Source organism: Schistocerca piceifrons, chromosome X, assembly GCF_021461385.2.
Source record: "Schistocerca piceifrons isolate TAMUIC-IGC-003096 chromosome X, iqSchPice1.1, whole genome shotgun sequence".
Lineage (NCBI taxonomy): Eukaryota > Metazoa > Arthropoda > Insecta > Orthoptera > Acrididae > Schistocerca > Schistocerca piceifrons.
This window is the reverse complement of record NC_060149.1, coordinates 35,058,438-35,130,526: the sequence shown is the minus strand read 5'-3', so window position 1 is coordinate 35,130,526 and position 72,089 is coordinate 35,058,438.

The window sequence follows — 72,089 nt, the reverse complement described above, 5'->3', positions numbered from 1 at the left end:
TGGGGAGAAGAAGGAGTGTACTTTATTTATTTTGGAGCAATTTATTTAGGGATGGAGTTTGAAAAGTAGTATGTTTATCACACTGATATATAAAACACACTCTGACATGCTTTGGGTCATGCCACACAGCCTGCAGACCTCTAAACTACTCCTAAATAACGCTCTGCAGACACACAAACAACTTGTAAATTACCAAAATAATTTCAGTACAGACCTGCAAACTATTCCTACAGAATGCATTACAGTGTTTAGCAAACACAAAAAAACTCATAAACCATCCAAATAACACATAGCACAGCCTACAGACCTGCTTGCAAACACTGGGCGCAGGAACCGCACGCGGCACACACTGTTCACCGGGTCACACTGGAGCCTACGACACATGCTCCCAGAAGTAGCAACACGCTGGTATCCCCCGCAAAGTGCCGCACAGGTGCCCGGAAGCATGAGGCGGCGGCACCCCTTTCATACGGTGCCGATGGCCTATGCATAATCTCCGACTGTTATACTGACGTCACATGTTTGTCTAAATAAGCGCTAAGTCATTCTCTGGGCCACAAGCGCATGTGTTTGCCACTGTTGGTGTGTGAACCCTCTCTCTACCTGCGGTCCACCAAAGACCTATTTGCCTAGCAACTCACCATCGCAGAAAGTGCAGAAATCGTTTCCAGAATATCACAGGGTCTATTGTTCCATGCATTCCTAATGGAAGATGCGAGTTGTACCTAGCCATGATAGTGTACCCACTATTCACGATGGAAAGTTTGGCCTCCTGTCAATATTCCTCTCAGAAACGTTAAATGTTCACACATCTAAAAGCCTGTGTATGCTTGCAAAAACACCCTTAACCACGCAAGCATTCCCCTTGATTGGAAATAGATCATTGTCTAAGCACAGACTGGGGTGATTCAGAACAATTACGCAAACAGAATTCGAAACACTGTCTCACACAAGAGAAAAAATGTCATCTATTTTCGGTATCCTACAGCTACAGGTGCGGAGATGTCCTAATGGTACAGTGGTGGATGAGAGACGCCATCCCTGCCAGAGATGGAAGGTCTGCTTCATCCTGTGTTTGAACACACGCCTTCTCAGGAATTTCCATACATACATTGCATCCATCTGGTTTGAATCAGATTGTAGACACTCCTACGTCCAGGGACAAAGGATGTCTTGTGAATTTATAGAGCATTATGATTGTATTCTTTGCATATCACCATATTGCACAATTAAGCTCTGCAAAGTGCCGCTACTTATCGTCAGATATCGATAGACTATTACTCAATTATACTGCTCTTCCACTGAGGGCAGGAACTGGAATATTAGAGCACGGAACCGATCTCCAACCATGTCGATGTAGTAAACATACAGTTCACATCCAGTGCCATACAAAATCATCCCTTTTACATAATTTGTATATACACTGCTAAGACAGACAGCACCGTGTATACTCCTCGCAGCACTAAATATTTCCCTACGAGGTTCGGCGGTCATCAAGTCCCGACAGGTGACTAGAGCGCCCTCAGCGTAACGAAGTCACTCTCAGACTTGTGCTACAAATTCAGACTCTTTACCCCTCGGCACAAATGCGTTACGGTTTGTGGTCCAGACCTGCTTGCTTGCTTGCTTTTCCACATCCATCTCCACACTCTGGGATTTCAAGAACACATGTATTTTCCCATGGTTTGCCATGATATTATACTACATCCGCGGTACTTCTCGATATCAAGCACACAGCGGTACCCTAGTGATCGCAAGCGCAACATAATTCTCAAGATACAGATTGGAAATTATTTCAGTACACACCCGAAACTTTAGGAGGTCTGCAAAGGTCTTTACATGAGAACTCAAAACAAATAGAGGAAACTGATATTCCCACACGCGAATTCTGATGTCGGTGCTGTAACAGATTCAGTATCATCCCTATAATTTACAAAGTCAACTATGGTGTTTACCATGTCTAGAGAACCAGCAAACATGTCTTTCACCTGCCAGATGCACACACCACAAGCGATGTACCCTCAACTAAATAAAGGCACGAAATTTTCAGAAGAAGTCAAGAACAATTTACGTCGGAGGGAATAACGCTCCAGCGCCAATACACGTCCATATTGAAACTTTTTAAATTTCCACGCGATTACGAAAGCTATCCAACACATACTAAGTATTAGTTCGCTATTCGGCCGTCTAGAGGACATCAGTTATGTCAGCTACATTCCAACACTCCAACAGGCCTCTGCATTTGGACGGCTCCTACAGTTAACAGGAATCTTGAATCATTCCTGCCACAAGTCACCGGCGCTGCATGCCAAGCAAGCATAGACCGAATCGTCCTAGGAAAAAAACCGGCCTCATATATATTTTATCCCTGTACTTGCAACTAAATGTTACGATGGCGATCTCTGATGAACGCCATTCGACAATGAGCGAAGTATTGAAAATACACCCTGCTGACGGCTATGGCTCTGGAAATAGAAATATCTGCACAATTTTATGATCTGACATACTCTTCCCTTTGCTGGCACACTATTTTACGTCAAATCCAGACATTCCTTACGACTGGACATAGTCATTTTCTTTGAACATGTCGGAACACAAAGACATTCTTTATAAGCCTGATGCTCAAGGCGAATCTATCATGCACCGCCTAGTACTAAATATAATACTTCGCCAGTAAATGACTGCAGACGATACAAAATAATACTGACCGATAATGAGCGCTTAGGAGTGCAGGTGTTACCATACCTTCCAGCTACTGATCGTGGCGTCTAAAACCATACTTTAGAATCGATAGCATAGTTAATCTACATAAAATGCTTCGAACTCCTTCTGTCTGGAATTCCATTACACATAAAAATCACCCATTTCTTGCTCTAATTATCCCCATGCTATTTCATGACAACACTTTGAAATCAGTTACTACACACCGTTAAGGGGTGCTAACCTCTTCGACATGGGGAAATCTTGTTCAATGGATGGGCGAGGACTCGGCAAGCTCCATTCACTCACGAGAATGTCGGTGCAATATGGTGATCTGTAAAAAATACAATCATTGTTGTTGTTGTGGTCTTCAGTCCTGAAACTGGTTTGATGCAGCTCTCCATGGTACTCTTTCCTGTGCAAGAATCTTCATCTCCCAGTACCTACTGCAAGCTACATCCTTCTCAATCTGCTTGGTGTATTCATCTCTTCGTCTCCCTCTACGATTTTTACCCTCCACGCTGCACTCCAGTACTAAATTGGTGATCCCGTGATGCCTCAGAACATGTCCTACGAACCGATCCCTTCTTCTAGTCAAGTTGTGCCACAAACTTCTCTTCTCCCCAATCCTATTCAATACCTCCTCATTAGTTATGTGATCTACCCATCTAATCTTCAGCATTCTTCTGTAGCACCACATTTCGAAAGCTTCTATTCCCTTCTCTTCTAAATTATTTATCGTCCATGTTTCACTTCCATTCGTGGCTACACTACATACAAATACTTTCAGAAACGACTTCCTGACGCTTAAATCTATACTCGATGTTAACAAATTTCTCTTCTTCAGAAATGCTTTCCTTGCCATTGCCAGTATCCTCTCCACTTCGACCATCATCAGTTATTTTGCTCCCCAAATAGCAAAACTCCTTTACTACTTTAAGTGTCTCATTTCCTAACCTAATTCCCCCAGCACCACCCGACTTAATTCGACTACATTCCATTATCCTCGTTTTGCTTATGTTGATGTTCATCTTATATCCTCCTTTCAAGGCACTATCCATTCCGCTTAACTGCTCTTCCAAGTCCTTTGCTGTCTCTGGCAGAATTACAATGTCATCGGCGAACCTCAAAGTTTTTATTTCTTCTCCATGGATTTTAATACCTACTCCGAATACGTAGGAGTATCTAAAAACCCATTTGAAGAAGATGAATGGAATGTAGGTACAGAAACTTCTGAGAAAGCATGTGCTCAAAGACAGGATGAAGCAGACCTTCCATCTCTGGCAGGGATGCCGTCTCTCATCCACCACTGTACCATTAGGACATTTCCGCACCTGTAGCTGTAGAATACCGAAAATTGATGACATTTTTTTCTCTTCTGTATGAAAGTGTTTCGAATTCTGTTTACGTAATTGTTCTGAATCGCCCCCTGCCTGTGCTTGGACAGTGATCTATTTCCAATCAAGGAGAATGCTTTTATGATGAAGGGTGTTTTCGCAAGCGTGCACAGGCTTTTAGCTGTGTGAACAATTAACATTTTTGAGAGGTATATTGACAGCGGGCTAAACATCCTGCCGTGAAGCGTGAGCCAGGCTAGGTATGCAAACATCGCTAGACACAGCTCACATGTTCCATCAGGAATGCACAGAAGAATCGACCCAGTGATATTCTGGAAACAGTTCTTGCACTGTCTGCGAGGGTCAGTGTCTAGGCAAATTGGTCTTCGGTGGACCGCAGGTAGAGAGAAGGTTCACACACCAACAGCAGTAAACACACCTGTATGCGGCCCGGAGGATAACTTGATGCTTATTTAGACAGACATGTGACAGGAGTATAATAGTCGGAGAATTTTCATATGCCGTCAGCACCTCCTTTACGCTAGCTTGCGCTGGATTGCGTCCAGCGTTGGCTCACGGCGTCGACACGCTCTGCAAGTAGGTCATCACTCCTGTCCGGTCGTGGCAGCAGCGGTGCCTAGGTGAACACGTTTTCCGAAAGGAATTTCTCAGGTGTCAAGTATGTAAGGGGTGTGTTGCATCATGACTCCGGGCATCTGTGTGTCAATTTGCAGGAGTGGCATTGCATCTCGACTTCTGGACTTCTGTTAGTGTGTGCGGTAGGATCCTGAGCAACCCGGTGGACAGGGGGGGGGGGGGGGGGGGGGACAGTGCTGCGCACGTTGTTTGTGAGCACGTATGTAGGCTGCGCTATGCGTTATTTGGACGGTTTATGAGTTGATTTCGTGTTTGCACATCACTGTACTGCATTCTTTAGGAGTAGTTTGCATGTCTGTACTGAAATTATTTCGTTAACTTACGAGTTGTTTGCGTGTCTGCAGAGCGTTATTTAGGAGTAGTTTAGAGGTCTATGGGCTGTGTGGCGTGTGCCCAAGCATGTCAGAGCCTGTTTTATATATCAGTGTGATAAATATACTATTTTTCAAACTCCATCCCTAAATAAATTGTTGCAAAATAAATAAAGTACCCTCCTTCCTCTCCCCAGCAGCCCAGCACAGGCTGAGTCATATTCCCCTTCCAGACAGTCACCTTGGGTTATGTAACAGAGGAGACAACAGCGTCCTCTGGGGACAGTACTGTGTACTAGGTCCAGACCTCATGGCAACCACACTCTTTCCTGCCATTTTCCCCCCACCGTCTTGGGCTACATCATGGAACTAATGACAGCTTCCCACATACATCCGCCATATTGGATAATGTTAATTGTGTCATCACCTGAGGTCACGGGCGCCGTCTTGGATTACATCATAGAATGGACGACAGTGGCCTTTGATACTGTGTGTAGTGACGTAACAAGACTGTTACGCCACTTGAGGTAGCCGAAAGGAAGGCACGCGTACACACACGCCGACGGGCGTCAAGTCTGGAACAGGATAACTATTGAATGGTAGCAAGAAAAGTACGTAGCTGCTTTATACTTAACTTTAATGATCCTTGTGATACATCTCTCTGGACTATACAAATGCGACTCGTAAGATACATGCACTGTTACAATTGGCGCCTTGCTAGGTCGTAGCCATGGACTTAGCAGAAGGCTATTCTAACTGTCTCTCGGCAAATGAGAGGAAGGCTTCGTCCGTATTGTCGCTAGCAATGTCGTCGTACAACTGGGGCGAGTGCTTGTTCGTATATCGAGACCTGCCTTGTGGTGGCGCTAGGTCTGCGATCACACAGTGGCGACGCGCGGGTCCGACATGTACTAAATGGACCACGGCCGATTTAAACTACCACCTAGCAAGTGTGGTGTCTGGCGGTGACACCACACTGTGTACCAGGTCAGCTGGACTCTGGTCCTTGTGGCAAACACACTGGTTGGTGGTAGGGCCTCAAATTGTTTAAATAAAGACTGGTGCATGATTTCGACAGTTGATGATTAGCAAGCATCTTTGCAGATTCTTTTAGATGGATTATTATTTTGACAATTTACGAGTTGTTTGGTTCTATGGACATAAATGTATTGCATTATTTATGAGTGGTTTGCTGGTCTGTAGGCTGTGTGGCGTTACCCCAAGCATGTCAGAGTGTGTGTTTTGTATTACTGTGATAATTATAATATCCTATAAAATCCATCACTATATAAATTGTTCCAAAATAAATAAAGTACACTCCTTCCTCTTTCCAGCTGCGCAGTGCAGGCTGGGTCCTTTTCCCATCAAGCAGTAGGAATAGGTTGTGGTCGGATGACTTAGGTTAGTGGAGGTTGTCCAAATGCCCTTTCTTTCCCTCCCTTTTCTTAAGATGGTAGAGGTAGCCCGAGTGACCTTTCTTTACCGCCAAAATTAAAATATCCCACTGATCCCTAGGATGAGATGGCGGTCAGGTGACTTAGGTTAGCGGAGGTAGCCGAAGTGCCCTTTCTTTCCAGCCATTTTATTAGGTTAGTAGAGACAGGCCAATTGACCTATCTTCCAGTGAAAATTCAAACTTCCCACCAAAATCCGCCATCTTTAATGATGTCATGGCATCCATGTCGGAGGAAATCATGCACTGTGGCCAAGTCTAAATGCCGCCATCTTGGATGATGTTATAGTCGCCATCTTGGATACATCTGGCAACAGTGCTGAGTGCACTCCTACATTCCTTGCACCAATATTAATGCTATTTGTGGATGGCGCTGGAAGTGTCGTCCGATGATGTTCCATAAGTCCTCGACTGGAGATACATCTGTTGATCGAGCAGGCCTAGGCAACGTGTCAACACTATGTAGAGCATGTTGGGTTACAACAGCAGTGTGTAGGCTAAAGTTATCCTCTTGGAAGAAACCTTGTGGAATGCTGTTCATAAATGGCAACTCAACAGGTCCAATTATCAGACTGATGTATCAAATTGCAGTCAGGATGTGTGGGGTTGCAGCGAGAATGCTCCTACTGTTATACCAAATCTTACTCCAGATCATAACTGCAGGTGTAGGTCCAGTGTGTCTAGCATGCTGATAGATTGGTTGCAGGCTCTCAACTGAAATTACCACCTTCTAACCACAACTCTGCCACCACTGCCACCGAGGCAGAACTAGCTTTCATCATAAAACACAACAGACCTCCACCCTGCCTCCAATGAGGCCTCGCTTGACAGTGTCCTCAGCTCGAGGTCTAGATCACGGGGAACCAGTTCGATTCCTGCCAGGCTTGAGGATTCCCTGTGCCTGGTGACTGGGTGTTTGTGTTGTCCTGATCATTTCATAACCATCATCATTTGTGACAGTGACTAGATTGGATTGTGAAAAAATAGACTGTGTCAAAATTATGAATCTGTATGGGCGCTGATGACCGCGCAGTTGAGCGCCCCACAAATCAAACATCATCATCATCATCGCTTGACAGTACTGAAGTCGCAAATGGCGGTGGTTTGGGGTCAGTGGAATGTACGCTACACGGCGTCTGGCTCAAGCTGTCCTCGAAGTAATCGATTTGTAACAGTTCGTTGTGTAGCTGTTGTACCAATTGCTGCTCAAAGTGCTGTGTCAGAGCTATACACCGACGGCGATGGTCTTCCCTCTCGATAGTGCATGTCGTTATCCAGGGCCTGGTCTTCTTGCTACCGTACATTCTCGCGACCACAACTGCCAATAATCATGTACAATGGCTACATTCCTGCCAAGTCTTTCTGCAGTTTCGCAGATGCAACATCAGATTTCTCGTAGCCCTTTTACATGACCTCGATCAAACGCAGTGAGGTGTTGATAATGGAGTCATAGTTACCTTAAAGACATTCTTGGCTAACGCTGACGACTGTTACAGCCCGTGCAGGCCGAAGTGGCCGTGCGGTTCTAGGCGCTGCAGTCTGGAACCGCGAGACCGCTACGGTCGCAGGTTCGAATCCTGCCTCGGGCATGGATGTGTGTGATGCCCTTAGGTTAGTTAGGTTTAACTAGTTCTAAGTTCTAGGGGACTACTGACCTCAGAAGTTGAGTCCCATAGTGCTCAGAGCCATTTTTGTTACAGCCCGTATTTAAAGCAAACCTGATTTGCATCCTCATAGTGGCGCTACCAGCGCTACTCTTATGCAGGTGGCGCAAAATCTGAGTAAACATCATCTTTCAGATATAGAAACGCGTCTACCAACTTTCGTTTATGTCACACAACTCCGTCTTAGTGCTGCAATTTTTCCTGTCACTGTAATTTCTCATCATTACATTCTACTTTCACAGTAAGGTTTTATAAACACATGCGCTTTATATGTTATTTTTAAGAATAAGAGCTGCATAGAAAATTATTACAGATAAGAATCTTAGAAAGTTACGATTCCTGCTACTCCTGCCTGTGACCACTGAGAGTTGAAGAAATTTATTGATATTACCCACAGCTGTCTATTGGTTCTTATTATAGTCGTCGACGTACAGAGTAAGATAATAAATACGGCTGTGAAGGAAAGAGATATATGACAAATAGTTTCACGATGGCGTGTTTTTAGAGCAATTACGCATTACTACTATCACTTTCTAGTACTCTAACCACCAACTATCAGCCACTCCTGATTAAAGAATTGAAGTTGTCTAACGGAGTGTTGAGCTCATTCTATACTGTCCCGCCACACTTTTGCGACCACCTGTCAAAAGCCTGAGTGTGGGTCGCTGCAACATGTGGAGGAAGAGAGTCAATAAGGTTCCGGATGGCGCTGACAGGGATGTGGAGGCCTGGTTGGAGTGTTTGGCATCAGGGCAGATGATCTGCAATGAAACAGGTTAAATTGAATCAAGCTGGTGGTCTCTCGGCTCCAGCAGTCTCAGACCGAGTAAGGAATAATTTTGATGCTGCGACCTATGATTCCCGATCGTTCACCTCCCTGGCCACACTTTCGGAGAACTGTAGGGCGACCTCATCTCGCGAGCCATATTTGCCTCAGTACCAAGTTTACAGCAGGACTGATGAAGCGATCTTTCAGGCAACGGCCCCAGTTTTTTGTCGACCATCTTGAAGACAGGTTTGGTGAAGTGGCGGCGTTGTCCAAAATGCGCAGCAGGTCGATTTTGATCCAAACGGCCTCCCCAGCCCAGTCGCGGGCGTTGCTCACCTGTGACAAGCTGGGTGACATCCCTGTCTCTATTACGTCCCATAAAAGCCTTAACATGGTCCAGGGTATTATTTTCCATCGATACCTCCTTTTGCAATCGGATGAGGAGCTATGCGCCAACTTAGACCGACAGGGTGTCCACTTCGTCCGGTGCATGCATAGGGGACCCAAAAACAACAACGTTGCTAACGGTGCCTTCATCTTGGCTTTTGAAGGTGACTCGTTACCTGAAAAGGTCAAGCTGCTGCCTGACGCCGCTTAAGAAGGGATGGGTCCGGCATTGTACCCATCGTCAGAGCGCCGCAGTGACGGCGTCTGCATGTAGTTTGGATGGTAGGTTGAATATTAGTATTGTTCGCACGCCGAGGCAGGCCTGATCGACGGTATTAGGCCCTACGTAGCCGTCGGAATGGCAGAAGCGTAGTGCACGTGTGGTCTACTGTAGAAGCTTGTCAACACTGCATCGTTAATCAGCTTTGGGTACCGTACACGGTACTACTAACTATGGACATGTTAATTCCAGTTATATCTTGAGGTGCTACGAGGGCTATCCACAAAGTACATTCGTTCTGGAATTAAAAATAAATACAGGATTGGAAATATTTTTTATTATATACAAATGAAAGCCACACTTAAATACTACTTTTATACATAGTTGCCATTTAAATTAAGGCACTTATCGTAGCGATGGACGAGCTTGGAAATTCCTTCGTCGTAAAAACCGGCCGCCTGCGCCTTCAACCACGTGGTTAATCAGTAACCCGGTAGAAATACGATTTTTGTGGATTTCCTGGAATGAGGCACTACAATAAACTCTCAAAGGTATTGCCAAGCTCTGCACAACCTCATAAGAGCAATACAAAACAAGCGCAGGGGAAAATTGGGCTCAAAGATCTCGAGAGAAAGAACCGCACATAGCGTTTTCATTCCTGATCGCACGCCCACGAGAATGAAATATTCGGACCATCCCTCAAATCTCCTATACCGCTCGAGGCATCGAAACGAGATTTTGGCGAATGATAGCACACAACAAGGAGAGCATGTTGCCAAATTGTTAACAAATGGAACTTTCTTGTATCAGAAGTTATAGTTTTTTATTTTTTTCCTCCTTGTCACGATCCGCACGGCTCCCCCGTCGGAGGATCAAGTCCTTCGACGGGCTTGGGTGTGTGTGTCGTTCTTAGCGTAAGTTAGTTTAAGTTGGATTAAGTAGTGTGTAAGCTTAGGGACCGATGACCTCAGCAGTTTGGTCCCATAGGTCTTAACACAAATTTCCAAATTTTTCACTCCACTGACTGTAATTTTTTAAGAGTCATCGATGGCTAGTGAAATCAGAATTTCGTAGTATGAAAATGAACATGAAATTTCTTTTCAAATGTTACTGATATTGAGCGTCCGTCGACCCCTTCATGGCATTTTCTTATAATCATCACTTTAGCCTCAAGTATAATACCAGGAAGGAACGAGGGAAAGTGGAAGCTCCGCGAGAGTGAGAACTGTTCAAAATAAATAGCTGTACGTTTAACAGCTGTAGTTTGCATCAAATCGAAATCATACACTATGAAGTGATAGACCTTTTTGTGATTTAGTATATCTGTGCCAATTATTTAAAGGTAGGCAGCGTTATAAATAAATTACGATCTACGTTTAGGACTTAACCGAACATCTCGTTAGTGTGGAAGGCAGGAATAATATATTATGTGTTTGAAATGGTTATATAGGACGTCGGGAGAAGATGCTAAGCGTTTTGCTGCTGCATGATATTACGACGGAAATTTTGAGATTTTCAGATCAAAGTGTATCGTGTATCTTTGGCGGGCTTTCTTCAAACAGACAACCGATGTATATAATAAAATCATAGCTTTCGTGTCCGTAGTGTTTTTTTTTTCTGTACGCTGGACTACTATGCGTCTCACCCCGAAGACCAGGTTAAGCAGACAAAATAAATTTGAATTACAATTAACGACCGCTCTACGGTTGTATTGAATGGAGCCCACTTACGATCTATTTTTTTGTAGTAGTTTCTTTTACACACAAGATAGTCGTTGTCTTCATCAGCCGATCTCATTTTTCGCCCTTCTTTAGTGGTATGAGTCCTTTTTTTGTATCAATTCTTTTCTATTAAGCTGTCTTCAAACTCTGTAATGTTTCCTGCTCTTTTAACACCGACGAAGCCTTCTCCGTGCTTTTGTCTGGTGTTTCTAAAATTGGTTTCGGTGCTGTCTTTTCAAACGAAGTTGAAGTCCCTGCTTTAGCTGCGACTCTATGGACAGATTAAATTTCTGTGCTCGGAGATTCGTTAACAGTGTTGGGCTCTGATGTTCCAGATCTACCAAGAATGCTGGTTCCATTAGACAGTCACTCCGCAATTTCTAGGCACCCCCTGCACATAAGTATATGTACAAAAAAAGATATCGTAAATCTCACGGAAAAGAAAATGTGGCGTGTTTTCCAGGTATATGAGGGTGAGATGCAAGATGAAATACATGTCCCTGTATGGCAGCAAACAGGACGTCAATGACGCACACATTGTTCAAGACACAAAGTACGTGATAAACACGCCGTTGGAATTGGTAGAAATGTATTGAAAACATTATTATTGTTTTTAACTACAACTGCCATTATTTTACACCGTAAATTTTAGCACACAGCACAGTTTTTCGGCTCACAAAGACGAAAAATATCCGTTACAACTGCACCTACCGCTTGCCCCTCGAGACTTGGTTTCAAGGAAGCAGTTGGCCGGTGGGAGCTGCGCTCTCTTGACCCAGCGAAGTAACTCAAACAAATAGGCGTCATACCCGGATTACCATCTTTACCGATTGACTCTAATACAATGCAAAAGAATCATAGCCACGACGATGAAAATACAGATGCATTATCATTCTACTTATACTCATCTTCACCGTATCTTGTAATAGTTTCAGTGCAAGATGCACAGGAAAAAGATGATACCAACAAGGTGGTAGAAATACATTACAGTACAGTACTGTTATTATAAGACGGAGATTAAAGATAGAACGAGGCGTGAAGTTCTCAAAAGAATAACATCACAGAGACAGTAATAATTAAATCAATGTAGCTCGAATTACCATGATGCTAGAAGAAAATAGTAGCCTTATGACATGACAAAAACGCAAACTGTTGAGAGCTCTTTAAACTTCAGATTTATTATGGACAGTGCTGGAGAACATGGAGAGTCAATTTGTGAGTGGAGATATAAGGAGGACAGTTACCTTGACTGTAGAGAATTCTTAACTTCGGAAAAGCGTTAGAGAATTTAAGTGACACGGTCTTCACATCCAGGATTATGTGCAGGATAAAAAAGTAACATGGACACATAACGAGTGGCTTGTATACCGATCATACCTACACAAAAGAGAGAAAGCATCGACGTCAGGCCCATATTTTAGTTTTCAAAAAATTATGTTGTATTTACACTGTAGATTTCATATACCATTCATATTTCACCATCGTGACTTATAATAAAGGCATAATACACGTTTAATAGTTAAAAAATAATCGTATTTATTACAATTTTATGAAACCAAATGTATTTCTAAAAAATTCTTGGGGGTATGTATTAATTGCAATATATTAGTCCTTCACGTTCTAGTTGGAACATATACACTAAGGTGACACAAGTCGTGGGATACCTATTAATATAGGGGAACTCCTTTGGGTCGATGAAGTGCAGCTCGACGTGGCATGACTCAACACACTTGCGAAAGTGTTCGCGGTGCATGTGTTCGTGCACGTACTTGCCTCTCGATTGTGTCCCATAAATGTTCAATGGGAGTCATCTCGGACGATCTCAGTGGCCAAATCAATCACTCGAATTGTCCAGAATGTTCCTCAAAACCAATCGCAAAGACCTGTGGCCCGGTGACATGGTGCATTGTCATCCATAAAAATTCCATCTTAGTTTGGGAACATGAAGTCTATGAATGACTGAAAATGATCTCCAAGTAGCCGAACATAACCAATTACAGTCAGTGATCGATTCTTTTGGACCAGAGGACCCAGTTCATTCCATACACACATAACCGACACCATTATGGAGTCACCACCAGCTTGAACAGTGCCTTGTTGACAATTTGAGTTAATAGCTTCGTGAGGTCTATGCCACATTCGAACCCTACTATCAGCTCTTACCAACTGAAATCGGGACTTACCCGACCGGCCCACGGTTTTCCAGTCGTCTAAGGTCCAACCGATATGGTCAAGAGCCCAGGAGAGGCTCTGCAGGCGATGTCATGCTGTTAGTAAAGGCACACGCTCCGGTCGTCTGATGCCATAGCCTTATAATGCCAAATTTCCCCAAACTGTTGTAACGGATACGTTCGTCGTACGTCCCACATTGATTTATGCGGATGTTTCACGGAGTGTTGCTTGTCTGTTAGCAGTCACAACTGTACGCAAAACCGAGCGAGGTGGCGCAGTGTCTAGCACATTGGACACGCATTCAGGAAGACGACGGTTCAAACCCTTATCTGGTCATCCTGATATAGGTAGCTCCAACTACCATTCCGCATTCAAAGATTGTCAATATCCGTAGTGCGGCCATAATCACGTCGGAAACTATTTCACATGAATCACGTGAGTACAAATATACTTCCCTTCTATATCTTATATATGTGATACTACCGCCATCTGTATAGGCCTATATGCATACCGCACTTTTCTAACCTCAGTGTACAAAACAGTTATAGTACACGGTAAATGATACAAGTTATCTTCAGCTTTGTTTTCATCTGGATCTGCGTGCTCCACGACGGTATAAATGAGATCCATGGTAGGAGAAAGAGCAGCATCGATAGTAAATTTTTAATCTGATTGTTGCATATCGACTTCAGCTACTGTGCCACAATGTTTAGTGCATTTATAACCAAATCATAATGACTCGTCGTAAATACAGTTGCTCATGGCACCAGATTAATGATAACAAACAGTTAAATTTATTTTAACTGTTCGTTATCTGTATTGGCAATGTGGCACCATGTGCGAGTGTATTCACAATGAGTCATCATGAGTTGCATATAACTGCACTGAAGATAGTTACACAGTAGCTAGAGTCGATCTGCAATAAACAAATTAAAAATATACTACCTATGTTGCCTTTCCTCTTATCTTGATATTAATTAGTTGCCTGTTTCGATGTATCAGTTTGAGAGTAGGGAAGAAAATGTTATAGGTAGTTACCACTATATGATGGCACTTGAAGTATTTAACTTATACGCTTTCAGATAAACAGAACAGTTGGTAGAAGCTCACAAGCCACAAAATTACCTACAGTCATCATTTCCTCGATGTAAAATTGTTTCGAGTGGTGTAACAATTACGGTATTCCCTTTCGATACGCGGCCGAGGCAGTAATAAATTCGGGAATGCATCTGCAGTATCTTTTGTCAACAGCACCTTCTTTCAGCTTATATAATGCCAAAACAAAAAAGCATAACACGGTACAGAAACCTGTGAAAGAAGGAGATAGGTTGTGGAGATGAAAGGCGACAACCAACCATAACCGAAAAGAAAACAGATTCTGAAACAAAGTCACTGTTTGATGAATATCTAGTTATCTACACAAAATAAGAACTGGAAATGGGTGATTAGAAATTAGCCATATTATATAAACATAGTATTGAGGTAACCTGAAGTGGGTAATGTACTACTATAGTTCATAATATTTAGCAATTGATAAATCTGGCAGTCATCAACAGGCAGACATACAAGAGTTTTGTTTTTGCTGTGTTTATGCCAGCCTGCGCTGCGGCGTCAGGAGTCTGTTACGTTGGCGGAACGAAGATTTCCTAATAGATGGCGAGATGCGGTGCTATAGATAGAAGATCGTTCCCGCGAGCCACGAAGCGCGAAAATGAAGCGTGGAGCTAGGTGCAACGCAGGGAAAATTGTATCCGGCGGAAGACTTGGCTTCGTATTGACGGGACTGGGAGTTACCCAGCCCCTATAATCGCGTTTCCTTGATCTCTGGCGCTCCCTCCTACAGCCAGCCGTCAGCCGCCGCCTCGCGACTAAACATAAATCGCTTCCGCAAGCGGGGGAGCGCCAGGCCGACGGCGCAGCCACAAAAAATCCGCTCGTTTCTTTTGCCTGCTTGCCTGCCAGATCACACCTGCGTCTCTTGTCACTGGCGTAAACGAAATACGCGCTTTCACTTGGAGCCATTTTAACGACACCTAGGTAAGCAAAAGCTGAACTTCTACCATGCGTACTGTTTTACGTTGTTTTATTGCTTAGAATTTATTTTTTTTATTATCGTAGCTGTCTTTGTTGAAATGTGGGTTTGTGTTGTTCGAGATAAGTAATTAGGGTTAAATAAAAGGCATATGTAGATTGTTTTGTATCCAAAATTTGTAGCCTTTCTCCTCTAGCCTCTTAGCAGGAGAGGAAATATGCTAAAAACATAAATTGAAATTTCATTCAGTAATTAGCATTTTCTCCTTGTAACATTTGCATCTACATGGTGACTTGCAATTCCCACTTTAGTGTTTCACGGACGATTCATAGAACCATCTTTCACTGAGGAGTTTTATTACTCTTATTTTATTTAGATGATCATTTCTACCCCTTTAGTTGGGAATCCACAAAATATTTTTCAGTCAGAGGAGAAACTGGTGATTGAAACTTCTTGGAAAGATTTCGCGACAACGAAAAATGCCTTTGTCTTAATGATTATCGCCCTAACTTGCTCATTATATCCTTAACACTCTCACCATTAATTTACGTTTGTACAAAACGAAATGCCCTGATGCCCTTGTTTGAAATGTTTCGATGTCTTCCGTTTATTCCACTGGGTAAGGATCCCACACCACATGGCAGTAATCATGAAGAGAATGAAAACGCATAGTGGAGGCAGTCCCTTCACAAAATTTGTTGCAACTTCGAAGTTTCCTGCTATTAAAATGTAGTCTTTGGGACGCTTTCCCACATAATTTTCTATGTAATTGTTGTAATTTAACACGTCGAGTGCCTTGCCAATAATATTACATTGTCTTCGATGTAAAAAGATAGACATGCCCAACACTCAAGTCAACGTAATGTTACGGGTATGCTAGTTAAAGTGTTAAGTTTTTTCAAATGGGTTACGAGCTAGCAGATTCCAGCTCTACCTCCTCGAAGTCCACCATAAAAAAGTTGGCCACCAAGGGCGACAAAGGACTACCCATGGCGACACCGTCAGTCTGTTCAAAAAATTCGTTATTGAATAAAAAATATGTCGAGGTCAAAACTTGAAACCCACTGTGTTTTGGAGGTATTTTGATGACACGTTTGCAATGTGGCCCCATTGTGAAGACAAGCTAAAAAAATTTTAAATCATCTGAATTCTATCCACAGACAAATTCACTTCATGATGGGAATCGAAAAAGATGGATGCCTTCCATTTTTGGATGTGTTGGTACGGCGCAAAGATTATGGCACTTTCGGACATGCAGTGTATCGAAAACCGACCCATACGGATTTATATTTACGTGCAAATAGCTGCCAGCATCATTCGCAGACGATGAGTGTACACAGGACTCTAGTACACAGAGCACATGTCATTGGTGACGAGAGCAGTCTGGAGGACGAGCTTCTAACTTGAGAAGAGTATTTGAACCCAACGGGTACTCTCCACAGCAGATACGTAAGGTACTACAAATAAAATTAACAGTGAGCACAAGAAAAGCGGAAGAAGACAAGGAAAGTTTTAAATCCATGACTTTCCTGCCACACATGGGAAGTCTTTCGTCAAAAATAGGACGGATCCTCAGGAGACACAGAGTGAAAGTGATTTTTCGCCCTCCACCAAAGACTGCAGCACTCCTGGGTTCCGTTAAAGATGATTTGGTGCTCCGGAAGCCTAGGGTTTATAAGATCCCCTGTGAGTGCGGCCGTTCATACGTCGGACAGACGACACGTACAGTCCAGGAGAGATGCACAGAGCACCGCAGGTACACCCGTCTCTTACAATCTAATAAAGCTGCGTTGGCGGAGCACCGTACTGACACTGGGCACTCTTTGGTGCACGATAATGTCGTAATTTTATCCTCGACTATTTCTTTCTGGGACTCAGTAGTGAAAGAAGGAATTGAAATTCGGTTGGCGACGAATTTAATTAATAGAGATAGCGGCTCCAGCTTAGACAAATCATGGAATCCGGCAATTTCTGTAATTAAATCACAAAGAAGTCGCGACGGTACAGATTTCCTTCACACGTCGATAGCACCGTGTGTATCGAATGCACAGCCATAGATTTAATTTACATGCATATGTTACACCTCTTGGGCGCCTATCAACGTCTCTGGCGCCTTGTGTATCTTTGGCTATATACGCAGTGGTTCGGTCCTCGAGCTAAAAGGACGGAGCAAGTGCTGGAGCGTTAGTCACCTCGGCTCACTCTGAAGATGGTGGACGGAATTCAGCCGAAATATTAGAATAAGAAGCTGAATTTATGTGGCTGCATGCCAGAAATTTTAAGGCTCAATATAGCAATTTCTTTTGATTTTATGTTGACTATAATGAACGGTAAACGGCAGCATCATCTGCAAACAATCTAATAGGGCTCTTCGGATTGTCTCCTGAATAATTTAAGTAGATTAACGTCAGCAGAGGACCTATAACACTTCCTTGGGGTTCTCCAGATATCACCGCCGTTTGATTAGCTGGTTTCCCAGCAGTTACTACTAACTGCGACCTTTGTGACAGGAAATAACATATCCAGTTGAACAACTCACTCCATTAGGCACGCAGTTTTATGAGAAGCCATTTGCGATATACTAAGTCTAAAGCCTTTGGGATTATAGATACAAATGTAGAATGAACTTGAGATCGCCTGTCGATAATTTGCATACTTATTTCTTTCTGCGAATAAAGTGCCAATATATATCAATATATCGTTTCCCTTAAGATACTGGGAACGCAGTTAATGTTCCAAAATCCTACAGATCGATGTCAATTGTATGGGTGTAAACTCAGCTGATTATTTATATTTACCTTCTTTTGTACTGATATTGCTTGTACAGCTTTTCAGCTCTTTGGTAAGGCTCCTTTGTCGATCGAGCTGTTGTATATAATTGCTAAATTTAGAGCCATTTCATTAACATATTCCGACAAACAGAAGTATAAATCAAATATTATTAAATTTCAATACCAAGGTAATTAATACATGTAGATGTTACACCAAGTAACGAATATATATATATATATATATATATATATATATATATATATATATGTGTGTGTGTGTGCGTGTGTGTGTGTGTGTGTGTGTGTGTGTGTGTGTGTGTGTGTGTGTGTGTGTGGGTGGGTGGGTGGGTGGGTGGGTGGGTGTCTGTAGAGAGAGAGAGAGAGAGAGAGACAGAGAGAGAGAAAGGATGTGAAAGACCTGTACCATCTACGGCTTTCAAGAAATGACAAGTAATAAGATGCAAAGGAGGAATATATGGAAAGCCAGAGAGACTCAAACATAAGAGATAGCTTATGAGGTATGTAAATTATGAGTACTTTAGAGTAGAGGATAGGGCCTATACCTGATTGAATTAGGGAACAGGTTCAGCTTCTTCAAAAATGAATATTAAGTAAATTTAAATTGAAAGAGGCAATTATTTCACGAAAGTATTTACACAAACAGTAATGTGAGACATTCCCCACCGTCACAAAGAACAGGTAAGTGTGGTATACAATTGTTGTGCTTTGCGCTGAGACGGGTGTCCTGTTTAAAGACTGACTGACATCTCCAATTTCCCAAATATCTGAGATACCTGAGCGGGGACTTGAAAGGCCTTCCCGTTACGAGGCAACGTGCCTTCTGGAAAGCTACAGCCTTCTCGCTGATTCAGCGATACGTAAGGTACTACAAATAAAATTAACAGTGAGCACAAGAAAAGCGGAAGAAGACAAGGAAAGTTTTAAATCCATGACTTTCCTGCCACACATGGGAAGTCTTTCGTCAAAAATAGGACGGATCCTCAGGAGACACAGAGTGAAAGTGATTTTTCGCCCTCCACCAAAGACTGCAGCACTCCTGGGTTCCGTTAAAGATGATTTGGTGCTCCGGAAGCCTAGGGTTTATAAGATCCCCTGTGAGTGCGGCCGTTCATACGTCGGACAGACGACACGTACAGTCCAGGAGAGATGCACAGAGCACCGCAGGTACACCCGTCTCTTACAATCTAATAAAGCTGCGTTGGCGGAGCACCGTATTGACACTGGGCACTCTTTGGTGCACGATAATGTCGTAATTTTATCCTCGACTATTTCTTTCTGGGACTCAGTAGTGAAAGAAGGAATTGAAATTCGGTTGGCGACGAATTTAATTAATAGAGATAGCGGCTCCAGCTTAGACAAATCATGGAATCCGGCAATTTCTGTAATTAAATCACAAAGAAGTCGCGACGGTACAGATTTCCTTCACACGTCGATAGCACCGTGTGTATCGAATGCACAGCCATAGATTTAATTTACATGCATATGTTACACCTCTTGGGCGCCTATCAACGTCTCTGGCGCCTTGTGTATCTTTGGCTATATACGCAGTGGTTCGGTCCTCGAGCTAAAAGGACGGAGCAAGTGCTGGAGCGTTAGTCACCTCGGCTCACTCTGAAGATGGTGGACGGAATTCAGCCGAAATATTAGAATAAGAAGCTGAATTTATGTGGCTGCATGCCAGAAATTTTAAGGCTCAATATAGCAATTTCTTTTGATTTTATGTTGACTATAATGAACGGTAAACGGCAGCATCATCTGCAAACAATCTAATAGGGCTCTTCGGATTGTCTCCTGAATAATTTAAGTAGATTAACGTCAGCAGAGGACCTATAACACTTCCTTGGGGTTCTCCAGATATCACCGCCGTTTGATTAGCTGGTTTCCCAGCAGTTACTACTAACTGCGACCTTTGTGACAGGAAATAACATATCCAGTTGAACAACTCACTCCATTAGGCACGCAGTTTTATGAGAAGCCATTTGCGATATACTAAGTCTAAAGCCTTTGGGATTATAGATACAAATGTAGAATGAACTTGAGATCGCCTGTCGATAATTTGCATACTTATTTCTTTCTGCGAATAAAGTGCCAATATATATCAATATATCGTTTCCCTTAAGATACTGGGAACGCAGTTAATGTTCCAAAATCCTACAGATCGATGTCAATTGTATGGGTGTAAACTCAGCTGATTATTTATATTTACCTTCTTTTGTACTGATATTGCTTGTACAGCTTTTCAGCTCTTTGGTAAGGCTCCTTTGTCGATCGAGCTGTTGTATATAATTGCTAAATTTAGAGCCATATCATTAACATATTCCGACAAACAGAAGTATAAATCAAATATTATTAAATTTCAATACCAAGGTAATTAATACATGTAGATGTTACACCAAGTAACGAATATATATATATATATATATATATATATATATATATATATATATATATATATATATATATATATATATATATATGTGTGTGCGTGTGTGTGTGTGTGTGTGTGTGTGTGTGTGTGTGTGTGTGTGTGTGTGTGTGGGTGGGTGCGTGTGTGTGTGGGTGGGTGGGTGGGTGGGTGGGTGGGTGTCTGTAGAGAGAGAGAGAGAGAGAGAGAGACAGAGAGAGAGAAAGGATGTGAAAGACCTGTACCATCTACGGCTTTCAAGAAATGACAAGTAATAAGATGCAAAGGAGGAATATATGGAAAGCCAGAGAGACTCAAACATAAGAGATAGCTTATGAGGTATGTAAATTATGAGTACTTTAGAGTAGAGGATAGGGCCTATACCTGATTGAATTAGGGAACAGGTTCAGCTTCTTCAAAAATGAATATTAAGTAAATTTAAATTGAAAGAGGCAATTATTTCACGAAAGTATTTACACAAACAGTAATGTGAGACATTCCCCACCGTCACAAAGAACAGGTAAGTGTGGTATACAATTGTTGTGCTTTGCGCTGAGACGGGTGTCCTGTTTAAAGACTGACTGACATCTCCAATTTCCCAAATATCTGAGATACCTGAGCGGGGACTTGAAAGGCCTTCCCGTTACGAGGCAACGTGCCTTCTGGAAAGCTACAGCCTTCTCGCTGATTCAGGAATGCGGTGACAGGATACCTAGACGCATACACAGAGTTTTATCAAGAAAATGAAGTGTGCAAGAATCTACGGAACTTGTCACAAGCTGTTGCTGGTGCCACAACTGGAGATAAAGTGAGTCCAGTGCTGGAACGCGGCCTGAGTTCACATGCTTCTCGCTGGTCACCACCCAGTGATTTACCGAAGTGTAACAGGAACTAGCTGGGTGGAGTTGCGCACCATCGATTTATCATTGGGGAACATTACAAACTGAGTCCGCCAATTGAGGGGTTTTGCTTAAGTGGGAGGCAGCTCCACTTTTTTGCTCTATTGAGTTGAACATTCTATCACATACGAAAAAAAGCCCCTTTGTTTGGTGCAAGAAAGATGCAGCTCCACCCACTAGCTTCAGAAAAATCCAACAGTTGGAGCTGCCTGCACTCCGAGTTTGCATGAAAACAGAGGCAGCTCCGGGAGCTGCCTCGTTCTTCCCCCGAACAAGAGCAGAAAGGAGGTTGTATTACGTATTGTTCAGCAGACTGGTGTAAACATCACGCGTTTGTTGACACGCTGAAAATTTTTTTTTATAAAATACCCTTACGTATCATTATCGAACAAGAAAAGAGGGCCAGCCGGTGTGGCCGTGCGGTTATACACGCTCCGGTGTAGAACCGCGTGACCGCTACGGTCGCAGGTTCGAATCCTGCCTCGGGCATGGATGTGTGTGATGTCCTTAGGTTAGTTAGGTTTAAGCAGTTCTAAGTTCTAGGGGACTGATGATCTCAGATGTGAAGTCCCATAGTGCTCAGAGCCATTTGAACCATTTGAACTAAGAAAAGAGGAAAATATTTAATCACTAAGTACAAAATATTCCTCTATGAACAGCCATATATCGGTAAAGCGATTATTCAATGCATTGCGACCGTAGGGATGACTGTCTTCGATAATGCACAAATTTGCAACCAAAGACCTGCGAGTATCATAACAATGGACCTTTTTCATCAAACTTACGATTGTCTACTTCCGCTTAAAGGTCAGAAGTTTAAAGATGTCAAAGAGCTGGCCAGAAAGTATGTTGGGCAAAACGAAATGTGATTTTCCGACCAGTTGACGTCAGATGCTTCAAACGATCATGAGGTGACTGAAGGAGAGCTATAAGACTGAAGAAGAACTGTAGAATTAATGTATTATGCCAATAATGTTGTACTTTCTTTATTAATAAATGATTTTGAAAGTGAAATATGGTTAATTATGAAGAAAATGGTCCTACAAAGAGTTTTTCATTCACTCTGGAGAAACACGGAGGCAGCTCCAAAATTCAAAACTCTATTGCACGTACCTGAGTGCGTGTATTTGTGTGTATTCTCGTTAGTAGTATCAGATACTCCATAGCCTAAAACAAGGCTGAAAACTTTTTCGTTTTGGTAAAAACTGAATTTCTAAAACATTTTTTCAATTTGCCACGAACTGGAAAAAGTGGAGCTGCCTCTTTCTTGCACCAAACCCTTCAATTACAGGATGATATGATGGAAAATTCAGCAGCTGCAGGAAAGTATGGGGGAAGAAGCACAAAACTCCATAGCAGAAGCATTCGGGGTGTGATTCTCAGACTAATTCATTAAGGTAGTCTTTCAGAGGACGGGTTTGGTTGATTCGAGGTCATACTAAATAATTTACATGCTGTTTCGCATAAACCATTCAGACTTAACATTCCGGAAGAATTTCAGTCTGTTGCCTACATAGTTTCTAGATTTTGAGTTTGGTTCTTGTATTCATCCGATTAACTTCTGTCACTTGGCTGCACTCTCAGTTTCCATTCTCTGTCTAACATTCTTCCTTTTTGTTCGATATCCGAATATATGAACAAACGACTATGTCATTGCCAACTGACATATTCTTCCAAAGACAACTAGGACAAGGTCTCTTCGCCTAATTTATGTAGACGAAAAGCTCCACATGAGCATCATGAGACTGAGAGAAGCTGCTGTGAAGAGGACAAAAGCGCTGCACCGAAATGTCGGGTGGTGTGTTTGCCTGCTCGACGTGTGAGGAGGAAGCGGTGGATGGAAACAGATTAAGGTACTCTGGGAGTCGGCCCACGAATATGTGAAATAAGCTCCTGGCTATCAAACAACGGCCACACGACATCACGCCGATTCTCCTGGAGCTCTACACGTCGCTCGGACACCGCGCCAGAGACTTCTGTCTTCATGATTTGCAGTTCCATCGCGTGGTGACATAAAATGGTTAATTCTCCTCTACATGTCGACTTAATGAATCGTGTCTACACCCAGGCGCATTGGACCTGAATCATTTATATTTATAATTTGTAGATTTTAATATATGTAATTATTGTTACGTACTTCCCCTTCTTTAATAAGTCTATTTACTATGATATTTTGGCACTCGTCATGTAGCCGTTCCGTTCCATTTTCAGACTACTGAGTTTATTTAATATAATAAACAAGGGAAAACTGCTTATGATGACGATGTTTCAATTGAAATGATTTCATCTTGGCGAAAGGTAATATAACAGAAAAATGTGGAAGTGTTTACGTGATGTCTATGGGAGACGATGATGTCTCAAAAGAGAAACAGTACTGTAACTGTTCTCCTTTACAAGAACGGAAACAGAAAAGATGTGAAAACTAAAGACTCGCGAGCGTCCTCTTCCTAATCCATAAACTGTTGACTGAGAATATCAGTAGCTGCGTAGAGAAATATTCAAAGTTAGTCTAGCAAAACTTAGTCAGGTTTTACAAGTGACCATAAAGATAGGTACTTTTTCATGTTGTAAACTCCCTAACAAACGGAGCAAACAGTATAAATTGTCATTTAGATTAATTTTCATACATTTAGAGGAAAGCTATCTATTCAATTTCTCAGTTTCGGTATTAAGAACGTCTGAGAGATGAGGCAATGATTCAGCCTATGTTAGTATAATAAAGTATTCATGCACCAAAGCGACATGATGGCGACGATTTTTTAATTGAATTAGGACTCCGACAAGCAGATTATACATCTGCAAAAAAATTCTCAGCAACCCTAAAGCATGTTTTAAAATACTTATGTTGGGAAAAACAAGGAAGACTAATGTTTATGCAACAAATCTGCACTACCTTGTTTCACTGATGGCATTATTCCGTTGTGGAAATAAGGTTCAGAAATAATGGAATAACTGAATTGAAGAACTTTGAACTGAAGCACGAAAATAAATATTAATATGATTAAACTAGTGCACAATCAACAATTTGAAAAGAAAGTATTATTCAGAATGAACTCGTAGAACGAATTGTTAAGCTATAGTATTTAGGTAGGTTCAAGAAAAAACTTCAAGGACAAGAAAAGAAATAAACTAACGAGTCAAAATGGTGTCGAGAGCTTTTGGTAAACAACAGATACAGGGTGAAATTTATTGAAATATATGAAATAAAATCGTCATAACTTTTGAATGGTTTGCGTTAGGACGTTCAGACTGTACGGTTGGCCGCGGGACATTATGGTTCGTCAATAAGCAAAATTGGCGCATTTGAGGCACTGAGAATCCGCATTTCGCGATCGTGAAGTCTCTTCACCCTCAGCGGGTGACTGTCTGATATGTAATGTTGAGTCATGGAATAATCGGTGCGATGTTCCTTGATGACACGGTGACTACCGAATGGTACGTGAAGGTTTTGGAAGATGATTTCATCCCCATTATCCAAAGTGACCCTGATTTCAAAAAGATGTGGTTCATGCAAGAAGGAGCTCGACCCCATGAAGGAGGAGGGTATTTCATGTCCTGGAGGAGCACTTGTGGGGACCGCATTCGGGCTGAGGGGTACCCAGAGGCCATTGTCATGGGCCTCGATCTGGCCGGCTCTGAAAACATGCGACTCCTTTTATTGGGCCTATATTAAAGACAACGCGTACAGCAATAACCCCAAAACCATTGATGAGCTGAAAACAGCCATACAGGAGGTCAATGACAGCATCGTTGGTCCTACACTTCATCGGGTCATGCAGAATTTCGCTATTCGTCTGCGTCATATCATCGCCGATGATGGCAGGCGTATTGAACATGTCATAACTTACATCGGAATATCGGTAGTGATGCTTATATGTTGAAGAAAATGTCTGCACGCCGTAGTCTGTAACTAATTTACGTTTTTTTTATACAGTTAAATAATTATCACATTGTGTGAACTCAGTTAAAGATGTGAACAACAAAAATCTGGAATAATCAATCTATGAGATATCTTATACTTATATGTTGTAAATAGAAATAGGTTGTGTTTCGTAGGAATCCCGAAGAGCCTAACTACACTTCAATCACAAAAAAAAACTTCCTGACAATTCCAGCAAGTGGACGAGTTTGTGATCCCGGGCTCGAAGTCAGTGTTGTGTTATGTGATTAATAACGTTGTGTTACAGTGAAAGGTAAAATGTGATACAATTTTGAATAGGTCTTTAGGAGAGGAAATGAATTACCGAATAAAAAATTCAAGGTGCCATTTTAAAAAGTTATACCGCTGTTCATATCTTCGTAAAAAACAAAGGTACAACGAAGGCAATCATGCTTATTGATGTCCCCCTGACCGCTAAAGAATACTGGCTTGAAACATTTTGTAATTTGTATATGGACAAACAGTTATTTAGGGTGGTCAAGATAAAAGGGACATCCTGTATACAGCGCTTTCGTCGGTATTGGCATCCTGCCTGCATGTAAATAAAGAGGCCACATATTAATTTGATGCTTTTTCTCGTTGTAAAAAATTAATATTTTCTCTTTGATGCCTTCATCATTGACGTCATGCGCCATGTGACCAAAAAGAAAAAAAAATTAATATCATGTTTGTGTCAGATTTTTGATCAATGAGCGTAAACTAATTTAAAATCATGAGTATATTTAAAAACTGAAAGGGGTGAAATATACAGCCTAGTCTTTACAGTCTGCCCCTCCTTTTTTAGTGAAAGAAAATAGAGATAAGACAAACAAATTTTCTTCTTCTTCGAGGGAAAACAAAACGTTCATTTGTCATAAACAAATTTTTCTCCGTAGCAACATAATAATTCAGTAATGTGTCCAGTTTCCATCGCCCTCTAGAACTGCTTTTAGCCGCCCGGGACAGAGGCTACAAGTTTCCTGACGAATCTACTATTCAGTGACAACTGTTCCCATTCGTTATGAACTGCATCGGACAGTGCTGGCTTGGTTGTTTGTCCTGTCTTCTGCAACTAGTAATTTTCCCCATCACTGCTCTATGGGACTGTGTTCAGCACTTCTGGGTGACCAGTACAACAGCTCAACATCTCCGTTTATTTGAAACCTGTGTTTTACGCAGTTCGTTACTGGACAGAAGAACGGTCATATCCCACCTCCCTAAAATCTCATACGAACGGAACAAAGCAATACGTCGACTAGAAAACGGACGGTCCAGTTGCCACAGAACACCAAACCACTTGCTGATATCCATTCCCAAACTGTAACTGCAGTTCGGCCACAACTTTGCCACTGATGGACATGTTTGAGGTCGACTCTCAGTCCACTTGGACGATGTACATAGACTGAAGTATTTGGTATAGTAGAAAACACTTTATCGACCGTAAATATAATTTGCTTCTAGTACGAAAGCGCTTCTCTTCAGTATGCTAGTGCAAAGTTTGATCTGGCAGCCTCATGTTGCACCTTCAACATTTCCTTGACCGTAGACTTTCGACCAAATCTTCCTTTCCCGTTGAAACGACAACGAATGGTCGAAATGCTCACACTTATCAGGAGGATGTTTTTAAAATCCTTGATAGTCTTGAAACGGTCTTCATCACTAAAGTGGGGTATACTATTGTCTTGATTCTCCGTGGTAGTCCGTGGTCGTCTAAGCAGACGAAGACGTTTAACGTGGCCTTCCTCCGCTGTCTTCTTCACCTAGAGATGTATCGTAGATTATCTGCATTGTAGGGCACGGAAAGAGACGCTGGTACGGTATCCATCTTCCTAAAGCGCTAGAATGCGACATTTCTCAAATTCCTTGAGCTGTGACATTTCTCAGGTAAGGACCTGACAATCAGGAGGAAACGATGTGCGATACAAGGTGGAGAGCACTTTCTTCGCCTCTGAAGCCAAGTTCATTCCAAATTCCAGGCTTAGTTCCTTGGGAGTATTGATTAGAGTATCGTGTAAATTTATTTTGTCTCTAAATATCATATGTAATAATAATAATAATAATAATAATGACATTGTTTTCAAAGACCAAAGGTAAAGTTTAGATTCAGGTTGTGATGCACGTCGTGTTGCTCCGGCTATCGTATTTTAGTTAAATGTGTTACCTCACAATTGCCCCACAGAAGTCTGTAACAGCGCATCATATAAGTAAGAGGATAGTGGAGTAGGTAAAGAGGTCAGTTCGTAATCTCTGGTTATCGGGTTCGAATTTTTCCACTTCCACATGTTTTAATTCCTTGCAAGTAGAGAATTGTATAAGAGTAAAATATCAGTTTTAACGTTCAAAGTATTCGTAGTAATGCAATCATTTGTGTATATGGCTTCCAACGCTCATTGGAGGAAGGCGACGGCAAACGGTCCCCCCTCGTTTCAGTACTATAAATTCACTCAGTTTGAGGACGAAATCAGCCTTCGGTTGGTAATCGTTTTGTACTTTTAGCTGTACCATAACCTTAGATGTGAAAGTCGGTTTCAACGAATGATTTCCACAACTATAGGAACACAACGTGTGATGACACCTCTTAGGCAAACTATAATGCAGTCTGTAGACGAAAAGATCGACCTGGCGCCGATGGTGCAGACTTTTTTTCTAAGCCTTTTCGAAGCTGGATAATAACCTTCTCTTATTCGGTAGATTTGTGAACTTGCTGCTTAGGATGTTGTCAAATTGAACTAAATTCCTTCACCTACGACTACGTTAAAAGACATCTTCTTAACTGCGAAAAATAGCGGCTTGTGGAGCGATTACTGGACGCATTTTGGCGCATTTCACTGGATAGAAGGGAGAAAGCTTACTGACCAGAAAACTAGTCTCCATAATGGAAAGGAGGAATAAAATAAAACCTCTGATGTTGGTAGAAAGGTGACTTTTATTTCAGTAGTTATGAAATCAAGTGAAACGAACAATGAGGCTGGCAGTAGTAGCACACTGTTGGTGTCGGTATAACGTTGCAGTACCTTGGGCCTTAAATGATACAGAGTCAGTTTAGGTCAGCAATGCATAGAACTGGATGCCACGGCATTACTAAATTCTGCAATTCCTATGCATTGCTTGGATACGACATTACTGTTACAGTATACTTACAGAAGCCGGTAAACTGGTGTTCCACAGAGTCAGAATTTCTGGTTGGCGACTCAGTGTAAGACCTATGTTTTGGATGTCAGTTTTGGAAAATTGAAATACTTTTTTACATTGTTGAAGTGGATACTACCGTTAGAGTAATACCGCGAGAATGTGAACTTTTACCACGTAAACTAAGTTAGTTGCAGCGAAAATAGTTGATCATTTGTAATATTTGCTCCCTTGTACTACATGAAATCTGTGTTGTGTAGAAGTCATCTGGAATGAACGATCGTGACATTTAATATGAGTCATTAACATCCTCTGGCTTTGAAAGTGGGGTGTACCCCCAGTTTTGGCAATTTACAAGCGTCGTTGCTAAGCGCAAGGAAATGAAGTAGTGCAACGCAGTTTCTGTTATTAAGTAACGTCTTTGTCAATTAGTTTAGCTTTAATGTAATCTACAAATAATTGGAAATGTTCGATATTAGCTTGAAAAGTATTTCCTAGACACAGAAAGAACTATATAAGTACTTGTTACGGTCCATTTGGCACGGAACGCAGCAGCCATTTGCTGCGAACGAAATATTTAGCCTTTTTTTGGGCAACTGCTTCTAAAAATTACCAAGCAGCAGCAAAATGAAGAAGAATGAAGAAGTTAATAGGGATAATGACAGCATTAATCAAAGCATCTGTTAACATCATACTCTACAATGGTATTTCTCGATCTAAGACATTTCTTGGAATAGCGAAAAATTTTCAAAATGGGTTAGACTTAAAATAGGCGTTATGATGTCTAAAAGTGTCTTTACATACCACTGGCAAGAGACTAGCATAATTTTCGTGCTAGAATCCTGCTGGTAATTCACTTGTTAATAGAGAACCGAATTTCCTTCACCGAGTCTAATGTGTAAGCTAAGCGCATCGTACATAACGACACAACCAAGAACGTGGCGAATGTGGGCTTCAGTGGTTTTGTGGATTGTTACTAGTTCGTTAGTTGTGAGACATGTGTTCGATTCCCACTTCTGTCATGTGTTTCAAACAAACATTAACAGATATCCTTCTCGTTTAGTAATGCCAAGTGAAGAATGTCAGGTTGCACAGTAGTTCAGAATACGCAATATAAACATCGTATCACTTCGCTACTAACTGGGGCAGAGCTGCTTTAGGTTCGGCCATAGAAGAGGCGGAAGTCAGGGAGAACAGAAACTCTGTTGCCAGTGAGCTTCCTTACACTAGGGACTTCATTTTATGTAATTAATGAAAGGTCATTAAAGGTCACAGGACTGTTATTTCTTTTGAACTTGAGACGTTGGAAAATTTGGTGCTGGACAGGGATTATTTCGTGGTATCTGGCCCACACAGAAGAATATAGTTGATCATTTCGTAGTTTTCCCTAAATTTGTAAATTCTACCAGGTTTCCAGGAAAGACACGCATGTGGGTTCGAATCCTGGTCGAACACAAAAGTATTCATGATCGCATTGCAAGCTCTAGAATATGCACACCGAACTACAAGTGATGAATAATTTTCTTTTATAATGTATCTTCATGTGTTTTCAACAATAACGCATGTAAACATCTAGCTACTGGTGAACAAACAATTCGTGGATAGAAAACAACTGTAGTAGGTGCCGAGTTCGATCATCGGCCAGGCAAAAAAATTGTATCATCATTTCAAATGAGAATATGTGGCTGCTGGTGAAATAATTCGATAGCTAACGTCCGATTTCACGTAGCTAACAATCTGATTCGAACCCCTGTCACAAAACTTTACATCATGACACTTCGATGCAAACACGTGCAAACGTTCTTACTTGAAATTATATTAAACTTTCTTGGTGGTTAGGTAACAGGGAGATAAGGATCTTGACAGGATTCCTGGCAGAGTGCCAAATTTTTCCTTTCACAGTTCCTAATTGATACAGGTGGAGACTTCTATAATTCACCTCTCTATATGCGCAGTTACCAATGAGTCTGAGTCTGATTGAGTCTCGGTCAGGCACGAATGCTTTGCTTATTTACAACGGCTATAGGTGCTTGGTTTCAATCCTGAACCAGGACAAAAATGTTCGTCATGTCGTTTAAAGTTCAGAAATGAGGAGAAATAATTGCTCAGTCATAAATATAGAGAAATTACTGGTGATACGATTTGAGGTTTCCAATGAGCACTCGCCGCTATCAGTCGCGTTGCTTTTAACTGGTTAGTTCAGTATCCAGTTTATAATAAGCCTCTAGAATCATGAAAGACGTTTCACAGGTGTGGTAAAACGTTTTAAAGAACAAAATACTTCGAACTCTCTCAGAACTTTACAAGCCCAGATGTGGTTCCAAAATATTTAATTTTTTCTAAAGATTTTTGTATTGATTTATATGACAGATTTAGTTGACTCAAATTCTAATGAGTGTGGTTACGATTCTGAAATCTCACCTACTGTAATAAAACTGAGTTTACAAGGATTAAGTTCTGTCTCATCTATAATGACGCGTTTCTTAGTATTTGCTGCATCGTGGTTTTGATTTACGTCTTAACTGATTACATTAAAGGACAGTGTTCTCTAGTATAGTCTAAAGACTATAGTGCAAACATGTAAGATTACCTGCAAGGCAGCTATGTTATGTGGGCTGCATAAAAATCAGGCGAATCGTAGTTTACGTTGTTCGGATACTTTTGGGAATGATAGTACATTACTTCACTATTTATTCTTCTTCATTGTAAATGGAAAAATTAAAAAGGGAAAAATTAAAAATTTGTGTTGCTACTTGAAACGAAAATGGGCCCACGTTTGTCGTTATAAACTGTCAATTATACACATTGTGGAAGATTACACTTTTTAACTGACCTGGTAGTTGTTACATGCATTGCCCACAGTAGAACTGGTTAACACCAGCTGCCTCCTCAAAATTATCGTGCAAACAAACCTTGCACTTATTACACCTAATCCATTCCCCTTTCTTCACTGATCTAGGGTCGTTTGATGTTGCAAACACCACGAGGTATGTTTCATTCCTCTGACTCAGTTTCAGATGATGAAGAAGACGAATCCTCTTCTGGATTTGAAGGTTCCACTTGAACATCCAGGACACATCCGCAACCCTTGACCGTCTTTCCTTGGGAGTTTTCAAAATTAACCTGCTCTTCCCCCTTGTAAGATTGTGATTAAGTGGTGAAGTTAGATGACAAGATGATTTTATCTCGTTCCTCGCTGGTGTGGTAATGTGTAAGTAGGCTGTTTATGTTTTCTTATTGGCAACGTTACGTAGCGATCTGTATGAAAATCACTGGCTGTGCTGTGTGCAGTCTGTGGCTAGTTTGCATTGTTGCCTGCCATTGTAGTGTTGGGCAGCTGGATGTGACAGCGCGAAGCGTTGCGCAGTTGGAGGTGAGCCGCCAGCATTGGTTAATGTGGGGAGAGAGATGGCGGAGTTTTGAAATTTGTATGACTGGATGTCATGAACTGCTATGTATATTATGATTTTTCAACTCTATTAAGGTAAATACATTGTTTTTTCTCTATTAAAATCTTTCATTTGCTAACTATGCCTATCAGTAGTTAGTGCCTTCCGTAGTTTGAATCTTTTATGTAGCTGGCAGTAGTGGCGTTCGCAGTATTGCAGTAGTTCGAGTAACCAAGATTTTTGAGAGGTAAGTGATTTGTGAAAGGTATAGGTTAATGTTAGTCAGGGCCACTCTTTTGTAGGGATTATTGAAAGTCAGATTGCGTTGCGCTAAAAATATTGTGTATCAGTTTAAACACAATCACGTATAATTTTTCTATGGAGACGTTTCATATGGTGACCCTGCCATGATACCTTCCTGGAATCTTCTGATTTTTTCTTGTAGTTTGTGTAATTAGTGTAGATTTTGTTTATTGCTAGCGCGTAATTGTAGAGAGAATCTCCTTTGTTGTTGCAGTCTTTCATTTTTGTACAGTAAAACAGGTGTGGCACGCATGTAAATTTGCACCAAGTATTTCGCAGTTGCGCTTGCAATTAAATAGATATTATTTTCAGTGCTATGTTAATGTGTTGTCTTATTTTTGCTCTTCAAATTGTGTTTTTCTGTGTTGTCGTGTGAAATATTGTGACAATAATGGCGTGTGAAAAACGTAATACTAGGCTCCAAAGTAAACTGAGAAATGACAGTGAAGACGAAAGCAGTGTGTTAGCGCCACCGTGTAATGAATTAACTAATGTTCAAAGTAGTAATTTGGTAATTGTGCATAGGGAAATGGAGCGGGCTGCAAATAATGGTGTAGGCAATGAAACAATTAGTGAACAGGGAAGCATTATCAATCGATCGGTCGGCAACAGCACGCCTCAGGATTCCGAAATGACAGGACACAATCTTGCAAATACTGTAGATTCAGGTTTTGCGTCCTCACCGTTTTCTGAAATAAGTCAAGACACATTTTCTGCTTTTCAAAATGCGAATATTGCCGGTTCAAATGCATTGCCGAATAGCACTGAGGAACATGTTTCAGACACCAGTGCACTGTTATTGCAGTTAATGCAACAAATGGGACAAAGGCTACAAAAGTTAGACACAACACTTGAAAAAAATTAGAAACAAATAATACTTTCTGTCAACAGATCTATTAAATAATTATTTTATGATACACATTCTTCGAAAAAGGAACTCTTGAAATGGAAAGAACAATAAGAAGGGACTAATAACAGTAACTGCATATATACTTTTCATTTCAAGTACTTAGTAACTTTTTGTAGAATTAGTTTTTGTGGTGCACCACTTTAATTACATAGACATTAATATGGGATTATACATTTCCCTTATCTGCATTGTTGTCTTTAGTGAACTACACTCCTGGAAATGGAAAAAAGAACACATTGACACCGGTGTGTCAGACCCACCATATTTGCTCCGGACACTGCGAGAGGGCTGTACAAGCAATGATCACACGCACGGCACAGCGGACACACCAGGAACCGCGGTGTTGGCCGTCGAATGGCGCTAGCTGCGCAGCATTTGTGCACCGCCGCCGTCAGTGTCAGCCAGTTTGCCGTGGCATACGGAGCTCCATCGCAGTCTTTAACACTGGTAGCATGCCGCGACAGCGTGGACGTGAACCGTATGTGCAGTTGACGGACTTTGAGCGAGGGCGTATAGTGGGCATGCGGGAGGCCGGGTGGACGTACCGCCGAATTGCTCAACACGTGGGGCGTGAGGTCTCCACAGTACATCGATGTTGTCGCCAGTGGTCGGCGGAAGGTGCACGTGCCCGTCGACCTGGGACCGGACCGCAGCGACGCACGGATGTACGCCAAGACCGTAGGATCCTACGCAGTGCCGTAGGGGACCGCACCGCCACTTCCCAGCAAATTAGTGACACTGTTGCTCCTGGGGTATCGGCGAGGACCATTCGCAACCGTCTCCATGAAGCTGGGCTACGGTCCCGCACACCGTTAGGCCGTCTTCCGCTCACGCCCCAACATCGTGCAGCCCGCCTCCAGTGGTGTCGCGACAGGCGTGAATGGAGGGACGAATGGAGACGTGTCGTCTTCAGCGATGAGAGTCGCTTCTGCCTTGGTGCCAATGATGGTCGTATGCGTGTTTGGCGCCGTGCAGGTGAGCGCCACAATCAGGACTGCATACGACCGAGGAACACAGGGCCAACACCCGGCATCATGGTGTGGGGAGCGATCTCCTACACTGGCCGTACACCACTGGTGATCGTCGAGGGGACACTGAATAGTGCACGGTACATCCAAACCGTCATCGAACCCATCGTTCTACCATTCCTAGACCGGCAAGGGAACTTGCTGTTCCAACAGGACAATGCACGTCCGCATGTATCCCGTGCCACCCAATGTGCTCTAGAAGGTGTAAGTCAACTACCCTGGCCAGCAAGATCTCCGGATCTGTCCCCCATTGAGCATGTTTGGGACTGGATGAAGCGTCGTCTCACGCGGTCTGCACGTCCAGCACGAACGCTGGTCCAACTGAGGCGCCAGGTGGAAATGGCATGGCAAGCCGTTCCACAGGACTACATCCAGCATCTCTACGATCGTCTCCATGGGAGAATAGCAGCCTGCATTGCTGCGAAAGGTGGATATACACTGTACTAGTGCCGACATTGTCCATGCTCTGTTGCCTGTGTCTATGTGCCTGTGGTTCTGTCAGTGTGATCATGTGATGTATCTGACCCCAGGAATGTGTCAATAAAGTTTCCCCTTCCTGGGACAATGAATTCACGGTGTTCTTATTTCAATTTCCAGGAGTGTATTTTATCTGCTTGAGCTTTGTCATGTTTAGATATAAGTTATTGGATTTGCTGCTGCTTGCTTTGCCAATTTCCATTTTTTTGTCATTGCTGTTTGTATTAATTGTTTTGTGCTGCTGCATTGCCTCGTCCCTTAGTTTAGCATCTGAGCTCAGTAGATTTAGGTTAACTTAAGAGGGGGTAGACTATATAAGAAACTAACTATGATGAATTGGAAGAAATGCTTTGAGAAGCTATAAGAAAATGGTCTGGCAAAAAGGGAGTGTACAGTGGAGAAAAACTATTTTTGAAAGAGGATGTGAACAGAATAGAGAAAGCATGCTTGGATAGGATATTTTTTTGCTGGAGCAAATGTTGAAATAAGAGGGACGATCTATGGAATGAAGTTTTGGGTTGGACTGCAGTACCAAATGTTACACTGAAAACAAACCCTGTCCTTTCCGTTTGTGTTATCCCACTATGTGTTTGTGTACCCTTGTGTATTTGTTTTCTTCCTGTCTCTGTCTACTGTTACATAGAATTTTTTCTCTTCTAATACTAAGCTACATTCACTATGATGAGGAATACAGTTATCCTCAAATATAATTTGCATTAATAATATGTTATTTACTTTGTAAAGATGTTTAGACATTATTTATTCTGTTTTGTTTTAATGCTCATGTGTGAAGTTGATGTTTCAAAAGTTATTCTGATCTTTTATGTATGTACTCATGTCATAATTCCTGTAACACTGATGTATATGTTATTTCGATTCTTTTGTAAAGCCTGTACTAAAAATGCTATCTGTATTGTTATGTTCTTTAATGATGTATTTTGTACCTTTGTAATTGTATTCTTATGTTATAAAATTGTAATTGACACCAGTTTTTCATATTATTAACTTGTAAGTTCCATTTCACTGCACACGTATCTGTTGGTCATAGTATATGGACAATATGTGAGAAGTAGGGACTGTTAGTGTTTGCACGTGTGTTAATAATTCAGCAAGGGACTGGTTCTAAGGACAATTCCAAAAACTTTGTGAGTGCACAAGTGGTGTTTATGGACTTGCTATATTGTCCGCAAGACTCTTCGATGGTGATTGTGCACCTGCACAGTCGCAGCAGATGGCTGCTGGCCATCTCTACAAGGACTACAGTGGGTCTGCACCTTTGATGACCCACCAATACCATCATTTCTACAAGGACTGCAGTGGGTCTGCACCTCTGGTGGCCCACCAATACCACAATCTCTACCAGAACTACAGTGGGTCTGCACCTCTGGTGGTCCACCAGTACCGTAGACTCTACCAGGACTACAGTGGGTCTACTCTGCCATGACCTACCTAACAATATTCTTCAAAACTGCGACTGACTCTGCGGTGGGTTTGCTCTGTTGTGGTCCATTACCTGTCTGCATGTCAAGAGTCAGCACTGTCTTTCCGTTGGAAGGTTGGTTGGTTGGTTTGGGGAAGGAGACCAGACAGCGTGGTCATCGGTCTCATCGGATTAGGGAAGGATGGGGAAGGAAGTCGGCCGTGCCCTTTCAGAGGAACCATCCCGGAATTTGCCTGGAGCGATTTAGGGAAATCACGGAAAACCTAAATCAGGACGGCCGGACGCGGGATTGAACCGTCGTCCTCCCGAATGCGAGTCCAGTGTCTAACCACTGCGCCACCCCGCTCGGTGTTGGAAGGACAACACTACTTCTTCAAGACTGCATGGAAATGCACTGCTTCCGTGTGCATTTTCTTTTACTGCTCAGACTTTGAGAAAAACACTGCAATGTTACTGTGACGAATGATCAGGACTGTCTTTATGGACTGTGAGAAAATTTTAGGTTTTGACCAACATTGTATCAATAAGTGCGTGTATTTGATTTCTTTGCTATTGTAATTATGAAAAATTTTATCAGATCATTATTGGCCACTGCCCAAAACAATTTGTAAATTTTTTTGTTGGGAGCATGGGGCTATGTAAGTAGGCTGTTTATGTTTTCTTACTGGCAATGTTACATAGCGCTCTGTATGAAAACCACTGGCAGTGCTGTGTGCTGTCTGTGGATAGTTTGCATTGTTGTCTGCCATTGTAGTGTTGGGCAGATGGATGTAACAGCGCGTAGCGTTGCGCAGTTGGAGGTGAGCCGCCAGCAGTGGTGAATGTGGGGAGAAAGATGGGGGAGTTATGAAATTTGTAAGACTGGATGTCATGAACTGCTATGTATATTATGATTTTTCAACACTATTAAGGTAAATACATTGTTTGTTCTCTATTAAAATCTTTCATTGTCTAACTATGCCTCTCAGTAGTTAGTGCCTTCCGTAGTTTGAATCTTTTATTTAGCTGGCAGTAGTGGCGTTCGCTGTATTGCAGTAGTTCGAGTAACCAAGATTTTTGTGAGGTAAGTGATTTGTGAAAGGTATAGGTTAATGTTAGTCAGGGCCATTCTTTTGTAGGTATTTTTGAAAGTCAGATTGCGTTACGCTAAAGATATTGTGTGTCAGTTTAAGGACAGTCATGTATAATTTTTCAAAGGGGACGTTTCATATGCCTCTGACTCAGTTTCAGATGATGAAGAAGACGAATCCTCTTCTGGATTTGAAGGTTCCACTTGAACATCCAGGACACATCCGCAACCCTTGACCGTCTTTTCTTGGGAGGTTTCAAAATTAAGCTGCTCTTCCCCCTTGTAAGATTGTGATTAAGTGGTGAAGTTAGATGAGAAGATGATTTTATCTCGTTCCTCGCTGGTGTGGTAATGGTGGCTTTCGTTGCGTTTGGCAAAACTAACTAAATAAATATACATCTACTCTGCTGTTCACAATACAGTGCTTGGCGTAGGGTTCAATGAACCACCTTCAAGCTGTCTCTCTACCGTTCCACTCTAGACGGCACTCGGGAAAAACGAGCCCTTAAATTTTTCTGTGCGAGCCCTGATTACTCTTATTTTATCGTGATGATCATTTTTCCCTATGTAGGTGGATGCCAACAGAATGTTTTCGCAGTCGGAGGAGAAAACTGGTGATTCAAATTTAATGAGAAGGTCCCGTCGAAACGAAAAACGCCTTTGTTTTAATGATTGCCACTTCAATTCACGTATCATTTCTGTGACACTGTCTCCCCTATTTCGCGATAATACAAAACGAGCTGCCCTTCTTTGTACTTTTTCGATGTCATGCGTCAGTCCCACCTGATACGGATCCCACACCGCACAGCAATACTCCAGAATAGGGCGGACAATCGTAGACCTGTTGCACCTTCTAAGTGTTCTGCCAATGAATCGCAGTCTTTGGTTTGCTCTACCCACAATATTATCTATTTGATCGTTCCAATTTAGGTTATTTGTAATTGTAATCCCTAAGTATTTGGTTTAATTTACAGCCTTCAGAATTGTGTGACTTATCGCGTAATGGAAATTTATCTGATTTCTTTTAGTACTCTTGTGAATAACTTTACACTTTTCTTTATTGAGGTTCAATTGCCACTTTTCGCACCATACAGATATCTTATCTAAATCATTTTGCAAGTCGTTTTGATCATCTGATGACTTTGCAAGGCGGTAAATGACAGTATCATCTACAAACAATCTAAGACGGCTACTCAAATTGTCTCCTATCTCTTTAATGTTGTTGTTGTGGTCTTCAGTCATGAGACTGGTTTGATGCGACGCTCCACGCTACCCTATCCTGTGCAAGCTTCTTCATCTTCCAGTACCTACTGCAGCCTACATCCTTCTGAATCTGCTTAGTGTATTCATCTCTTGGTCTCCCTCTACGAATTTTACCCTCCACGCTACCCTCCAGTACTAAATTGGTGATCCCTTGATGCCTCAGAATATGTCCTACAAACCGAACCCTTCTTCTAGTCAGGTTGTGCCACAACCTCCTCTTCTCCTCAATTCTATTCAATACCTGCTCATTAGTAATGTGATATACCCATCTAATCTTCAGCATTCCTCTCTAGCACCACATTTCGAAAGCTTCTATTCTCTTCTTTTCTAAACTATTTATCGCCCATGTTTCACTTCCATACACGGCTACACTCCACACAAATACTTTCAGAAACGACTTCTTGACACTTAACTCTATACTCGATGTTAATAAATTTCTCTTCTTCAGAAACACTTTCCTTGCCATTGCCAGTCTACATTTTATATCCTCACTACTTCGACCATCATCACTTATTTCGCTTCCCAAATAGCAAAACTCTTTTACTACCTTAAATGTCTCATTTCCTAATCTAATTCCCTCAGCATCACCAGACTTAATTCCACTACATTCCATTATCCCCGTTTTGCTTTTGTTGATGTTCATCTTATACCCTCCTTTCAAGACACTGTCCATTCCGTTCAACTGCTCTTCCAAGTCCTTTGCTGTCTCTGACAGAATTACAATGTCATCGGCGAACCTCAAAGTTTTTATTTCTTCTCCATGGAGTTTAATGCATACTCCGAACTTTTCTTTTGTTTCCTTTACTGCTTGCTCAATATACAGATTGAATAGCATCGGGGAGAGGCTACAACCCTGTCTCACTCTCTTCCAAACCACTGCTTCCCTCGGCTCTAATAACTGCCATGTGGTTTCTGTACAAATTGTACATAGCCTTTCCCTCCCTGTATTTTACCCCTGCCATCTTCAGATATTGAAAGAGTGTATTCCAGTCAACATTGTCAAAAGCTTTCTCTAAGTCTACAAATGCTAGAAACGAAGGTTTGCCTTTCCTTAATCATTCTTCTAAAATAAGTCATAGGGTCAGTATTGCCTCACGTGTTCGAACATTTCTACAGAATCCAAACTGATTTTCCCCGAGGTCGGCTTCTACCAGTTTTTCCACTCGTCTGTAAAGAATTCGCGTTAGTATTTTGCAGCTGTGACTTATTAAACTGATAGTTCGGTAATTTTCAAATCAGTCAACACCTGTTTTCTTTGGGATTGGAATTATTATATTCTTCTTGAAGTCTGAGGGAATTTCGCCTGTCTCATACATCTTGCTCACCAGATGGTAGAGTTCTGTCAGGACTGGGTCTCCCAAGGCTGTCAGTAGTTCTAATGGAATGTTGTCTACTCCCGGGGCCTTGTTTCGACTCAGGTCTTTCAGTGCTCTGTCAAACTCTTCACACAGTATCGTATCTCCCATTTCATCTTCATCAACATCCTCTTCCATTTACATAATATTGTCATCAAGAACAACGCCCCTGTGTAGACCCTCTATATATTCCTTCCACCTTCCTGCTTTCCCTGCTTTGCTTAGAACTGGATTTCCATCTGAGCTCTTGATATTCATGCAAGTGGTTCTCTTTTCTCCAAAGGTCTCTTTATTTTCCTATAGGCAGTATCTATCTTACCCCTCGTGAGATAAGCTTCTACATCCTTACATTTACCCTCTAGCCATCACTGCTTAGCCGTTTTGCACTTCTTGTCAGTTTTGAGACGTTTGTATTCCTTTTTGGCTGCTTCATTTGCTGCATTTTTATATTTTCTCCTTTCATCAATTAAATTCAGTGTCTCTTCTGTTACCCAAGTATTTCTACTAGCCCTCGTCTTTTTACCTACTTGATCCTCTGCTGCCTTCACTATTTCATCCCTCAAAGCTACCCATTCTTCTTCTACTGTATTTCTTTCCCCCATTCCTGTCAATTGTTTCCTTATGCTCTCCCTGAAACTCTGTACAACCGCTGGTTCTTACAGTTTATCCAGGTCCCATCTCCTTAAATTAATACCTTTTTGCAGTTTCTTCAGTTTTAATCTCTTTAATATAGACCACGAACAATAGAGGGCCTTTAATATAGATCAAAAACAATAGAGGGCCTACAACACTTCCTCGCCGGATATTATTTCTGTTTTATTCGATGATTTTCCGTCTGTTTTTACGAAATGTGACCTTTCTGACAGGAAATCACGAATCCAGTCGCACAACTGAAGCGATACTCTGTAGGCATGCAGTTTGTTTAGAAGACGCTTGTGAGGAACGGTGTCGAAAGGCTTCTGGAAATCTGCAAATATGGAATCTATTTGACATCCTCTGTCGATAGCACTTATTACTTCATGAGCATGAGGAGCTAGGTGTGTCTCACAAGAACGATATTTTCCAAATCCGTGCTATGTGTCAATAAGCCGTTTTCTTCGAGGTACTTCATAATGTTCGAATACATTGTATGTTCCAAAACCGTACTGCCAATCGACGTTAGAGATATAGGCCTGTAATTCCGCGGATTACTCCTACTTCCCTTTTTGGGTATTGGTGTGACTTGAGCGATTTTCCAGTCCTTAGGTACGGCTCTTTCTGTGAGAGAGTGGATGATTATAATTGCTAAATATGGAGCTATTTTATCAGCGTACTCTGAGAGGAACCTGACTGGTATACAATCTGGACCAGAGGCCTTGCCTTTATTATGTGATTTAAGCTGCTTTGTTATACGGCGGATATCTACTTCTATGTTTCTCATCTTGGCAGTTGTTCTTGATTGGAATTGAGGAATATTTACATCGTCTTCTTTCTTGAAGGATTTTACAAAAACGGTGATTAATAACTTTGCTTTAGTGGCACTGTCATCAGTGACTCCAACGTTGTTATCGCGCAGTGAAGGTATTGGTTGCGTCTTGGCACTGTGTGCTTTACGTATGACCAGAATGTCTTTGGGTTTTCTGCCAGATTTCGAGAGAGAATTCCGTTGTTTAAATTATTAAAAGCATCTCACATAGAAGTACGCGCTATACACTCCTGGAAATTGAAATAAGAACACCGTGAATTCATTGTCCCAGGAAGGGGAAACTTTATTGACACATTCCTGGGGTCAGATACATCACATGATCACACTGACAGAACCACAGGCACTTAGACACAGGCAACAGAGCATGCACAATGTCGGCACTAGTACAGTGTATATCCACCTTTCGCAGCAATGCAGGCTGCTATTCTCCGATGGAGACGATCGTAGAGATGCTAGATGTAGTCCTGTGGAACGGCTTGCCATGCCATTTCCACCTGGCGCCTCAGTTGGACCAGCGTTCGTGCTGGACGTGCAGACCGCGTGAGACGACGCTTCATCCAGTCCCAAACATGCTCAATGGGGGACAGATCCGGAGATCTTGCTGGCCGGGGTAGTTGACTTACACCTTCTAGAGCACGTTGGGTGGCACGGGATACATGCGGACGTGCATTGTCCTGTTGGAACAGCAAGTTCCCTTGCCGGTCTAGCAATGGTAGAACGATGGGTTCGATGACGGTTTGGATGTACCGTGCACTATTCAGTGTCCCCTCGACGATCACCAGTGGTGTACTGCCAGTGTAGGAGATCGCTCCCCACACCATGATGCCGGGTGTTGGCCCTGTGTGCCTCGGTCGTATGCAGTCCTGATTGTGGCGCTCACCTGCACGGCGCCAAACACGCATACGACCATCATTGGCACCAAGGCAGAAGCGACTCTCATCGCTGAAGACGACACGTCTCCATTCGTCCCTCCATTCACGCCTGTCGCGACACCACTGGAGGCGGGCTGCACGATGTTGAGGCGTGAGCAGAAGACGGCCTAACGGTGTGCGGGACCGTAGCCCAGCTTCATGGAGACGGTTGCGAATGGTCCTCGCCGATACCCCAGGAGCAACAGTGTCCCTAATTTGCTGGGAAGTGGCGGTGCGGTCCCCTACGGCACTGCGTAGGATCGTACGGTCTTGGCGTGCATCCGTGCGTCGCTGCGGTCCGGTCCCAGGTCGAAGGGCACGTGCACCTTCCGCCGACCACTGGCGACAACATCGATGTACTGTGGAGACCTCACGCCCCACGTGTTGAGCAATTCGGCGGTACGTCCACCCGGCCTCCCGCATGCCCACTATACGCCCTCGCTCAAAGTCCGTCAACTGCACATACGGTTCACGTCCACGCTGTCGCGGCATGCTACCAGTGTTAAAGACTGCGATGGAGCTCCGTATGCCACGGCAAACTGGCTGACACTGACGGCGGCGGTGCACAATAGCTGCGCAGCTAGCGCCATTCGACGGCCAACACCGCGGTTCCTGGTGTGTCCGCTGTGCCGTGCGTGTGATCATTGCTTGTACAGCCCTCTCGCAGTGTCCGGAGCAAGTATGGTGGGTCTGACACACCGGTGTCAATGTGTTCTTTTTTCCATTTCCAGGTGTGTATTTCGAACTTCTGTAAAACTTAGCCAATCTTGGCGATTTTGCGTTCTTTTAAATTTGGCATGCTTTTTTCGTTGTTTCTGCAACAACGATCTGACCCTTTTTGTATACCTTGGAGGATCAGTACCATCACTTATTAATTTATGAGGTATGTATCTCTCAATTGCTCTTTGAAAACATTCAACAACATTTCTACACTTACATGATCAGACCGGAAGGAGTGAAGACTGTCTCTTAAAAACGCGTTAAGAGTTTATTTATCAGCTTGTTTGAACAGATATACTTTGCGTTTCTTTTTGATGGTTGTAGGTGTTACGGCATTCAGCCTATCAGCAACTGACTTGTGGTCGCTAATCCCTCTATTAGTCACAAAACTCACTATTTGTCCTGGATTATTTGTTGCTAAAAGGTCAACTATGCTTTCACAACCATTTACGCTTCGAGTGGGCTCTTGAACTAATTGTTCAAAATAATTTTCTGAGAAATCATTCAGTATAATTTCGGATGACGTTTGTGCCTGCCGCCGGCTTTAAACGTATAATTTTTCCAGCATATCGAGGGTAGATTGAAGTCACCACCGACTCTAATTTTATGAGCGGGGTACTTATTTGAAATGAGACTCAAGTTTTCTTAGAACTGTTCAGCTACTATATGTTCTGAGTCGGGGGGTCGGTAAAACCGTTAATAGTTTCTTCCGAATGTCAGGTATAACCTCTGCCCATACTATTTCACACGAACTGTCTACTTCAATTTCGCTACAAAGCAAAATACCTCTGACAGAAATAAATACTCTCCCACCAACTGTATTGAATCTATCCTTTCTGAACACTGCTACATCGTTTGAAAATTTCTCGGCTAAGCTTATTTCCGGTCTTAGTCAGCTCTCTGTACCTACAACTATTTGAGTTTCAGTGCTTTCTATTATGGCTTGGAGCTCTGGTTGTTTCCCAACACAGCTACGACAATTTACAACTACAATACCAATCGTTTCTACAACTATCTTACTGTGTTTTACACGCCCATTTTTAGACGGACGCCTCTTCTGTGGTTCCCTGAGACCCTTTAACCTAGAAAACTGCCCAATCCCTTCCACACAGCCCCCACTACCCGTGTAGCCGCCTTCTGTGTGTAGTGTACTGCTGACCTATTAAGCGAAACCCGGAAACCTGCCACCCGATGGCGCAAGTCAAGGCATCGGCAGCCTACATGGTCGCAGAACCGCCTGAGCCTCTGATTCAGACCCTCCACTCGGCTCAGCACCAAAGGACCACAGTCGGTTCTGTCGACGATGCTGCAGATGGGGAGCTCCGCCTTAATATCGGAAGCAAGACTGGCAGTCTTTACCATTTCCGCTAGCCGCCAGAAACCAGACAGAATCTGCTCCAATCCTAAGCGACACACGTCATTGGTACCGACAAGAGCCACCACCCTCAGTTGGCTGCACCCTGTACTCTTCATGGCATATACATCCGGAATGACTCTTCCCGGAATGCACACGGAGTGCACACTGGCTTCCTTCCCCTCCTTGGCAGCCATGTTCCTAAGGGGCCCCATTACGCGCCTAACGTCGGAGCTCCCAACTACCAGCAAACACACCCTCTGTGAATGCTCAGACCTTGCGGGCGGAGAAGCTTCCTCTGGAACAGGGTGGACGACTGCATCCAGCTCAGAGACGTCAGCCACAGAAAACTTCCGGACCCTGTTTGTCAAACGAACCGAGGAGGCCCTACGATCGGCCCCACGGAAAGTTTTTCACTGCCTGCCAGGCTTTGGAATGGTCATTGTGATACTAATATCGTCGAAAAATATTTGAGCCAAACCGTTTTGTGATTGTGTTGATGAACACTGCAGCAGCGATGAAGATTCTCAGATAGAGTCTTCACAGAGTTTTATATTTTCATGGAGTTTCAGTAGCACCAGACATCTGAACACTTTATGTGAACGGCTTGTGGCGTCAATTGACATACATATATACACTGTGAGCGTCTGATATTGAATTATTTCAGTTAGAACTGTTAATAGCGATGAAAACTGAAATTATTTATAATTGCTGTCCCAAAAGAATAGTCTGTATTCATGAGTATGACAGTAACTATCATTAGAAGCAAAAACGTCTCGTATCATATACTCTAAAATGCATACCTTTCTATTGATCAAGTTATCATAGCTTTGAGGACATTAATTTTACAGTCCATGTTCAAAAATGGCTCGGAGCACTAAATATCTGAGATCATCAGTCCCCTAGAACTTAGAACTACTTAAACCTAACCAACCTAAGGACATCACACACGTCCATGCCCGAGGCAGGATTCGAACCTGCGACCTTAGCGGTCACGCGGTTCCAGACTGGAGCGCGTAGAACCGCACGGCCACACCGGCCGGCTCAGTCCATGTCTACTAGACAATTTATTCTTGTGTTAACCCTTACTACCTCATCCGAAAACATGGTAAGCAAAGAGCTAGCTGTAAAAGAGATTTTGTTCACATTATAGAAGCTGATGAAGGCTCTTAAGGTACGCGTTTTAGAGCCCATATTTCCTATATTTTCGCTTCGAGTAATCGAGCGTGTCATTCCTTGAATATCGACCATTTCTCCTGTGGCAAACAGTAGACTGCATCTCTTTAATGAAAGTTAGCTAATTTATCATTTTCTTATTTTAGGTAGAAATTGACATATGGAATTAAATGTAGAAAAATTTCCTGCCTTTTAACAGTCTTTGCTGCCAAGTGTAAAGCCTATAAGTCACATCAAAAATGTTCGTCCTCTGGCTCCTCAAAGGTTTGTAGCATATGGTAGCTGAAAATGCAAAGAGTGACGTAGGCAGGATGGTGATGCGCCATCGGCTGGGAAGTGAACCGTCAGCGCCTGCCACGGGCGGCGGCTAAGCGGACAGCGACGCGGAACTTCTGCTGACCAAGGAATTCTGCCCCAGAAAAGTCATGGTCCGCCGCCTGGGATCGTATTCACACTTAGCCACAGACGTCCTGCCCACATCGTCTCTACCTTCAAACTGTGACACTGCTCCCACACAATAGCAGAATACGAGTATACAATAAACTTGGTAATTGCGTCAGTTGCTGTTTTATTATGTATGATAATTACAATGCTGTAATACAGATGATTTATTTTATGAACAGGCCACAGTGACTGAATTTGGTTGCAGAGTGATATAATATCTGGTTGTTAATGTCTCTGCAGTCGTCGTTATCGCCGTCATTGGTGTTGTTGTTATCGATGTTGTATTAGTAACCTTCAAACAGGAGCCCGGTTTGAAGCCGATCTCCACTGTAGGCTATGTGAAAATCTCTTAATTTCTCCATAATTGCAACTATATTCTGTTATTCGAAACCGATTTCTATACTGAACCTTGGTGCTTTCCTACAGTTTCTACCGTGTACACTTGGAACACGTGAGGCAATACTGACCATACGACTTATCTTAGAAAAGAGATTAAGGAAAGGCAAACCTACGTTTCTAGCATTTGTAGACTTAGAGAAAGCTTTTGTCAATGTTGATTGGAATACTCTCTTTCAAATTCTAAAGGTGGCAGGGGTAAAATACAGGGAGCGAAAGGCTATTTACAATTTGTACAGAAACCAGATGGTACTTATAAGAGTCGAGGGACATGAAAGGGAAGCAGTGGTTGGGAAGGGAGTGAGACAGGGTTGTAGCCTCTCCCCAATGTTATTCAGTCTGTATATTGAGCAAGCAATAATGGAAATAAAAGAAAAATCTGGAGTAGGTACTAAAATCCATGGAGAAAAAATAAAAACTTTGAGGTTTGCCGATGACATTGTAATTCTATCAGAGACAGCAAAGGACTTGGAAGAGCAGTTGAACGGAATGGACAGTGTCTTCAAGAGATGATATAAGATGAACATCAACAAAAGCAAAACGAGGATAATGGAATGTAGTCGAATTAAATCGGGTGATACTGCGGGAATTAGATTGGGAAATGAGACGCTTAAAGTAGTAAATGAGTTTTGCTATTTGGGGAGCAAAATAACTGATGATGGTTGAAGTAGAGAAGATATAAAATGTAGACTGGCAATGGCAAGGAAAGCGTTTCTGAACAAGAGAAATTTTTTAACATCGAGTATAGATTTAAGTGTCAGGAAGTCGTTTCTGAAAGTATTTGTATGAAGTGTAGCCATGTATGGAGCTGAAACATGGACGATAAATAGTTTGTACAAGAAGAGAATAGAAGCTTTCGAAAAGTGGTGCTACAGAAGAATGTTGAAGATAAGATGGGTAGATCACATAACTAATGAGGAGATATTGAACAGAATTGGGGAGAAGAGGAGTTTGTGGCACAACTTGACAAGAAGAAGGGACCTGCTGGTAGGACATGTTCTGAGGCATCAAGGGATCACAAATTTAGCATTGGAGGGCAGCGTGGAGGGTAAAAATCGTAGAAAGAGACCAAGAGATGAATACACTAAGCAGAGTCAGAAGAATGTAGGTTGCAGTAAGTACCGGCAGAGGAAAAAGCTTGCACAGGATAGAGTAGCATGGAGAGCTGCATCAAACCAGTCTCAGGACTGAAGACCACAACAACAACACTTCCTTCCATTATCTTACTGACTATAGTGCGTTTAAAGTAAGTTGCGACTTTTGGCAGTTCATTACGGAGCGAGTGGAGGCAGGTGTAGTTGCCAGCGTGTGCTGGGCACCTCAGCAGGGGGCCACAGTATAATGCCAGACCTATTCGGCTCGGAACCTGGCAGGCTCGCTTGACTGCATGAAGAGCAAGCCGGCTTATCTGCGACCTTCCTCACACGATTTTAAAGGAACTATTCGATAGTAAACCCTCATTCTTTCACACCTAGTAGTTTAATTCGTCAGCTTCATGAGGCGAACCGCCTATCGTTTCGTTAATGGTCATAGTTATTGTGAAGTTCCATGATAGCTAAACTACTGCAAGAAATTCTTAATCTGCAGTGAAAACTAGGTGTCGCTCTGAATTTGTGTTTGGTGTATGTTAGATATGCATTGCTGAGTATTAAATGTATATAACATATTGAATTATTCTTTGAACTTGGAAGGACATCGTTGTCTGTTTTCACTCTCGATAAAACGAAATATATGTAAAGCTTTCCGTCACGAACTCATGCGTCAGTGAAAGAACTAGAATGAAATATTCATAAACTCCTCGTATCTCATAAATGGTTCGAGACACTGAAACAAAATTTGGCGAATGACAACGCTCAAAGATGAGAGTGTTTATCTAAATGATTAATATGCGAAACTTCCATATCTGCCGCTATATTTAAGAGATTACAAATTTTTTCAATGAAATAATGTAGTTACTGAGGGCCATCGATAGCTGGTGAAACGAGAAATGTGTAGGTTTTGCAATAATATGAGTGAAGAAGTCACACGTTTCTTTTTATACTGAGAATGGGCTATTGACCTGACATTCACTCAGTTGTTACTTTAATAACACACTGTTTCAGGATTCTGTAACAATTTCAACTGCATTAGAAATTTTGAGAGATAAATATTTCTAAACTCTGTTGTGTTTTGACAAAAGAAGTAGATTTTAACAGGCAACAAGATAAGTTACGTATTCCCCAAAACTCATCACAGTTCTTCATGAATCAATGTCTCTTCTGTTACCTTCTTGGTATGGCTGACAACTCAATACCAGTCCAGTCGTGTTACATTTGCAGTGGCTACTTTTGTCAGCATTTCAATCCCAGTGAGACTAAACTTCTTGTGGCGTTTTTCCAAATTACTTTTCACCTAGGCCCATATACTCTGTCCGATTTAAATGAGCGTCATAAGGAGGAAGCCTGATTAAACTATGCCTTTTACGGTGAGCTAGTTCGTCGACCTGGTAAAATGAAGTTCTGGCTTACGCAGCACTACAAGTTCCATTAACTCCGCGCTATACATGCTAGGTTCAACTCGATGTCATGGAACATTTGTCTGTTCCCAGAGAAAAAATATCTGCTTTCCTGCGTTGCATTGTTGGAGATTCATGCATCAGAACAGAGTGCTATGGCGTTTTGTCCATTACTATTGTCGAGATCCGAGGAACGTTATATTCCCAGCTGGTGAACGGTGATTCTGGACGAACTTTTATTGCAAATCTGTAATTCAGACGTACTGCGCTGTTGCTATTAAAGCAACGCAAACACAAACACTTCCTAACAATCTAACGACTACAGAACTTTTCAGTGCCACAAATTCGACTTTAGAATAAGAGCTAACGAACGTTGACGCGTCTAATGTGTGACGCTACATGGTACTTATAACATTTTTATGGTTTATTTAAACCTTTATAAATTTTTTTTGCTTTAAAATTTTCGCGTATTGCTACTATATTTTCTGTAAATGTAAAGTAAAGTGTGCTATACTGGAATTTGAAGTTCTTTGAATTGTACGTGAGTAATGTATGAAAAGTACTATGTAAGTTGTTTATTACATTAAATAATTTTCTGATGACTTTTCTATTTAAAATGTTTTTGTGTATATATTGTTACTGTTGATGTAAATTTAACAATTTAAGAAATGGTCACGCTTAGGAACAATGTAAGAAATAGGTGCTACGTAAAAGCCAGTGCGCTTTTGTTTGGAACGAAAGTGGCTCTGGGGAGTGGAAAAGGTGGTAAGAGCGAATTGGCATGCTACCTAGAGCATGCGCGGAAGGAAGTCACATAGTCTGTAGGCAGTGGTGATTGAGGCAGCACCCTCGTGGAGCAAGAGAAGCTTTGCCAGCAAATTTGCACAAAATTGCCTCGGATGAAGACTGCAAACGGCTTCCGGCATACCTGCGAGTTGTTGGGCTACTATATGTAAAATTGATCGACGCCAAGATGAGAAATTGAGCCCATACAGCAAGATACTTGCAGGCCGTACTGTGGGTAGTGCAGCCGTCATAATTCTTCGTCACAACCAAGCCTACAGCCACCAGATTAGATTTTTTTCTATTTTTACTGTAGTACAGCGTGAACCATTAATTTAAATTGTGTTTCAGTAACCATTCTTGAACTTTAAAGAAACAGGTCATCCTGGTTTTTCATCCAAATCATCCACTTATATAGGGTTCCAACCTGGTGTTTCATTAATCGGAGTATTCTGTTTTACAGACTTATGAAGCGCCAAGGTAATATAAAGGGGCACCATTTAAATAGTTTTTGTGTTTTCTTAAATACTGCAAAGTGTTACAGTAAAAGTTTGCTTTCGTAAAATTCATTCAGACTGTAGCCAAGTTGCTAGAATCTGTTAAATAACTATACAGAGTTAGTACAAAGAATAATAGCTTTTGAACGTAAATTCCATTAAGAAAGAGGTATCCTTAAAGTGAAATGATCAGTATAAAAAGTGTGCGCTTTAGTATCTAAGTGTTACAGTTTTTAAGTGTGTTGGTTATGGAAAGTGCTTTTCTAAAGGTCCCCGTGGCCAAATTTTTTAACTTCCTTGAAGTTATCTACTGGACTTTTCTCTTTTAAAAACGCAATGTGTAATTGTGTAATCCAACACTGTTTACGTGAAGTATTATTTGCTTGAAGAAGCAACTTGAACTGGAGCAAAAAAATAGGGAAAATTCATACTTCTGCTTTTTTTCATTGTCCACCACTGCGGACGCACAGGCGGCGGCTAAGATCAGGTCACATTCACGTTGACAGCTGAAATCAGCTTGACAGGAGGACGTGGAGGGCTCGTTTCACATTATGCTCAACAGATAGGGTTGTCTCTGGGCTTCCAATGGCACCTAAGGTGATCGCGTCACCGGGAAAACCCTTCCGTTGGGGAGTACAATGGTTGCTCGTTTGTCATGGTGTAAGTAGGCCGTTTAGGTTTTTATATTGGTAACGCCACGTAGCGCTCTGTATGATAATCACTGGCTGTGCTGTGTGCAGTCTGTGGCTAGTTTGCATTGTTGTCTGCCATTGTAGTGTTGGGCAGATGGATGTGAACAGCGCGTAGCGTTGAGCAGTTGGAGGTGAGCCGCCAGCAGTGGTGGATGTGGGGAGAGAGATGGCGGAGTTTGAAATTTGTAAGACTGGATGTCATGAACTGCTATGTACACTCCTGGAAATTGAAATAAGAACAACGTGAATTCATTGTCCCAGGAAGGGGAAACTTTATTGACACATTCCTGGAGTCAGATACATCACATGATCACACTGACAGAACCACAGGCACATAGACACAGGCAACAGAGCATGCACAATGTCGGCACTAGTACAGTGTATATCCACCTTTCGCAGCAATGCAGGCTGCTATTCTCCCATGGAGACGATCGTAGAGATGCTGGATGTAGTCCTGTGGAACGGCTTGCCATGCCATTTCCACCTGGCGCCTCAGTTGGACCAGCGTTCGTGCTGGACGTGCAGACCGCGTGAGACGACGCTTCATCCAGTCCCAAACATGCTCAATGGGGGACAGATCTGGAGATCTTGCTGGCCAGGGTAGTTGACTTACACTTTCTAGAGCACGTTGGGTGGCACGGGATACATGCGGACGTGCATTGTCCTGTTGGAACAGCAAGTTCCCTTGCCGGTCTAGGAATGGTAGAACGATGGGCTCGATGACGGTTTGGATGTACCGTGCACTATTCAGTGTCCCCTCGACGATCACCAGTGGTGTACGGCCAGTGTAGGAGATCGCTCCCCACACCATGATGCCGGGTGTTGGCCCTGTGTGCCTCGGTCGTATGCAGTCCTGATTGTGGCGCTCACCTGCACGGCGCCAAACACGCATACGACAATCATTGGCACCAAGGCAGAAGCGACTCTCATCGCTGAAGACGACACGTCTCCATTCGTCCCTCCATTCACGCCTGTCGCGACACCACTGGAGGCGGGCTGCACGATGTTGGGGCGTGAGCGGAAGACGGCCTAACGGTGTGCGGGACCGTAGCCCAGCTTCATGGAGACGGTTGCGAATGGTCCTCGCCGATACCCCAGGAGCAACAGTGTCTCTAATTTGCTGGGAAGTGGCGGTGCGGCCCCCTACGGCACTGCGTAGGATCCTACGGTCTTGGCGTGCATCCGTGCGTCGCTGCGGTCCGGTCCCAGGTCGACGGGCACGTGCACCTTCCGCCGACCACTGGCGACAACATCGATGTACTGTGGAGACCTCACGCCCCACGTGTTGAGCAATTCGGCGGTACGTCCACCCGGCCTCCCGCATGCCCACTATACGCCCTCGCTCAAAGTCCGTCAACTGCACATACGGTTCACGTCCACGCTGTCGCGGCATGCTACCAGTGTTAAAGACTGCGATGGAGCCCCGTATGCCACGGCAAACTGGCTGACACTGGCGGCGGCGGTGCACAAATGCTGCGCAGCTAGCGCCATTCGACGGCCAACACCGCGGTTCCTGGTGTGTCCGCTGTGCCGTGCGTGTGATCATTGCTTGTACAGCCCTCTCGCAGTGTCCGGAGCAAGTATGGTGGGTCTGACACACCGGTGTCAATGTGTTCTTTTTTCCATTTCCAGGAGTGTATATTATGACTTTTGAACACTAGTAAGGTAAATACATTGTTTGTTCCCTATCAAAATCTTTCATTTGCTAACTATGCCTATTAGTAGTTAGTGCCTTCAGTAGTTTGAATCTTTTATTTAGCTGACAGTAGTAGCGCTCGCTGTATTGCAGTAGTTCGAGTAACGAAGATTTTTGGTGAGGTAAGTGATTTGTGAAAGGTATAGGTTAATGTTAGTCAGGGTCATTCTTTTGTAGGGATTTTTGAAAGTCAGATTGCGTTGCGCTAAAAGTATTGTGTGTCAGTTTAAACACAGTCATGTATAATTTTTCTATGGGGACGTTTCATATGGCGACCCTGCCATGATACCTCACTGGAATCTTCTGATTTTTTCTTGTAGTTTGTGTAATTAGTGTAGATTTTGTTTATTGCTAGCGCGTAATTGTAGAGAGAATCTCCTTTGTAGTTGCAGTCTTTCATTGTTGTACAACAGGTGTGGCACGCATGTAAATTTGCACCAAGTATTGCGCAGCTGCGCTTGCAATTAAATAGATATTATTTTCAGTGCTATGTTAATGTGTTCTCTTATTTTTGCTCTTCAAATTGTGTTTTTCTGTGTTGTCGTGTGAAATATTGTGACAATAATGGTGTGTGAAAAACGTAATACTAGCCTCCAAAGTAAACTGAGAAATGAGAGTGCAGACGAAAGCAGTGTGTTAGCGCCACCGTGTAATGAATTAACTAATGTTCAAAGTAGTAATTTGGTAACTGTACATAGGGAAATGGAGCGGGCTGCAAATAATGGTGAAGGCAGTGAAACAATTAGTGAACAGGGAAGCATTATCAATCGATCGGTCGGCAACAGCTGGCCTCAGGATTCCGAAATGACAGGACACAATCTTGCAAATACTGTAGATGCAGGTTTTGCATCCTCACCGGTTCAAATGCATTGCCAAATAGCACTGAGGAACATGTTTCAGACACCATTGCATTGTTTTTACAGTTAATGCAACAAATTGGACAAAGGCTACAAAAGTTAGGCACAACGCTTGAACAAAATCAGAAACGAATGGGACAAAATCTTCAAAAGTTAGACACAATGGAACAAAATCTTCAAAAGTTAGACACAATGGAACAGCACCAGAGACAAACACAGCAACAGTTAGACACAATGGAACAAAATCTTCGGAAGTTAGACACCACACTTGAACAAACACGTGAAAATTTAACTACTGAGTTACATAACATTGAATCAAAATGTCAAAAAGTCTGTAATGACGTAAAAACACAAATTTGTGAGCATTTCCAACCTATTTTTTCGCGTCATGAAAATGCATTACAGAATCACACAGCAGCCATAAAACAACTGCAAACTATTGTTCATGAAAATCACGACACCTTGCAAGCTAAAATTGACTCTGTTGCATCTACCGATTCGGTTACGCAACTTGCAAAAACTCAGGAAAACTTAAAGGACACAGTAGATACGATTTCAACACAAATGGACACTCTGAAACTTGGTTCAGAAAAACATACAGAGGAAATAATTTCACTATCAGATAAAGTAGCAGAACTTTCAGATCAGTTCACTAACTTATCTACAAAGGTAGATGATGATCTGAGTGACACAAGACCTGTAGCCTTCAGGGACACTGAAGAGTATGAACAAATTAGAAAATTCAAAGAAAATCAAAATCAAATCAATACACAGTACAAATGAGAAATCCAGGAAGTACAAGATCAGTTGACACAAGTAATACAAGAATTACATATTTCAGAGGACACTCACGCTCCAGTAAGGGAAGAGGGACATAGAAATACGGAACAACCACAAAATAATAACGCAGGACACTTCGGAAATTATGAAAGAAATTGGCAAGGCGCATTGGATTTTGAGATGGAACCGCCGAAACGAAGTAACAATGAGCGATGTGCGACTCGCCGACAAGATGATTTTGACTATAAGCTGTTCATTACTACATATAAATTCAAAATATTTAAGAATTCTGACAACGACATTCATCCACAAGCGTGGCTCCATCACTCTCATTGTTTTCCTCCCAACTGGTCATTAGAGCACAGATTAGAATTTATGTGTGGCTACTTGGAGAATGAACCAGCTGCAAGAATGCGATCGGTTATTCACGTTTGTCACAGTGAAGGAGAATTTTATCATGCCTTCCTCTCAGCATATTGGTCTCAAGCTACACAAGACTGAGTAAAACATAGCATCATAATGACGAAACATTTGGAACAATCTAAATTTTCCAGTCTTGTGAAATATTTTGAAGACATGTTGCACAAGAATCAGTACCTGTCAAACCCATACAGCCCCTCAGAACTCATCCGCGTTTGCTTAATCAAATTACCTGAACATTTACGACATATTATTTTAGCAGGACGTTGCAAAGACGACATTGAAGCTTTTCAGGGACTCTTACAAGAATTAGAAATTGACACTGACAATCGCGGAACGCGAAAACAGGAACACAACAATTACAGGTCACATTCGTCACAATTCCGCGATGAAAGAAATAATAACTGGACACGACAAGGCTATTCTTACAACGCAAATCGTGAACAAACAGACACCACCCATATGACAACCACTGGCAGAGTAATAGTTACAGAAAAAAATCGCATTTCCGTAGTAATGAATATGACAGAGACAATCATAGAAACAGGCAATATGGCAACCAGAACTATTATTATCACGGGAGACAGAATAACTTCAGACGCAACGGACCACCATGCAGTGATAATTCAGGGAGAAATTCTCCACCACTTAACCGACAAGAAAGAAACGACAGGAACTACCGACATGACGACAGACGATATAATCATAACGACAGACCTGAATTTCATCGGAACTGGCGAGATTCAAACAGAGCAGGGCACTCTCGACAAGGTGAATTTGTAGAAGTTAGGTCTCCTAATCCCAATAACGACGCACGCCAACAAAGAGACAGACAATGACTCGCACCGCAGGCAGCCACGTGCGCCCGCTGGCTGCGAGAAAAATAACATAAGACGCTAGCCTTGAGAAAAATTTTAGCATTCCTTACCGTCGTATACCGCATGATAACTGCGTTGAAGTTGAAACTCTGCGTACTAGGAAGAGTAAAGGTTTACACCACATTTCACATGTAAAACCGTTTATTGAGAGATAATCTGCCTTTTAACTTAGTCTTTGCCATAAAATTTTTCACTTCACGTTACTAGTACTCTTTGTCACACTTAGAAACTGTTAACATGCAACAATGTTTTGAAGTTAACTATCTAGCCTAGAACCCAAGGAACATATTTAGACAGTAATTACGAATGCATTGATATAGTGAAAAGACGAGACGGTGTTATTGTGTGTGTACATTCTTGCTTGTTAGTTGTACTATTACGTAACGACTATAAGGCTCACTTCTGCTAACGAGATTTTAATGCAACATTTTGAGTAACTTGAAAATACTTTCTGGATTTAAAGTGTTTTCTGAGAGATACCAGATGACACAGTGGTTAGTTTATTTGACAGCTACACGACTATATCACGACGCTTCTAATATGTGACACAATTTACAATGTTGCTTTTCCGGTGTTTCTGTTTTTTATCTGCACAGTTTTTCTGAATTCTTCTGGAAAGTAAAACATGCTTTAGTTGTAACTTTTGTGGTATAGCTATAATGAGACAGCCTTTTTCGTAGAACAACAATACGTTACATTATAGTACTTTCTTGATCACGGTAAGATACGTAATAACTACAATATCTATACGCAAAGCGTTTCACTTTCGTTTAAGATGAGGTAAATATGTTGTCTTCAGCAGAACTTTGCTTACAGAGGATGATAACTACGACACTTCCACAGAATTATCTTACAGCAAGACGCACATTTAGCGCTACAGGACACGCATTTGAGTGATTAATTTTATACTTAAAACATTTATTTTTAAAGATTTTTGAATTACAATGATACAAAGGTTTTCCGTGACACATTTCATTCCATTGCTGTAATCTGTAACACCTGAGGGTATAATTACATTAATCCTCAGGGGGGTACACGCCTACTTTGTGTACCATGTGTTTCGCAAGCACAAGGAGCCCTAGCTAATATGGTATTTGCTTATACACCTTTACACATCGGTACCATATTTCTCTAACACATAAATTACACAGCTACCTGATCATTTAACTGGAAGAGACAAGCATTTATTTTACCACATCAGCGACAGATGTTTACGTAATTACACAGTTGAATAACTTCACACTTATGAAACTGTATTTTGTCTGTACTTTGTGAACTGTTCATATTTTTTTTTGGAGATGACACTTTTGACATGAGCAGGGAATTTTTTTAGGTTTTGAAATTATTGAAGGAAGCTACGATGATTTTGAGATTTGGCTGAGGTTTTAAGATGTTATGATGACGATGTGTATTATGCTATTGCGGTATGTTTATGATCAATAAGCTGATGATATATGAGGAATTTGATTATGCTACGTATTTATTATGATGAAATATTGAAGAAGTGTCTACGAATATGTACACTCCTGGAAATGGAAAAAAGAACACATTGACACCGGTGTGTCAGACCCACCATACTTGCTCCGGACACTGCGAGAGGGCTGTACAAGCAATGATCACACGCACGGCACAGCGGACACACCAGGAACCGCGGTGTTGGCCGTCGAATGGCGCTAGCTGCGCAGCATTTGTGCACCGCCGCCGTCAGTGTCAGGCAGTTTGCCGTGGCATACGGAGCTCCATCGCAGTCTTTAACACTGGTAGCATGCCGCGACAGCGTGGACGTGAACCGTATGTGCAGTTGACGGACTTTGAGCGAGGGCGTATAGTGGGCATGCGGGAGGCCGGGTGGACGTACCGCCGAATTGCTCAACACGTGGGGCGTGAGGTCTCCACAGTACATCGATGTTGTCGCCAGTGGTCGGCGGAAGGTGCACGTGCCCGTCGACCTGGGACCGGACCGCAGCGACGCACGGATGCACGCCAAGACCGTAGGATCCTACGCAGTGCCGTAGGGGACCGCACCGCCACTTCCCAGCAAATTAGGGACACTGTTGCTCCTGGGGTATCGGCGAGGACCATTCGCAACCGTCTCCACGAAGCTGGGCTACGGTCCCGCACACCGTTAGGCCGTCTTCCGCTCACGCCCCAACATCGTGCAGCCCGCCTCCAGTGGTGTCGCGACAGGCGTGAATGGAGGGACGAATGGAGACGTGTCGTCTTCAGCGATGAGAGTCGCTTCTGCCTTGGTGCCAATGATGGTCGTATGCGTGTTTGGCGCCGTGCAGGTGAGCGCCACAATCAGGACTGCATACGACCGAGGCACACAGGGCCAACACCCGGCATCATGGTGTGGGGAGCGATCTCCTACACTGGCCGTACACCACTGGTGATCGTCGAGGGGACACTGAATAGTGCATGGTACATCCAAACCGTCATCGAACCCATCGTTCTACCATTCCTAGACCGGCAAGGGAACTTGCTGTTCCAACAGGACAATGCACGTCCGCATGTATCCCGTGCCACCCAACGTGCTCTAGAAGGTGTAAGTCAACTACCCTGACCAGAAAGATCTCCGGATCTGTCCCCCATTGAGCATGTTTGGGACTGGATGAAGCGTCGTCTCACGCGGTCTGCACGTCCAGCACGAACGCTGGTCCAACTGAGGCGCCAGGTGGAAATGGCATGGCAAGCCATTCCACAGGACTACATCCAGCATCTCTACGATCGTCTCCATGGGAGAATAGCAGCCTGCATTGCTGCGAAAGGTGGATATACAGTGTACTACTGCCGACATTGTGCATGCTCTGTTGCCTGTGTCTATGTGCCTGTGGTTCTGTCAGTGTGATCATGTGATGTATCTGACCCCAGGAATGTGTCAATAAAGTTTCCCCTTCCTGGGACAATGAATTCACGGTGTTCTTATTTCAATTTCCAGGAGTGTATATGTGTAATAAAGCAAGGAATAATGAGTAGTTGTTAGGGACTCTGGTTTGTGAAAAAGGATGTTGGAAACCAAGAATCATACTTTAAGAGTTATGAATTGTGTGTGTATGCATGAATGTATCACTATGCTGGTGTAAATTTTTTGGACATTGTTATATTTACACGATTTTGTTTCTACAGATTCGAAACACAAATTCTCGATGTGTGAAATTTTTATATGAGACTGTCACTGTAGTGCAAACTGGTGTCGTAAATATTTCGGTAAGAAAGTTAAGTGACCACCTGCACGTAATGCGTCGTGGGCAACCAGCTGCGCGACAGTTACCTGGAAAAAAGCATTAGTGTGTACCTTTCAGAGGCACAGGTGGAGAAAAAAAAAAAGAGGCCACTAGCCTCGCTATTGACATTCCTTTGTAGAAAGCGTCGCAAATACGACACGCTCAAACTTGAAAACATATGATAACACTGTGGAGATCTTAATTTATGATATTTACTGAAATGCCTAATGAAATGACGAGAAATATTTTTATGTCTATACACCTGATTATGACTACTGTCTTTCTAACTGAGAGATTTTTTTTCTACCTTATGAAACGCCATATGGCTAATGAATGATGTTTCATGCCTTCCTTTGTACATATTTGCTCATTTTCTTTAATATCTAGTTTCTAGCTGCACTGCAGAATTGGTTATTATAAAATTTAATAGATGTACTAATATCACTATTTTCTGTCTACAGACCCAGTAAAGAATACGTTTATGAAATACTTTCTTAGAAAAGAGAGCACAAATAGACATTTCCCTTCACAGGAATTGCATAAATAATTTTTTTAATGAGTTGGTAACTTTCTTGCAGAGTAAGTTTTTGTGATGCATCACTCTAGTGTTAAGATGTGACATAGGTATCAAACATGGCCATTTTTACTGTAATATTTTTCTGCTTGAGCTTTGTCATGTTTAGATATAAGTTATTGTATTTGCTGCTGCTGTTTGCCAGGTATAGTGCTACTAAATTTCACTTTGTATTACTCTGTTAAGCCAGTTTTACTACTGATTTATTTTTCTTGTTGCTGCACATTGGCTCATATTAGTTGTAATGTTGCATTTGCTTGGTAATTTAGATTTACTGTAGCTTACTTTGCCAGTTTGCATTTATTTCATTGCTGTTTGTATTATTTGTTTTGTGTTGCTGCATAGCCTCATCCCTTAGTTTAGCATCTGAGCTCAGTAGATTTAAGTTAGCTTAAGAGGGGGTAGACTATATAAGAGAATGAGTTATGATGAATTGGAAGAAATGCATTGAGAAGCTATAAGAAAATGGTTTGGCCAAAAAAGTAGTGTACAGTGGAGAAAAACTATTTTTGAAAGAGGATGTGAACAGAATACAGAAAGCATGCTTGGATAGGATTTTTTTGGTGGAAACAAATGTTGAAATAAGACGAAAAATCTATGGAATGAAGTTTTGGGTTGGACTGCAGTACCAAATGTTACACTGAAAACAAACCCTGTCCTTTTCTCCTGTGTTAATCTGCTATGTGTTTATGTACCCTTGTGTATTTGTCTTTTTCCTGTCTTTATGTGTTTAGCTGATGAGAATTATGTTGTAGAATTTTTCTAATACTATGTTATTTACTTTGTAACGATGTTTAGACATTATTTATCTGTTCTGTTTTGTTGCTCATATGTGAAGTTGATGTTTCAAAAGTTATTCTGATCTTTATGTATGTACTTATGTCATAATACTTGTAACACTGATGTGCATGTTTATTTCTATTCTTTTGTAAAGCCTGTTTTACCACAAATGTTATCTGTATTGTTATGTTCTTTAATGATGTATTTTGTACCTTTGTTATTGTATTCTCATGTTATAAAATTGTAATTGACACCAGTTCATCAAATTAAATAACTTGTAAGTTACATTTCACTGCACATATTTCTGTTGGTCATAGTATATGCACAATATGTGAAAAAAAGAGGACTGTTAGTGTTAGGACATGTGTTAATAATTCAGCAAGGGACTGGTTAACAGCATTGCTGGTTCTAAGGACAATTCCAAAAACTTTGTGAGTGCACAAGTGGTGGTTTATGGACTTTGTATATTCTCTGCAAGACTCTTTGATGGTGATTGTGCACCTGCACAGTCGCAACAGATGGCTGCTGGCCGTCTCTACAAGGACTACAGTGGGTCTGCATCTTTGATGGCCCACCAATACCATTATTTCTACAAGGACAGCAGTGTGTCTGCACCTCTGGTGGCCCACCAATACCGTAATCTCTATCAAGACCACAGTGGTCTGTTTTGTGATGACCCACCTACTAATATTCTTCAAAACTTCGACTGACTCTGCGGTGGGTTTGCTCTGTTGTGGCCCATTACCTGTCAGCATGTCAAGAGTCGGCACTGTCTTTCCGTTCCAAGGGCAACACTACATATTCAAGACTTCATGGAAATCCACTACATCCACGTGCATTTTCTTTTACTGTTCAGACTTTGAGAAAAACACTGCAATTTTACTGTGATGAATGATCAGGACTGTCTTTATGGACTGAGAGAAAATTTTAGCTTTTGACCAACATTGCATCAATAAGTGTGTGCATTTGATTTCTTTTTTATTGTAATTATGATTATAAATTTTTTTTCAAATCTGTATTGGCCACTGCCCCAAACAATTTGTAACATTTTTTGTGGGGAGCATGGGGGCTATATAAGCAGGCTGTTTGGGTTTTTATATTGGTAACGCCACGTAGCACTCTGTATGAAAATCACTGGCTGTGCTGTGTGCAGTCTGTGGCTAGTTTTGCATTGTTGTCTGCCATTGTAGTGTTGGGCAGATGGATGTGATCAGCGCATAGCGTTGAGCAGTTGGAGGTGAGCCGCCAGCAGTGGTGGATGTGGGGAGAGACATGACGGAGTTTTGAAATTTGTTAGGTTGGATGTCATGAACTGCTATATATATTATGACTTTTGAACACTAGTAAGGTAAATACATTGTTTGTTCTCTATCAAAATCTTTCATTTGCTAACTATGCCTATTAGTAGTTAGTGCCTTCAGTAGTTTGAATCTTTTATTTAGCTGGCAGTAGTGGCGCTCGCTGTATTGCAGTAGTTCGAGTAACGATGATTTTTGGTGAGGTAAGTGATTTGTGAAAGGTATAGGTTAATGTTAGTCAGGGCCATTCTTTTGTAGGGATTTTTGAAAGTCAGATTGCGTTGCGCTAAAAATATTGTGTGTCAGTTTAAACACAGTCATGTATAATTTTTCTGTGGGGACGTTTCAATGAGCGATTCCGTGTACAGTGCAAAATTAACGCCTACCCCGAAATTGATGAATATTGAACCATATGTGTCACTGAAGGACAAGTTGGCTCATTTGAAGCCGAAAACATGGGTGATTACGAGTGTGAAGACGCTCCTTCGATATCCGCATTAGTTTGTAAGTTATAGTAAGTTAAATGTTACAAATAATTCCTGAAGCGTAAAAGTGAATATCTCGGCTACACATTACATTGTTGCAACAATTGGGATGTCTATGGATACATCTCGTTGAACTCTATTGGACTGTATAGATTTACTGACACTGTTCATATTCTTAACTGAGAGGCCACAAAGTGAATTTTACACAATTAAAAATAGCTTTTCTTACTAAATCAGTAGAGAAATATTAAAAATAGCGACAGTACTGTATACTTGAGATATATAGGAAAATATTTAATCTATAATTTACTTTGTTTCTTAATATTTACATATATTAATACAGAAACGGAGGAAAACTATAGAAAATATTATTTATCAATAAACTATGTTAGATAAATGAAAACAGATAACAGCATAATACTTCTCGGAAAATGTCTGTGTAATTTTATGCATCATGTGTGTATAAAAGTTTAAAATTAAGAATTTTAGCAATTTTCGTGCTCAGTGACTTCAGTCGTGCTTGACCCAGGTTTCCTGGGTGAAGAGTGACATTTTGGAGAGGAGTCCCGGTTCTGACGCCGTTGGAGGCGGCGAGGCTGTGTAAGTATGTTTTAGGAGAAAGTTTTATCTGATGAGCGTGTAAACAGCCACCAGTTCGCGTGTGTGCATTATTCAGAGTTCCTTCTTTCGGACAAACATACTTTTCGATATCTGATGAATTTCTTACCTTTCCAGTTGCGTGTGATGCAAGCCGCACTTACACGGTTTCGTTGTGTGACCATTGTGGAATTTATAGTTTGATAAGCTGTGGAACTTTCTTTTCTAAAGATAACTCAAGCAATTAATACTCTTTTATTCAATCATCTCCAAGATCTTAAAAAACTTGGTCTGGTTTTACAATTGATTTATTGTGAACTGTGACTTGCGTATTTTCTATTATTTTTATTGGAAATAAAATCGAATTTGTGAAACTTTCAAAAATACGTTACTGCGTACGTGGTTTTGCATAGCAAATCCTGCCCGCATTTAAATTAAATTCTTTTGTGGAAAGTTGGGTACATTGCGACGAATGTAAGTTGGTGGCCCATGGACGAATCTTAGCCAAACTTGTAAGTCTACCCCATTTACGGGGGTCTAATAAAGTGTTTGTGCTCTGTAACGTGTGAGCAAATCTTTTCGGCCAGTAGGAAGTGGGGGCTCCGAGCTGATACAGAACTTGTGAGCAGTCTAGAATTATGATTTTCGGTGGCCGGCCGCTATGGCTGAGCGGTTCTAGGCGCTTCAGTCCGGAACAGCGCTGCTGTTACAGTCACAAGTTCAAATCCTGCCTCGGGCATGGATTTATGTGATGTCCTTAGGTTAGTTAGGTTTAAGTAGTTCTAAGTCTAGGGGATTGATGTTAAGTCCCATAGTGTTTACAGCCATTTGAACCATTTTTCTTATTATCAGCGAGTTGATGAGAGAGACTATGTTTCATTTCGTCATCCGCACCACATGCACATTACCATATAACCCGTATGGTCACAAGTTTAAAACTTTCATCTTCACACCATTTTACGGTAGCAATATTACTGATGATGGCCAAAGTGGTAGTTAATCAGAAAGAAGATAAAAGATGTTGATGGCACAGCTCGACTGAAACTAGGTTTAGGAGGACATGCCACATCCTGAGGCATCATGGACTATAGTGCCTGTAAAGTTAGTGGCGTCTTTTGACGTTTGGTTGACCAGAATGGAACACGACGCCGTTGCCCAGGAAACACCAATGGTGAGCAGGCATTCTCTACCACGCCGCCAGCGGCCTGGCTGGTAAAGCGCCCCTGTTGCTACAACATGAATAAACTGTATATAACCCTTCCACTACTATTGTAATTCAGTGCCTGGATAGGTTGGGGACCGTTAGTGCATATTTTAAACCACTCAGTTAACATGGAACGGAGCTGTCCTAGCTTCAGTGTAATACTATTCATACCGCGTTTCTTTGTAACCGCTGGGTAACATCTAAGGGAAAGAACGGAGTAGTCTGATTTATTTTTCCATTAGAAAAAACACTGTAAAATCATGTAAAAAGGGTCACTCTATTGATTAGCTTTTGCTATTAACAGGTCTATCCTCCCATAGTGTACTTTATTTTGTAACTAAACTACATTTTAGTAAGAGGGTTATACTTGGCTTTTCCTGTGACAGGACTATTTGTTCTGTTAAGATATAGTATACGTGGCATCACAGAGACAGAGTTTTCTGTTATTTAGATAGAAGAATACTATATTACAATAGTAGTGGAAGGGTTATATACAGTTTAATCATGTTGTAGCAACAGGGGCGCTTTACCAGTCGAGCCGCTGGCGGCGTGGTAGAGAATGCCGGCTCACCATTGGTGTTTCCTGGGCAACGGCGTCATGTCCCATTCTGGTCAACCAAACGTCAAAAGTCGCAACTAACTTTATACGCACTATAGTCCATGATGCCTCAGGATGTGGCATGTCCTCCTAAACCTAGTTTCAGTCGAGCTGTGCCATCAACATCTTTTATCTTCTTTCTGATTAACTACCACTTTGGCCATCATCAGTAATTTTGCTACCGTAAAATGGTGTGAAGATGAAAGTTTTAAACTTGTGACCATAGGGGTTATATGGTAATGTGCATGTGGTGCGGATGACGAAATGAAACATAGTCTCTCTCATCAACTCGCTGATAATAAGAAAAATGGTTCAAATGGCTGTAAACACTATGGGACTTAACATCAACCCCCTAGACTTAGAACTACTTAAACCTAACTAACCTAAGGACATCACATACATCCATGCCCGAGGCAGGATTTGAACTTGTGACTGAAACAACAGCGCTGTTCCGGACTGAAGCGCCTAGAACCGCTCAGCCATAGCGGCCGGCCACCGAAAATCATAATTCTAGACTGCTCACGAGTTCTGTATCAGCTCGGAGCCCCCACTTCCTACTGGCCGAAAAGATTTGCTCACACGTTACAGAGCACAAACACTTTATTAGACCCCCGTAAATGGGGTGGACTTACAAGTTTGGCTAAGATTCGTCCATGGGCCACCAACTTACATTCGTCGCAATGTACCCAACTTTCCACAAAAGATTTTAATTTAAATGCGGGCAGGATTTGCTATGCAAAACCACGTACGCAGTAACGTATTTTTGAAAGTTTCACAAATTCGATTTTATTTCCAATAAAAATAATAGAAAATACGCAAGTCACAGTTCACAATAAATCAATTGTAGAACCAGACCAAGTTTCTTAAGATCTTGGAGGTGATTGAATAAAAGAATATTAATTGCTTGAGTTATCTTTAGAAAAGAAAGTTCCACAGCTTATCAAACTATAAATTCCACAATGGCCACACAACGAAACCGTGTAAGTGCGGCTTGCATCACACGCAACTGGAAAGGTAAGAAATTCATCAGATATCGAAAAGTATGTTTGTCCGAAAGAAGGAACTCTGAATAATGCACACACGCGAACTGGTGGCTGTTTACACGCTCATCAGATAAAACTTTCTCCTAAAACATACTTACACAGCCTCGCCGCCTCCAACGGCGTCAGAACCGGGACTCCTCTCCAAAATGTCACTCTTCACCCAGGAAACCTGGGTCAAGCATGACTGAAGTCACTGAGCATGAAAATTGCTAAAATTCTTAATTTGAAACTTTTATACACACATGATGCATAAAATTACACAGACATTTTCCAAGAAGTATTATGCTGTTATCCGTTTTCATTTATCTACCATAGTTTATTGATAAATAATATTTTCTATAGTTTTCCTCCATTTCTGTATTAATATATGTAAATATTAACAATCAATTTATATTACGCATTAAATATTTTCCTATATATCTCAAGTATACAGTATTTTCGCTATTTTTAATATTTCTCTACTAATTTAGTAAGAAAAGCTGTTTTTAATTGTGTAAAATCCACTTTGTGGCCTCTCATTTAAGAATATGAACTGTTTCAGTAAATCTATACAGTTCAACGAGATGTATCCATAGACATCTCGATTGTTGCAATAATGTAATGTGTAGCCGAGATATTCACTTTTACGCTTCAGGAATTATTTATAACATTTAACTTACTATAAACTACAAACTAATGCGGATATCGAAGGAGCGTCTTCACACTCGTAATCACCCATGTTTTCCGCTTCAAATGAGCCGACTTGTCCTTCAGTGACACATGTGGTTCAATATTTATTAATTTCGGGGTAAGCGTTAATTTTGCACTGTACACGGAATCGCCCATGACAAACGAGCAACCATTGTCCTCCCCAACCGAGGGGTTTTCCCGATGACGCAATCACCATAGGTGCCAATGGAAGTCCAGAGACAACCCCATCTGTTGAGCATAATGTGAAACGAGTCCTCCACGTCCTCCTGTCAAGCTGATTTCAGCTGTCAATGCGAATGTGACCTGATCTTAGCTGCCGCCCGTGCGTCCGCAGTGGCGTGTTTGTGACTGAATGAAGTGCCTCTTCCCTTTACAACAGGCTGTAGTGTTACAAATGTTAAAAGAAAAGTTGATTATTTAAAACACAAATAGATAAATGATAATTATATGGATATATAGGTCTTTTGCCAAAGTTTAAACGTGTACACAGATTTTGGAGCTGGCGCATGATGTACAACGTAAAAAAAAAGAAACCATATAAATAAATAGGAACTTGGTGTTTCCATTCACCCTGTAGAGAGAGGCGAATAGAAACATAAAAGCTAATATTATTGGTTTTTTCTTTGTAATGGTTTCTGGCGTGAATAGCGATGTGTCAGAACCTGTCTTAGGTCTAGGAGAATAAGAAACATGAAGTATGCGTTTCAGAAAAGTTTAATTCAATAGGGAAAGTGAATATGTTACATTGTTGTGGTTTCTTCTATTTTCTAGACAAAGGTTCTCGTACCTCTAATTACCTTCTTGTAACATTAAATTCATGAATTTGTTTTGTTTATTGATACATTACATCGACGACGTCTGGTTTCATAATGATTTCTTTGAATCTACAAGTAGGAACTATGATTGTTGTGTACCGATGCGAGCTGACTTGGCGCCCCTTCACTCACAGATCCAGGCTGCGTTGGCTCCCGTCACACAGCTTGAGGCAGTTGCCAAGGGGCATCACTGTGGGGGTCGAACGCAGGGATGTGAGAGACGTCGAGCACATCCCATGTGTCCAGCGATCGGTCCATCACTGTGGCCTCACTGGCTACTGCCTGCACTGAGGTTGACCCCTCACTCATGGTCGAGTGTGAGATCATTCCAAAGTCTAGAAGGCAGCGGAAAGCTTTCCGAGGGGCCGATCGTAGGACCTCCTCTGTTTCTTTGACAAACAGGTTTCGGGCGTTTTCTGTGGCTTACGATGTGTCTGAGCCGGATGCAGTCGTCCACCCTGTGTCTGAGAAAGCTTCTCAGCCTGCAAGGTCTGCGTACTCAAAGAGGGTGGGTTTGCTGGTAGTTGGGAGCTCCAACGTTAGGCGCGTAATGGGGCCCCTTAGGAACATGGCTGGAAAGGATGGGAAGGAAGCCAGTGTGCACTCCGTGTGCATACCGGGGAGAGTCTTTCCGTTTGTGGAAAGGGTGTTTCCGAATGCCATGAAGAGTACAGGGTGCAGCCAACTACAGGTCTTGAGTCATATCGGTACCTATGACGTGTGTCGCCTTGTAATGAAGTTGAAGTACATAGTTCCTGCGAAATAGTATGGGTAGAGGTTATACTTGACAATCGGACTAAACTATTAATTGGGTCGTTTTACTGACCCCCAGATTCAGAAGATATAGCTGCTGAACAGCTCAAAGAAAACTTGAGTCTCATTTCAAATAGGTATCCCACTCATACAGTTATAATCGGTTGTGACATCAATCTAGCCTCTATATGTTGGAAAAACTATATTTTCAAAGCCGGCGACAGTCATAAAACGTCATCCGAAATTGTACTGAGCAGTTACTCAGAAAATTATAACCAACAATTAGTTTATGAGCCCACTCGAAGCGTAAATTGTTGCGAAACCATACTTGACCTCTTAGCAACAGATAACCCTGGACAAATAGTGAGTATCGCGACGAATACACGGATTAGCGACCACAAGGCAGTTGCTGCTAGGCTTCATGCCGTAACACCTACAACCATCAAAATGAAACGCAAAGTATATCTGTTCAAAGAAGCTGATAAAAATGCTCTTATCGTCGTTTCAAGAGACAGTCTGTACCCATCCGATCTGGTCATGTAAGCATAGAAAAGTTGTGGAATGATTTCAAAGACATTGTATCGCCTGAAATTGAGACACAAATACCACATAAATTAATAAGTGTGGTACTGATCCCCAATGGTACACAAAACGGATCAGATCGCTGTTGCAGAAGAAGCGAAAAATCATGCCAAATTTCAAAGAACGCAAAATCACCAAGAGTGGCAAAGTTTTACACAAGTTCGAAATATAGCGCGTACTTCTATCCTCGATGCTTTTATTAATTTCCATAATGAATCTCTGTCTTGAAATGTGGCAGAAAACCCAAAGAGATTCTGGTCATACATAAAGCACATCAGTGGCAAGACGCAATCAAAACCTTCCCTCCAAGATAACAATTCGAAGTCACTGATAGCAGTGCTTCCAAAGCAGAGTTATTAAACACCGTTTTCAGGAACCCCTTCACGAAAGAAGACGAAGTATATATTTCTGAATTCCAATCAAGAACAACTGCCAAGATAAGAAACGTAGGAGTAGATATCCTCGGTTTCGCAAAGCAGCTTAAATCAGTTAATAAAAGCAAGACTTCTGGTCCAGACGGTATACCCGTCAGGCTTCTCTCAGAGTATGCTGATACAATAGCTCCATATTTAGCAATTATATACAACCACTCGCTCATAGAAAGACCCCTGCCCAAAGACTGGACAATTGCTAAAGACACACCAACACCCAAAAAGGGAAGTAGGAGTAATCAGTTGAATTACAGGCCCATATAACTAACGTCGATTTTCAGTAGGTTTCTGGAGAATATGCGGTATTCGAACAATATGAATTACCTAGAAGAAAAGGATTTATTGGAACATAGTCAGCACGGATTCAGAAAATATCGTTCTTGCGGAACACAACTAGCTCTTTATACTCATGAAGTAATGAGTGGTATCGACAGGTGATGTGAAAGTGTTTTCTTATTTTTAGATTTCCAGAAGGCTTCCGACTCCGCTCCTCACAAGCATCTTCTAGCCAAACTGCATACCTATGGAATTTCGTCTCAGATGTGCGACTGGGTTCGTGATTTCGTGTCAGAAAGGTCACAGTTCATAGTAGTAGACGGAAAGTCATTGACGAGATAGGAGACAATATTAGTAGCCGTCTTGGTTTGTTTGTAGATGATGCTGTAATTTACCTTCTTGTAAAGTCATCAGCTGACCAAAACGAATTGGAAAAGATTTAGGTAAGATATGTGTATGGTGCGAAAACTGGCAATTGCCTCTGAATAAAACAAAAAGTGTGGGATTATTCACATGAGTACTAAAAGAAATCCAGTAAATTTCGATTACGCGATAAGTCACACAAACCTTAAGGCTGAAAATACAACTAAATACTTGTTGTTGTGGTGGTCTTCAGTCCTGAGACTGGTTTGATGCAGCTCTCCATACTACTCTATCCTGTGCAAGATTCTTCATCTCCCAGTACCTACTGCAACCTACATCCTTCTGAATCTGTTTAGTGTATTAATCTCTTGGTCTCCCTCTACGGTTTTTACCCTCCACGCTGCCCTCCAATACTAAATTGGTGATTCCTTGATGCCTCAGAACATGTCCTACCAACCGATCCCTTCTTCTAGTTAAGTTGTGCCACAAACTTCTCTTCTCCCCAATCCTATTCAATACCTCCTCATTAGTTATATGATCTACGCATCTAATCTTCAGCATTCTTCCGTAGCACCACATTTCGAAAGCTTCTATTCTCTTCTTGTCCAAGCTAGTTATCGTCCATGTTTCACTCTCATACATGGCTACGCTCCATACAAATACTTTCAGAAACGACTTCCTGACGCTTAAATCAATACTCGATGTTAACAAATTTCTCATCTTCTGAAGCGCTTTCCTTGCCTTTGCCAGTCTACATTTGTTATCCTCTCTACTTCGACCATCATCAGTTATTTTGCTCCCCAAATAGCAAAATCCCTTTACTACTTTAAGTGTCTCATTTCCTAATCTAATTCCCTCAGCATCACCCGACTTAATTCGACTACATTCCATCATCCTCGTTTTGCTTTTTTGATGTTCATCTTATACCCTCCTTTCATGACACTGTCAATTCCATTCAACTGCTCTTCTAAGTCCTTTGCTGTCTCTGACAGAATTACAATGTCATCGGCGAACCTCAAAGTTTTTATTTCTTCTCCACGGATTTTAATACCTACCCCGAATTATTCTTTTGTTTCCTTCAGTGCTTTCTCAATATACAGATTGAATAACATCACTCCCTTCCCAACCACTGCTTCCCTTTCGTACCCCTCGGCTCTTATAACTGCCATCTGGTTTCTGTACAAATTGTAAATAGCCTTTCGTTCCCTGTACTTTACCCCTGCCACCTTCAGAATTTGAAAGAGAGTATTCCAGTCAACATTGTCAAAAGCTTTCTCTAAGTCTACAAATGCTAGAAACGTAGGTTTTCCTTTCCTTAATCTAGCTTCTAAGATAAGTCGTACGGTCAGTATTGCCTCACGTGTTCCAACATTTCTACAGAATCCAAACTGATCTTCCCCGAGGTCAGCTTCTACCAGTTTTTCCATTCGTCTGTAGAGAATACGCGTTAGTATTTTACATCTGGGACTTATTAAACTGATTGTTCTGTAATTTTTACACATCGGTCAGCACCTGCTTTCTTTGGAATGGAATTTTGTCTACTCCCGTGGCCTTGTTTCGACTCAGGTCTTTCAGTGCTCTGTCAAACTCTTCACGCAGTATCACATCTCCCATTTCATCTTCGTCTACACCTTCTTCCATTTCCATAACATTATCCTCAAGTACATTGCCCTTGTATAGGCCCTCTATATACTCCCTCCACCTTTCTGCTTTCCCTTCTTTGCTTAGAACTGGGTTTCCATCTGAGCTCTTGATATTCAAACAAGTGGTTCTCTGTTCTCCAAAGGTCTCTTTAATTTTCCTGTAGGCAGTATCTCTCTTACCCCTAGTGAGATAACCCTCTACATCCTTAAATTTGCCCTCTAGCCATCCATGCTTAGCCATTTTGCACTTCCTGTCAATCTTGTTTTTGAGACGTTTGTATTCCTTTTTGCCTGCTTCATTTACTGACTTTTTATATTTTCTCCTTTCATCAATTAAATTCAGCATTTCTTCTGTTACCCAAGGATTTCTACTAGCCCTCGTCTTTATACCTACTAGGTCCTCTGCTGCCTTCACTGCTTCATCTCTCAAAGCTACCCATTCTCCTTCTACTGTATTTCTTTCCCCCATTCCTGTCAATTGTTCCCTTATGCTCTCCATGAAACTCTGTACAACCTCTGGTTCTTTCAGTTTATCCAGGTCCCACCTCCTTAAATTCCCACCTTTTTTCAGTTTCTTCAGTTTTAATCTACAGTTCATAACCAATAGATTGTGATCAGAGTCCACATCTGTCCCTGGAAATGTCTTACAATTTAAAACCTGGTTTCTAAATCTCTGTCTTACCATTATGTAATCTATCTGAAACCTGTCAGTATCTCCATGCTTCTTCCAGGTATACAACCTTCTTTTCTGATTCTTGAACCAAGTGTTAGCTATGATTAAGTTGTGCTCTGTGCAAAATTCTATCAGGCGGCTTCCTCTTTCATTTCTTAGCCCCCATCCATATTCACCTACTACGTTTCCTTCTCTCCCTTTTCCTACTACTGAATTCCAGTCACCTATGACTATTAAATTTTCGTTTCCCTTCACGACCCGAATAATTTCTTTTATTTCATCATACATTTCTTCAATTTCTTCGTCATCTGCAGAGCTAGTTGGCATATAAACTTGTACTACTGTAGTAGACGTGGGCTTCGTGTCTATCTTGGCCACAATAATGCACTCACTGTGCTGTTTGTAGTAGCTTACCCGCACTCCTATTTTTCTATTCATTATTAAAGCTACTCCTGCATTACCCCTATTTGATTTTATATTTATAACCCTATATTCACCTGACCAATAGTCTTGTTCCTCCTGCCACCGAACTTCACTAATTCCCACTATGTCTGACTTTAACCTATCCATTTCCCTTTTTAAATTTTCTAACCTACCTGCCTGATTAAGGGATCTGACATTCCACGCTCTGATCCGTGGAATGCCAGTTTTCTTTCTCCTGATAATAACGTCCTCTTGAGTAGTCCCCGCCCGGAG